At 46.6% G+C, this 72,089-nt stretch overlaps 2 protein-coding genes and 1 long non-coding RNA gene across 3 annotated transcripts in view; 1 reads left to right on the top strand and 2 right to left on the bottom strand.

Annotated features, from left to right (window-relative positions):
• The window catches only part of mrpl42 (mitochondrial ribosomal protein L42), a 15,644-nt gene extending 15,553 nt beyond the window's left edge, over positions 1 to 91 (bottom strand). Inside the window, exon 1 of the mRNA XM_033039417.1 lies at positions 1 to 91. This exon is cut by the window's left edge and continues 84 nt beyond it. Within this exon, the coding sequence (XP_032895308.1) occupies positions 1 to 67 (67 nt within the window). The 5' untranslated portion in view covers positions 68 to 91.
• A 17,963-nt stretch (positions 92 to 18,054) lies between these two features.
• Positions 18,055 to 52,883, top strand: socs2 (suppressor of cytokine signaling 2). The gene is made up of 2 exons (XM_033039416.1): positions 18,055 to 18,417; positions 51,042 to 52,883. The coding sequence occupies exons 1-2, from the start codon at positions 18,276 to 18,278 to the stop codon at positions 51,500 to 51,502; spliced, it is 603 nt and encodes a 200-aa protein (XP_032895307.1). The 5' UTR covers positions 18,055 to 18,275; the 3' UTR covers positions 51,503 to 52,883.
• On the bottom strand, positions 48,014 to 58,298 carry LOC116985050. The gene is made up of 3 exons (XR_004415199.1): positions 58,078 to 58,298; positions 54,436 to 54,437; positions 48,014 to 48,026 (listed from the first exon to the last, which is right to left on the bottom strand). It is a non-coding gene; the product is annotated as an uncharacterized LOC116985050 (long non-coding RNA).
• Positions 58,299 to 72,089: the final 13,791 nt, after the last annotated feature.

Here is a 72,089-nt window from a genome sequence, read left to right as displayed (position 1 = left end):
GTCCCGCCGCCGCTGCCAACAGCCGCCCGAGCACCGGCCGTCCCGCCGCCGCTGCCAGCGCCGCCATCTTGGCGCTCACCGGAAATGGAACGGAGCCTCTTTCTTCCCCCTGCCCGTCAAACAACGTGGTCCGACCGGCAGCCGCGGACCGGGCCCCGGCACAACACGTCCGGTTCACCCGCCGACTCACAGATAATCGCAGCGTGAAACCGGCGCCGGGAGGATCATGTATTGTATATATTTATTTCTCGAATAAAGTTTATTTAGACATTTAAAATATGTATTGTGCTTGTTGATTACACCAGACTTTAGCTTACAAAAGGGGGTTGGAGGGAACTCACTCTGGGAAGTAAAGAGTTGAGAGATAAAGTAGATTGGGAGGAGAAACATGTTTGGACATTTGAAGAGAAACATTGCAACTAACCCTGAACTCCTTCCCAGCACTGGGATTCCCATATTTGACTAAACTCTTCCATTTGTGCTGTGATAATGAAAGAGGGTAAAAAAAAGAGGTGGTAACAGACCATCAACTAGGCAAAGTCCAGTGGTAGCTGGGCTGCACTGATGTGCTGAAGTACGTGACTACATAACATGGGCAGTGGAAGTCTTAGAGCCCAACACACTGAGGAGGATTATAGTTTTACACTCTCCCCATAGTACAGTGTGATTTAGAAGCAGGGAAGTTAAGGGCAGTATCAGATAGTTGACGTGCCAAATGGAAAATGAGTATAGCCTGCAGATCAACATAGACAGATAGATTTCACAGGACTCTTGCTCTAGTCACAAAATAAAGGGTACTATTTAGTACTGATTGATCACTTTACCCACTGGGTGAAGGTGTTCCCTTGCCAAGATAGAACAGCTAGAATTGTGACATGGAGTCAAAGAGATAATATTTAGGTTGGAGTCCCTCTTCAGATGGACTCTGATCAGGGAACACATTTCACAGGGAAGGTGATGAAGGATCCTTCTGCATTGTAAGTAGTTAAAAAGTGATTTCACATCCCCCATCACCAGTAGAGTTCTGGATTTGTGAAGTGAATGAACAGGACACTAAAGAGTCTTAAGTAAAGCCTTGACCGAGACCGGGATGGGTTAAGGTATTCCCAGCCATTCTGATGGTTCAGAGCAACTCCAGCTAGAGAAAGGAGGTTGTCGCCACCCCCCTATCAGTCCGAAGAAGGGCTTCGGCCCGAAACGTTACCTATCTCCTTCGCTCCATTGATGCTGCTGCACCCGCTGAGTTTCTCCAGCATTTTTGTGTACCTTCCAGCTAGAGAAACAAGGTTGACACCGTTTGAACTGATAACAGGACAAGCTATGAACCTACCAACAGATGAGATAACCAGAGGAGCAGTGGTTTGTAATGGAAAGGAAAGAGTTTACAGACGCGTCAGGAAAACCATTGCATAAACTTAAAAATGACGTAATTGATCGGTAGAGGATCAATGATTGGGGGAAAAAGGGAAAGTAAGTATTGAAATTAAAATGCCAAAGAATGGAGATCAAGTAATGGTTACAATCCTACCAGATATGGCTGGTCATCAGCTCCATTGGGTGAAGTTAAATAGTGTTATAACAGCAGGAGAAACATGCATTAGTGGGCATGAGGGGTTACCTCACTTCTGCAGGAACCCCCATTTGTAACGGCCCTTCTCGTTGATACCTTCCTCCAAGCTCTGCAAAGCAGAGTAAATAGCTGCGATAAAGTGTGCCCCCCCCATACATAAGCTTTAGATATGGTCTCAAAAGTTAATGATATGGCTGATAAGGTAGCCAAAAGTGTTCTCATGAGGCCCTTTGTCACTTACTCTTCCCTTTACCATCCTATGATTTATTTTGTAATCCTGGCGGATTTATTAAGGGACATTCAGGAAATTGCTCCTAAACAGATGTTCCCCTATTTAGCAGCTGTTGCTCACTGACAATGTCATGTGAGCAGAGGGGGGATGATTAAATTACTATACAAACACTGTGGTATGCACCGGGATTTTCTTCCACAGCAGCATGACGGGGTGGGAGATTGCAACCTTCACGTGGTCCACCCTGTTTCAACGAATGCAATCAACCTGGCGTGCACAAACAGAAGATCAAACAGAACATGTTGTCTTACAACTTTAGGCTGTGCACGCCATATTGAAGATGAAGAAGAAGCAGCATGACACTGCGCAGGATGTGCAGTATGACACAAGTACAACGCAGGGAAAAAGAGTGCAAACACACCAGACTCGTGATAAAGGGAGAGGAACCTTTTGAATGATTACAGATAGATTTTATACAATTACCTAAAGAAGGGAAGGAATATGTGTAGTTATTGTACATACCTTCTCTGAATGGGTGGAAGCTTTCGCTACTAGAAAGGTTGACATCACCACTGTGGTAAAATTATTGTTAGATACAGAATTTGTAGGTATGGAATACCAGGATACTTAGATAGTGGCCACTAGGGGCGCCGCATTGTCTGTCGTGTTCTGTGCTAAAGTGTATCGTGTTCTGTGCTCTTTATTATTCGTATGGCTGTATGGTGACAACACATTTCACTGTACCAATTGGGACTTGTGACAAATAAATGTATCTTGTATCTTGTAGTGACAGAGGATCGCATTTTACAGGGAAATAATGCAAGAAGTTTGCATGGCACTGGGAGTTAAACGTGTTAATATGTTTGCCCGTATCGCCAAAAATCATCAGGCTTGATGGAAAGACAGAAGGGGGTGATCAAGAACAAATTGGCAAAATGTCGTCATGAAACTGGACTGAAATGGCACTACCCTTCATACTTATGAGTGTGAGAATGACTCCGGATCCACAGACAGGTCTAACCCCATATGAGATGATCATGGGAGGAGTAATGGGAACACCACTAGGATGTGTCGGTCAAGAGGAAGTTACTCTACGAGGAGTGAGACAAATGGAAGAATATAGCAGAGGAATTGTGACGTCCCAAAAGAAAATAGGGAACGCATCCAGGAGGCGCAAGGGCAAGTCGCCTCAGAGCCATGTAACTGTGGATATGCAGGGATTTGGGTACTTTGGGAAATGGCAGCTGTCTATGAAAGACTGGGCTTCACTGATAGTGACAATACAGTGCAAGGTGCTGGAGACCCATGTCACCTAGCTGTCGCCAGTAGGTCTGGACCTCTGCAGAAGCTCCAGGAAGCTTCTGCCCATGTGACCCACCTGTCGCCACCAAGTCTGGGTTCTTAAAGAGGTTTCTGTTATGTTTCAATTCACTGACGCTTGTTCTGTGTTGGTGATTGGTCCAGAGGGGTTACCTCACTTAATATGTTTTACTTTGTTTCTGTGTACTGAATAGGTGCTGTGATTGGTTTGTAGGGGTAGCTTCCCCCTGTACTTTCGCGCTGTTAGTTTTCCTGCCACTGTATAGGGGTATATAAGGGCGATCGTTTCGTTGGGGCTTGTCGGTTGACTTTTCTTCTGTTCTGTTTACGCGAGGCTGCTGAGGGCTCGAGTGAGTGGATCCGAGGCCGGCCCCGCGGTGTTGTATACAAATAAGAAGGGTTTGGACTCCAGTGTTCGACTCAGTGGTTTACTGAACCAGACTAGGGAGAGAGTATTAGATCCGGAATCAACATTGCAATACAAGTCCGGGGGATATTGGATAATGATCAAAGGCCATAAACAGAACCATGCCCTAGCTCCAATATGGGACACGTGCTTCTGGTAACAAACACTAGAAACATAGAAATATAGAAAATAGGTGCAGGAGGAGGCCATTCGGCCCTTCGAGCCAGCACCGCCATTCATTGTGATCATGGCTGATCGTCCCCTATCAATAACCCGTGCCTGCCTTCTCCCCATATCCCTTGACTCCACTAGCCCCAAGAGCTCTATCTAACTCTATCTAATTCTGCACGAAAAGCGAACTGGATTCATGCTTCGCATTCTAAACAGGTGAAAAACCAGGATGATGAAACATGAAGTACCAGTTGGTAGCGATAACTGCCACCTCTATGATCTTGGTCGACCAGAATGAAACTGTCCAGAAAATAGCTGAAGAATCAATGAACCAAATTGTGTATTTATGTTTTGGCCAAGTGGTAACATGTAACAATGCTTTACTAGTGTCTGATGTATGGAACTAGACGCTGATACGATTAACGAGACATAGTGCAGCTTTCCATAAAATTGAGATTACATACTCTGTGGTGACAAGGCACGCCAGATTAGTTTAAGGTATAGGAGGCGGGAAAGGAGGGGCAGTGAATGATATATCATATCATATACTTATTAAAAGTCTGATCTTGTACATGTGTATATGTGTGGGTATATGTGTGTGTATATGTGGTTGTCCTTACATCTTCGCAAAAACACTACGCGGTAACGATTACATTTTTACATACTCCGATTGACATTTTTCCCTTCGAGGCCGGGAACACCTTATCTGAACATTTTATGCTTTATTTCTCGACTCATTACTGATTAAAAGTCCAAAAAGTCAAAAGACTTCAAAATTAAAATGACCAGCTTCAACTGATGACGTCACAATGGCTAGGCCGGCAGTAATCAACCTCACTGAAGATTTCATCTTATATTTGACACGTTATTCGCGATTAAAGCATTAAAAATGCCAACTTTCACAAGGTTTTTACATATTCTGATTCACATTTTCCCCCTCTAGGCAGAGAACACCTTCACTGCACATTTTATGCTTTATTTCTCGACTTATTACTGATCAAAGTTTAAAAAAAATCAAAAGACTTTGAATTTAAAATGACCAGCTTCAACTGATGACGTCCCAATGACTCGGCTAGCAGTGATTAGCTTAACTCAAGTTCGGGAATGGCTAGACTTGGAGGACCATGCCTCCCGTGGGGGCTACGGGTAGGGAACGGGTGCATTGGGGGTGCAGACCGAATGGTTCTGCACTTGCTCTAGTAACACTTAAAAGGGAGATGATGTTAATATGTTTTTATATATGGCTTATAAGTATGCAGAAATAAGTAATCTTTCCATCTGTTGGGTATATACACACACGCACCTATCCATTTTAAACACTTTCTTGGGGTGGTACCAGCCCAAGTACAGTTATTGTTGACATTCCCTTTTCTTGGCCCTTACCAATACCTCTGGTGAAGTGTGGTTGGAGGGGGCAAGATGCCTTATGAGGCGACAGAGGTTGAGGCCACAACGTTTGTGCCAATAATATGTCAATGTCTCTGATGGTCCCTATGATGGTATACATACGGGACACATTATGGCCCTTCAACTGGAAACCTTTTACAGGACACCAGGTTTCCCCTCTCAGTAGAATCCTTGACCGCCGACAATGGTAACTACTTTGTTTGTGCCATAAAGTTTATGCCTGGCTGCCCGAGGATTGGTCAGGTTCCTGTTATTTGGCCTATGTGGTGCTTTTCATTGACCACCTCCTTATCAGAAATGTACTCTCAGTCAACACAGATAAACAGGGATATCACTGAGAATGAAAGGTTCTTTGCTATTGCATTCACATGGTGCATGGTAGCAAAGGTGGCAAGAGACAGCATCAATCTAGCCTCTAGAAAAGGTTGTTAATAATACCTCAATAACCTTTAAAGAAATAAATGCAGAGATAGTGGTCATCCGGACAGTTGCCCTGCAGAATCGAATGGTTTTGGATTTCGCCTTGGCAGAAAGAGGGGGACATGTGCTGTAATAGGATCAGAATGTTGCACATATATCCCTGACGTAAGTGAAAACATCACCAACCAAGTCAAGTCAAGTCAAGTCAATTTTATTTCTATAGCACATTTAAAAACAACTCACGTTGACCAAAGTGCTTTACATTGGTGGAGGTGCTAACGTTATACAACAGTGGTTCATAGATTTACATACATAAATACATACATATAGCCCTCCCTCAGAGGACGTCAAGAAAGGCTTGAGAGTAAAGATGAGTTTTAAGTCTCGATTTAAAAGAGTCGATGGAGGGGGCAGTTCTGATGGGAAGAGGGATGCTGTTCCATAACCAGGCTGATCATATCCACAAAGAAGCAGCCATGGTACAAGTTGGTAACAGGAGGCGTACATGGTCTCTGTGAGGATGGGCTTATGGGTAGGCTGGGATTGAAAGGAACCTCCTTGGTACAGGAGTTGATTGTTTTTGTCCTGGTATTGTACGTCACGTTTGCGCATCTTAAATGTTGTGTGAGGATGATGGAGCAAAGTGTTCCTTCTTCTGAAGGAATGGGGCCTCAACCACCGAGGGTTTTAGGATACAAATATTTAGACATGTCTGGGATACCCTGCAAATAGTGCCTTGTGATCACATGTGTATTGGATGGCATTAATTAATTGCAAAGAATTTACAAGGCTTCACAAACCTTTTTAATAAATTGTAAGTAACATTTGTACTTTGTGGTTAAAGTAGAAAAGGGGGAATTGACACAGATAAATTGCAAAGCTTCAAGAAGACAGAATGGGATAGGGATAAGCAGAGCTTAAAATGTTTAAAGCTCTCTTCATGCATTATAATAATTCTGTGCTTCAAGGAAGGTTGAAACTGAGCATGTGTAGCAGACACTGCAGTCTACTTTAGACAGATTCTGTTCTCTGTTGTCAAAGGACAAATGGCAATCATAAAACAATAAAATAAGGTCGAAAGGGTAACAGGACATCTGTTTATCTGTAATGGAGTAGAATTGGGTTGAGTTCACTCTGCTGCGTCTTTCCGAGGTCCGTGAAGTATATTTGTTATAAGACCATTTGGAAGAAGGAAAACCTCTAAAGTGCTTGCTATGGTAAACGGAACATCAAAAGGAAAGTCTGTATATAAGGAGCAGATGAATCTTTGTTCGTTGAGCAACCTCCTAAGATTGCTCCCAATGAGCACTGTGGCGCTTTTGAATAAAGTCTTGATTGTCTCACCAGATCTTTGTGTTGTGTTTTAACGTTTTCTTTAACAGGCTGATGTCAGAAGATCCTTCAATAGACAATAGGTGCAGGAGTAGGCCATTCGGCCCTTCGAGCCAGCACTGCCATTCAATGTGATCATGGCTGATCATCCCCAATCAGTACCCCGTTCCTGCCTTCTCCCCATATCCCCTGACTCCGCTATCTTTAAGAGCCCTATCTAGCTCTCACTTGAAAGCATCCAGAGAACCTGCCTCCACCACCCTTTGAGGCAGAGAATTCCACACACTCACAACTCTGTGAGAAAAAGTGTTTCCTCGTCTCCATTCAAAATGCCTTACCCCTTATTCTTAAACTGTGGCTTCTGGACTCCCCCAACATTGGGAACATGTTTCCTGCCTCCAGTGTGTCCAAACCCTTAACAATCCTATATGTTTCAATAAGATACCCTCTCATCCTTCTAAACTCCAGAGTGTACAAGCCCAGCTGCTTCATTCTCTCAGCATATGACAGTCCCGCCATCCCGGGAATTAACCTTGTAAACCTAAGCTGCACTCCCTCAATAGCAAGGATGTCCTTCCTCAAATTAGGGGACCAAAACTGCACACAATACTCCAGGTGTGGTCTCACTAGGACTCTGTACAACTGCAGAAGGACCTCTTTGCTCCTATAGGTAGACAAAAATGCTGGAGAAACTCAGTGGGTGTAGCAGCATCTATGGAGCAAAGGAAATAGGCAACGTTTCGGGCCAAAACCCTTCTTCAGACTTCTTGGCTCCTATACTCGACTCCTCTTGTTATAAAGGCCAACATGCCATTCGCTTTCTTCACTGCCTGCTGTACCTGCATGCTTACTTTCATAGACTGATGAACAAGGACCCCCAGATCCCGTTGTACTTCCCCTTTTCCCAACTTGCTACCAAAATCGATAACCTCACATTTCTCCACATTAAATGTCATCTGCCATGCATCTGCCCACTCCCCCAACCTGTCCAAGTCACCCTGCATTCTCATAGCATCCTCCTCACAGTTCACACTGCTACCCAGCATTGTGTCATCTGCAAATTTGCTGATGTTACCTTGAATCCCTTCATCCAAATCATTGATGTATATTGTAAATAGCTGCGGTCCCAGCACCGAGCCTTGCGGTACCCCACTAGTCACTGCCTGCCATTCTGAAAGGGACCCATTAATCCATACTCTTTGTTTCCTGTCTGCCAACCACTTCTCTATCCATGTCAGCACCCCACCCCCAATACCATGTGCCCTAATTTTGCCCACTAATCTCCTATGTGGGACCGTATCAAATGCTTTCTCAAAGTCCAGTTACACTACATCCACTGGCTCTCCCTTGTCCATTTTCCTAGTCACATCCTCAAAAAATTCCAGAAGATTATTCAAGCATGATTTCCCCTTCGTCAATCCATGCTGATCGGACCGATCCTATTACTGCTATCCAAATGTGCGGCTATTTCATCTTTTATAATTGACTCCGGCATCTTCCCCACCACAGATGTCAGGCTAACTGGTCTATTATTCCTTGTTTTCTCTCTCCCGCCTTTCTTCAAAAGTGGGATAACATTAGCTACCCTCCAATCCACAGGAATTCATGAGGGTGAACCCTCAGAAACCATCCAACTGTAATGGTATCTGGATGTATTCATCAGCTCACAGCAACCAGCTGTAGTTTTGTGGACATCTTCAACTTTTGTGGTGTAAGGGTCAAACAGACAATTTCAGCTAAAATGGGAAATGGAGTTATCTGCTAAATTAGCAGCCATACATTCCATTGCCCCTCGAAAGCGAGATTCAAACAAGCTGTTTTCCAGACAGTGGGAGATATTTTTTCCACTTGTCCATGCGTGGGGACTCACATTGCCTGGGAATGTAGCCTTTCTCAGGCCATTCTATGGGAAAGTGTAGCGTTGGTGGACAAAACGCAACAGCAACAGTTGGGTAGACCACCCGCTTCCCCTGCCGCTAGTAGCGCGGAAACATTGCAGACAAGGGGGGCTTATGATTGACTCGAGGAGGGAGGGGCAGTGGCACGGTCTGCTCCGATACGAAATGCCATAAGGGATGGTGTTGGGTGCCCTTACGATGAGAGAGCCCCAGCCATGGACCGTGTCGCAAACCGTGCCAGGTGGTTGAGAACAGGAACATGCTGTGGCGTGCTCTGCTGTGCACTCGGGGTTTGCGAGTGCATACAGAGATACTCGGAGATACCTGATTGTATGTGCCTTATTTGACAGCGTAATACATTACTGAGTGAATCAAACTGTTGTTTGAATCCGGTGATTTATCGAACATATGTCTGTTGTCTCCATCTGCTATAAAAGGACATTCATAATACTTGCTCGTGAATAGCAAGGTGACATGGCTCAATGACTACCACCAACTAGTGGCACACACATCTTTTATGATGAAGTGCTTTCAGAAGTTGGTTCTGACACATATCAATTCCTGCCTTGGTAATGTCCTGGACCCACTGCTGTTCACTTACAACCATAATAGATCGATAGCCAATGCTTTAGACTTTAGAGATACAGCGTGGAAACAGACCCTTCGGCCCACTGAGTCCGTGCCGACCACCGATCACCCCGTACACTATCACTATCCTACACACTAGGGGCAATTTACAATTTTTACCAAAGCCAATTAATCTGCAAACCTGTATGTCTTTGGAGCGTGGGAGGAAACTGGAGCACCCGGAGAAAACCCACGCAGTCACAGGGAGAACGTGCAAACTCCGTACAGATTGTATCAGTAGTCAGGATTGAACTGGGTGTCTTGCGCTCAAAGGCAGCAACTCTACCACTGTGCTGTCTTATTTTATATTAGTGTGGTCCCTAACATGCACAGTGTACACCTGCTGGAATTATGCACTTATTTAGAGAATCGTGGACAGTTCTGTGTGGAGTTGCAAAAGCAGATAAATGTAGTGCTTGTTAAAGATGGAGGCTCAAAGAAAATCTCAGTTTCAGTTTGGTTTATTATCACGTGCACCGTGGTACAGTGAAAAGCTTTAGTTGCATGCTAACCAGTCAGCGGAAAGACAATACATGATTACAAACAATTACAATTCACAGTGTACGGACTAGAGATTTAAAAGTGTGGAGCGATTGTAATGTGTGATTGCAGATCCACTTCTGTGACTAAAGGGCCTGTCCCACGAGCATGCGACCTGCATGAGGCAAGCGCGACCAAACTGGAAGCGGGGGCCGCGCGGAGGTCGAGTGATCCCCGTACAGGGCCGGATCCACCAGCATGCGCCTGCATGCGGCGAGCGCAACCAAACCGGAAGCGGGGTCCGTGCGGAGGTCGAGTGAGTGACGTGAAGTTCGAGCGAAGTCCGCGGGAAGTTTGTGCGTGACATACAGCGGCAAGACGCTGCGTACGGCGTCAAGACGCTGCGCATGCCCGTCGAGGCGGTGCGTGAGGCGGCTGCGGGCCGGCAGGCCGTTGCTGCGCGGAATTTTTGAACACGGTCAGTTTTTCGGAGCCCCGTGCGATCTCGGGACCAGCTCCGCACAACTCCATAAGGCTCCGGCGATCGAAGTGGGACCGGCCCCGCGAGGCCGTACGGCTCAAGCGACCACGTTAGGTCACGCTTGCCGCATGGGGTTGCATGCTCGTGGGACAGGCCCTTTACACACAAAGAGTCGCCTGTGTTGGGCGCCATCTTGGATCCATTAACTCATGGTTTAAATACATGAGTGCACTTGAACAACAGTATGTGCAGTTGGAGGGATACGGCACTGTATGTCCATGCGAGTACATGTGGGGGTGGGGATTGTCACCAAGTTCTCCTCTCACCACCCCCAGCAGTGTCTTCCCACTGCCTTCTAGCTTTCCTGCCTCTCGTAGGGACAACACAATCCTCCCTCTCGCTCCTCACCAGAGCCTCCAGCACCATCTCGGAGCATGCGCTCTCTCTTCCTTCTGGCCAGGCCATTCTCGCTGATTCTAGGATCAAAGTCACTTCCACTTGAAACCAGGTGGCATCACAAACACCAGAGATGAAATACCAGTGTTAGACACAAAGTGCTGGAGTAACTGAGCGGGTCAGATGGCACCTCTGGAGAACACGGATAGTTGATGTTCAGGGTCTGCGAGTGGTTGTGGTAGGTGGGGAGAAAAGTGGAAGAGAGGTGGGAGTGGGACAGAGCTTGGCCACTGAATCTCCTCAAGCTATGCCAACTTTGAAGAAGTTCTCCTCTCGCCGACGAGAATTCTGCAACACCCTCTCTCACTGCTTCCCCTCTGTGATTCATCCTGCTCTCCAGCTCTTCCACCACGTTTTACATTTGTTCAAGTCAGGTCAAGTCAAGAGAGTTTATTGTCATGTGTCCCAGATAGGACAATGAAATTCTTGCTTGCTGCAGCACAACAGAATATTGTAAGCAGTGTGTCTATGTAGCATAGACCATATATATACACATAAATAAAACAGATAAAGAGCAATAGGCTGTTATAGTTCAGAGTTTGTTTAAAGTGTTTAATAGCCTGATGGCTGTGGGGAAGAAGCTGTTCCTGAACCTGGATGTACCAGATTTCAGGCTCCTGTACCTTCTATCTGATGGCAGCGGAGAGATGAGTGTGTGGCCAGGATGGTGTGGGTCCTTGATGATTTTGGCTGCCTTTTTGAGGCAGAGACGGCGATAGATCCCTTCGATGGTGGGGAGGTCAGAGCCGTTGATGGACTGGGCAGTGGTCACAACTTTCTACATTCTTTTCCGTCCCTGGACGCTCAAGTTGCCGAACCAAGCCATGATGCATCCAGTCAACATGCTCTCTACTGTGCACCTGTAGAAGTTAGAGAGAGTCCTCTTTGACATACCGACTCTCCGTAATTTTCTCATGAAGTAGAGGCGCTGATGTGCTTTCTTTATAATTGCATCAGTGTGCTAGGACCAGGAAAGATCTTCAGAGATGTGCACGCCCAAGAATTTGAAGTTCTTGACCCTTTCCATCATATAAACGGGATTGTGGGTCCCTATCCTACCCCTTCCAAAGTCCACAATTAGTTCCTTGGTTTTGCTGGTATTGAGAGCAGGCTATGGGTGCTGGCACCATTTGGTCAATCGGTTGATCTCACTTCTATACTCTGACTCGTCACCATCAGTGATTCGTCCCACGACAGTGGTGTCATCAGCGAACTTGATGATGGAGTTTGCACTATGGCCGGCTATGCAGTCATGAGTATAGAGTGAGTACAGCAGGGGGCTGAGCACGCAGCCTTGAGGTGCTCCAGTGCTGATTGTTATCGAGGACGACACATTTTCACCAATACGGACAGACTGTGGTCTGTGGATGAGGAAGTCGAGGATCCAATTGCAGAGGGATGCGCAAAGACCCAGTTCTGAGAGTTTGGTAACCAGCTTGGTGGGGATGATGGTATTAATCCTCTGATGAAATCCTCTGGTGAGATTCTGGTGAACTTCTACCGCTGCACCATCGAGAGCATCCTTACCAACTGTATCACAGTATGGTATGGCAACTGCTCTGTCTCCGACCGGAAAGCACTGCAGAGAGTGGTGAAAATTGCCCAACGCATCACCGGTTCCTCACTCCCCTCCATTGAGTCTGTCCAAAGCAAGCGTTGTCTGCGAAGGGCGCTCAGCATCGCCAAGGACTGCTCTCACCCCAACCATGGACTGTTTACCCTCCTACCATCCGGGAGGCGCTACAGGTCTCTCCATTGCCGGACCAGCAGGTCCAGGAACAGCTTCTTCCCTGCGGCTGTCACACTACTCAACAATGTACCTCGGTGACTGCCAATCACCCCCCCCCCTCCCCCGGACACAACTCCCACAGGAAAAACACTATGACTGTATGCATGTAAATAGATTTATTGAAATCATAGTCGCTCTTCCAGGAAGATGCTAACTGCATTTCATTGTCTCTGTACTGTACACTGACAATGACAATTAAATTTAAAGTTGAATCTTAAATGCTGAGCTGTAGTCAATGAATAACAGCCTGACATATGAGTTTTTGTTATCCAAGTGGTCCAGAGCGGAGTGGAGAGCCAGTGAGATCGCATCCACCGTTGATCTGTTGTGGCGGTAAGCGAACTGCAGTGGGTGAAGGTTTTTGTCGAGGTAGGAGTTGATATGTGCCATAATCAACCTCTCAAAGCACTTCATCACCACAGACGTTAGTGCCACTGGTTGATAGTCGTTGAGGCACGTCACCTTGCTATTCTTGATCACCATCTATATCTCTTGTTTCACCTTTCCCCTGACACTCAGGCTGAAGAAGGGTCTCGACCCGAAACGTCACTCATTCCTTCTCTCCAGAGATGCTGCCTGTCCCGCTGAGTTACTCCAGCATTTTGTGTCTTATCTTCAGTTTAAACCAGCATCTGCAGATTCTTCCTATACAGATGAGAGGGGTGGAGGAGGGCTGATTGGACAAAAGCCAGAGATGAAAAAACAAAAAGGAGATATGGATAGAAGATAGACACAAAATGCTGGAGTAACTCAGTGGCTCAGGCAGTTACTCCATCATTTTGTGTCTATCTTTGGTGTAGAGTTATTCCAGGATTTTGTGTCAATCTTCAGTGTAAACCGGCATCTGCAGTTCCTTCCCACGCTCAGAAAAGGCATGAAATGGGAAGCCAGAGGAAGGAATAAGCCAGAGGAAATGTGGAAGCAAGAAGTGTGTGTGCCTCCAGGTTGGCCACGGGGAAGACGGAGGGAAATCATTTAGTTTCAGAGAATCAACGCGGAAACAGGCCCTTCGGCCCACCGAGCCCGCACCGACCAGCGATCCCCACATCTGAACACTAGGAACAATTTACATTTATACTAAAAACCAATTAACCTACAAACCTGTACGATTTTGGAGTGGGGAAAGGAAACCGAAGATCTCGCTTGTCACATGGCATCTGTACAAACAGCATCCATATTCAGCATCGAACGCGAGACCTCTCACGTCCATACAGGCGACCCCTGGCGACATGTCCATACAGCCTGTATGGTCGTGAGAGGTCTCCTGTGGTAGTGAGAGGTCTCCAAAGAGTCATAGCGTCTTTCTGTCGCCGCTGAATTTTCAACATGTTGAAAATTTCGGCGACCTATCACAGGTGCCGGCAGTCCCCTGTCAATATTGCATAAGTGGGACAGGCCCTGAAGGCAGCCACTATACCGCTGCGCCACCGCTGTGTGTCTGAGTTATCTTTCTGCTGCCTATCCACCGGAGATGACTGTGCCCGCTTTTGTCCCGGTTCTGTGGGAGCTAAAATAATGTGAGTGCCTTTTTGTGGCAGTAAAATCGCCAAACTAAAACAGTGGAAATGGTCAACCGATCAGCGAGGCAGAGAAACGGAGGTGGAGCCTGAAGACACGGGCAGCATCTCTGGAGAGAAGGAAGAGGCGAGGTTTCGGGTTGAGACCTTTCTTCAGACGAGAGTCAGGGGAGAGGAAAACTTCGGTGTAAGCCGGCATCTGCAGTTCCTTCCTGCACATTACAGTCTGAAGGGTCCCCGACCCGAAACGTGGTCTTGTCACGCTGTGTTCCTCCAGCACTGTGTGTGTTTTACTCGAGATTTTCCAGCATCTCTCTGTGTGGCCAAACAGGATAGTATCAGGGTCAGCGGCCTCTCATCACAGCTGTGGAAAGAGCAATGACCCGCTGAGTATTTCCCAAGGTTTGTTTTTATTTTGGATTTGCAGAGCGGCAGCGTGAACTGTTGACGAACATTTATTTCCACGGTGTCACCTCCCCATTGCCCGGCCGACAAGCAACGACCCGAGCACGTCACCGTCCGTGTGTGTGTGTGTGTGTGTACTGATACGGTCCAGGCATTGATGTACAATGGATTAGATTAGAGATACAGCGCGGACACAGGCCCTTCGGCCCACCGAGTCCACGCCGAACAGCGACCCCCGCACATTAACACCATCCTACACACTGGGGACAATTTAATAATCTTTACCAAGCCAATTACCCTACAAACCTGTACGTCTTTGGAGTGTTGGGAGGAAACCAGAGCACCCGGAGAAAACCCACGCGGTCACAGAGAGAAACGTACAAACTCCGTACAGACAGCACCCGTGGTCAGGATTGACCCCGGGTCTCTGGCGCTGTAAGGCAGCAACTGCGCCCCCGTGCCGCCCCCATTATATAGTACAAAATGACGCAGAAACCGGTCTGAAGGATCGAACCCGTCATGGCATGTTGGCCTTTATAACAAGAGGAATCGAATATAGGAGCAAAGAGGTCCTTCTGCAGTTGTACAGGGCCCTAGTGAGACCACACCTGGAGTATGTGTGCAGCTTTGGTCCCCTAATTTGAGGAAGGACATTCTTGCTATTGAGGGAGTGCAGCGTAGGTTTACAAGGTTAATTCCCGGGATGGCGGGACTGTCATATGCTGAGGGAATGGAGCGGCTGGGCTTGTACACTCTGGAGTTTAGAAGGATGAGAACGGATCTCATTGAAACATATAAGATTGTTAAGGGCTTGGGCACGCTAGAGGCAGGAAACATGTTCCCGATGTTGGGGGAGTCCAGAACCAGGGGCCACAGTTTAAGAATAAGGAGTAAGCCGTTTAGAACGGAGACGAGGAAACACTTTTTCTCACAGAGAGTTATGAGTCTGTGGAATTCTCTGCCTCAGTGGAGGCTGGTTCTCTGGATGCTTTCAAGAGAGAGCTTAAAAATAGCGGAGTCAGGGGATATGAGGAGAAGGCAGGTACGGGGTACTGATTGGGGATGATCAGCCATGATCACATTGAATGGCGGTGCTGGCTCGAAGGGCTGAATGGCCTACTCCTGCACCTATTGTCTATCAATACTCAGTAGGTCGGCTCCAGGACTTTCGACATGAGATTAAATGCTTCCCGGGACGAGGTTGTGTTCTGCGGAATCGGAAATGGCCATCCCGGACGTGGCGCTTTGGAGGAGAGGGATTTACTCGAGGCTGGGGTTTGGCTCCAGTTTCAAACAACAGCAGTTCCTTGAAGACAGACACAGAAAGCTGGAATAACTCAGCGGGACAGGCAGCACCTCTGGGGAGAAGGAATGGGTGACGTTTTGGGTCGAGACATATTCCTTTTATCCAGAGATGCTGCCTGTCCCGCTGAGTTACTCCAGCTTTTTGCGTCTGTCTCCGGTGCAAACCCAGTTCCTTTCCACACATGCAGTTCCGTGTAAGTTACTCGGCATCCCTCCCACCGCCTGGCTTTGCCATCGCGATTAACAAAAAGGCGGAGACTTCTCTCCAGCCCTGATCTGATCTTCACCTCGAAGAATTCATCGAAACACCTCTCCTTAAAGGGAGGCAGGAATTAGAAGCGGCTGGGCGCGTTGAAGCCAGCGAGGGAGAGAGAGAGAGAGCCCGCCACGGCGCCGCACCTGCTTTAAGACTGGATGCCGGCCAGCCTCGTCACGGGACCCAGTTCTTGGAAAGTTCCTGGAAAGCAGCCTGTGTGTTTTACAGTAGGAGAGAGGAGGGGGGGCGGGGGAGGAGAGGAAAGGAGGGGTGTGGAGAGGAGAGGGGGGAGGAGAGGAGAAGAGAGAGGGGAGGGAAGAGGAGAGGGGGAAGGAGAGAGGAGAGGAGAGGGGGGAGGAGAGGAGAGAGGGGGGGAGAGAAGAGGAGAGGGGGAAGGAGAGAGGAGAGGAGATTAGGGGGAGGGGAGAGGAGAGGGGATGAAAGGGGGGGGGAGAGCGAGGGGAGAGGAGAGGGGAAGAGGAGAGGGGAGGGGTAGGAGGGGGGGGTGGAGTGGAGAGGAGAGGGGTAGGGAAGAGGAGAGAGAGAGAGAGTCGGCGAGGAGAGAATCTCCCCCCCCCCCCTCCCCTCGCAACAGCTCACAGCAAGGCTGGAGTAGAGAAGGCAGATTCCCTGACCCCATTGCCGCTTGCTCTCTCTAACCCTCCCCTCCTCATCAACCACCTCTCCCCTCCTTCATACCCAACCCTCTCGCCCCATATCTGTCCTGGCCCCCCCTCTCTCCCCCCCCACTCATCCCCTCCCCCCACCCCACCACTGCCGTCACGCCGTTGTTATTGCCAATCCCCCAGTGAATGGCATTTCCTTTTCGAGTCGAACGCCACTGGTCCGAGATCAGATATCCCGGGATAGAGTGAAATATGTTACAGCAGCGAGCGTTCGCTTAAAGGGGAAACCTCAGATAGCTGTTCAAAAGGGAACTGCAGATGCTGGAATATCGAAGGTACACAAAATTGCTGGAGGAACTCAGCGGGTGCAGCAGCATCTATGGAGCGAAGGAAATAGGCGACGTTTCGGGCTTCGGCCCGAAACGTCGCCTATTTCCTTCGCTCCATAGATGCTGCTGCACCCGCTGAGTTCCTCCAGCAATTTTGTGAACCTCAGATAGCTAATGGGGCTGGAAATTCCTCCTCCGTTTGGTTCCCTGTGTGGGGGCTCGGTTAATAGTCTGAAGAAGGGGGTATCGACCCGAAATGTCACCCATTCCTTCTTCTCCAGAGATGCCCCCCCCCCCCGTTCGGTTAAGATGGGATAGGGAGAGAAAGACGGATCACATACAGCCCCTGTTGCTGGAAAACCGATTGGAAAACTATTTGTCACCATTCTCGCTGCTTGCTCCAAACGCGGGCACACTCGTGATGGCACACCGAGGATCCACACTTGGGTGTGCGGCCGCACACCCAAGTGTAGATCCTCGGTGTGCCATCACCAAGGCTATTCCTCACGCACGCAGAGAGGGTATATATAACTCAACCACCGACTGGAAACCCCGTCCGTAGAAGGGTCTCGACCCATTCCTTCTTCTCCGGAGACGCTGCCCGTCCCACTGAGTTACTCCAGCCTTTTTTTTTGTCCGTCTTCGGTTGGAAACAGAAGCTGGGGCCGCCGGGCTGAAGCGAGTAGGAATCTCATTATTCCGGTTCATATCCGGAGCACATGACACAGAAAAAAAGAAAAACACTCGTGAAATGTCCCCTCAAATCGTTTCCGAGTATCGCGGATCCCCGGCAGGTGATCACAGGCTTGGGGACTGTCTCCCAAACCATCTCCCTCTATCCCTACCCCTGCCCCTGCCTCTGTCTCTGTCTCTCCCTCTGCCTCTGTCCCTGTATCTCTCTCTGCCTCTGTCTCTCTCTCTGTCTCCCTCTTTGCCTCTGTCTCTCTCTCTGTCTCTGTCTCTCTCTCTGTCTCTGTCTCTCTCTCTCTGTCTCCCTCTTTGCCTCTGTCTCTCTCTCCGTCTCTCTCTCTACCTCTCTCTCTGCCGCTGTCTCTCCCTCTCCCTGTCCCTCTCCCCCTCCCTCCCCCTCTCCCTCTGCCTCTCCCTCTCTCTGCCTTCAGAGAGCGAGCGAGTCGTTAATACCTTGTGTTGCAAAACCAAAATCCCGCTTCCCGGTGGAAACCTCTTGGGACTACAAGCGTTTGAAACTTGGGAGAGCCATTTTCGCTGGAGTTTCCACCCACCCCAATGACTTGCTTGGAAGCGGCGGACGATGTGAATTCAATGCAGAATGAACGGGGTCCTCAGCGAGAGCCGGGGGCGTCGGAAAGCGACCGGGACCGAGACGGGGACCGCATCTCGGCGGCCATGGCTGATTTACAGAAGACAGGTAGGTGTCCAACATACACCTTCACCTCCCCAAGCAACGCACCTGTGATCCGTCGCCCCCCACCACCACCCCACCACACACACACACACACTAAAGCCACCTCCAGCCACTCTACCGCTAACCCCACTTACACCAAAAAGAAACATGAACATTTTGAATGTTTTCATTGTACAAGTCTTCTGGGAATGGACTCTCTCTCTGTGCAGTAACTCAACGCCCCGCTATCTCACGCTTCGATCTTTGGCGGAGTTTGCTGAACAATTGTTTACAGAATCTCTTCCTTTCCACCGCCCTTTGCTGCTGTTAAAACATATCTGTACAACCCGTAAAAATGACCGCTACACGGTGCAATATTCGCCGAATCTAACCGCGCAGGAATGATAGATATTGCCTTGTGGCCGCGCTTGCAGTTATCCCATTCGTCCATTTTACCCAACACAAATGTTTTGCATTCTGTTCATCTATTTAATTTGTTTGTAAAATTCGTTTCGTACATTGTTTGTTACATTGCAAATCTTACCGACACGGCTCAGTGGCCTGGCCGCCAGTTTGATGTTTTAAAGCGATTGAAACGACATTTTCTATTCAAACTTGTGGAGGGTTTATTTTATAGATGAAAACAACCTTTCATAAAAGTTCAAAACTGAAGCAGAATCTTTAAAGGGATGGGCTAAGACTTGTTATGTGTGGATTTGAAATAAAGTCATATTTAAAATGAAATTGGTGACATCAGATTTTCCATCATTCCTGAAAGAGATGAAGTGAGAATCTTAGAAAGAAAATATGAGCACACAGGGAAGGGAATGGAGAGAGGGGGCGAAGTGGAGAGGGGGCAATTTGAGAATGGCGTGCAGTTACAGATTGAGGAGATACAGCGCGGAAACAGACCCTTCGGCCCACCGAGTCCACACTAACTAGCGTTCACCTCGACCACTAGCACCATCCAATTCACTTTTTTGTTAACCGAAGCCAATTAACCTACAAACCTTGTACCCTGTAGCCATCACTACAGAAGAGTCCACCAGGGACTATACTGGAAGTTGAGGGGGTCGGGAGGGTCATGTGCAAAGTCGCAATTAAACACTATCTTACACCCACTAGGAACATTTGTTTTTTTTAACATTTACCAAGCCAATTGAACCTACAAACTTTCGAGTGTGGGAGGAAACATAGAAAACATAGAAACATAGAAAATAGGTGCAGGAGTAGGCGATTCGGCCCTTCGAGCCTGCACCGCCATTCAATATGATCATGGCTGATCATCCAACTCAGTATCCTGTACCTGCCTTCTCTCCATACCCCCTGATCCCTTTAACCACAAGGGCCACATCTAACTTAAATATAGCCAATGAACTGGCCTCAACTACATTCTGTGGCAGAGAATTCCAGAGATTCACCACTCTCTGTGTAAAAAATGTTTTTCTCATCTCATTCCTAAAAGATTTCCCCTTTATCCTTAAACTGTGACCCCTTGTTCTGGACTGTCCAACCACTTCAGAATTGTGTACTTTTCTATAAGATCCCCCCTCAATCTTCTAAATTCTAGCGAGTTCAAGCCAAGTCTATCCAGTCTTTCGTCATATGAAAGTCCTGACATCCCAGGAATCAGTCTGGTGAACCTTCTCTGTACTCCCTCTATGGCAAGAATATCCTTCCTCAGATTAGGAGACCAAAACTGTACTCAATATTCCAGGTGTGGTCTCACCAAGACCCTATACAACTGCAGTAGAACCTCCCTGCTCCTATACTCAAATCCTTTTGCTATGAATGCTAACATACCATTCGCTTTCTTCACTGCCTGCTGCACCTGCATGCCTACTTTCAATGACTGGTGTACCATGACACCCAGGTCTCGTTGCATCTCACCTTTTCCCAATCGGCCACCATTCAGGTTATAGTCTACTTTCCTGTTTTTGCCACCAAAGTGGATAACCTCACATTTATCCACATTATACTGCATCTGCCATGCATTTGCCCACTCACCCAGCCTATCCAAGTCATCTTGCAGCCTCCTAGCATCTTCCTCACAGCTAACACTGCCCCCCAGCTTCGTGTCATCCGCAAACTTGGAGATGTTGCATTCAATTCCCTCGTCCAAATCATTAATATATATTGTAAATAGCTGGGGTCCCAGCACTGAGCCTTGCGGTACCCCACTAGTCACTGCCTGCCATTGTGAAAAGGACCCGTTTACTCCTACTCTTTGCTTCCTGTCTGCCAGCCAGTTCTCTATCCACATCAATACTGAACCCCCAATACCGTGTGCTTTAAGTTTGTATACTAATCTCTCATGTGGGAACTTGTCGAAAGCCTTCTGGAAGTCCAGATATAACACATCCACGGGTTGTCCCTTATCCACTCTACTAATTACCTCCATGAAAAATTCTATACATGCATGAGACAGGTTTCGAGGGATATGGGCCAAACGCAGGCAGGTGGGACTTGTGTAGATGGGACATGTTGGCCGGTGAGGGCAAGTTGGGCTGAAGAGCCTGTTTCCACGCTCTATGACAAGGAAACCGGAGCATCCGGTGAAAACCCACGCAGGTCACGGAGGAGAACGTACAAACCCCATACAGACAGCACCCGTGGTCAGGATCGAACCCGGGGCTCTGTCGCTGAAAGGCAGCAACTCTATCCATAGATACATAAATACATAGACAATATGCGCTGGTGTAGGACATTCGGTCCTTCGAGCCAGCACCGCCAATCACTGTGATCATGTCTGATCATCCACAAACAGTACCCCGTTCCTGCCTTCTCCCCATATCCCTTGATTCCGCTAGCCCTAAGAGCTCCATCTAACGTAGACTAAAAAAAATGCTGGAGAAACTCAGCGAGTGAAGCAGCATCGACGGAGAGAAGGAATTCGCGACGTTTCGGGTCGAGATCCTTCTTCAGACTGAAACGTCGCCAATTCCTTCTCTCCATAGATGCTGCCTCGCCCGCTGAGTTACTCCAGCATTTTTTTAATCTACGTTAGATCTGCAGTTCTTTCTTAAACAGCTATATCTAACTCTCTTTTGAAAGCATCAAGTGAATCGGCCTCCACTGCCTTCTGAGGCTGGGAATTCCACAAATTCACAGCTCTCTGGGTGTAAAAGTTTTTCCTCATCTCAGTTCTAAATGGCCTCAACTGTGGCCTCTGGTTCTGGACTCCCCCAACATCGGGAACATGTTTTCTGCATCTAGCTTGTCCAATGTTTCTATAATATATCCTCTCATCCTTCTAAATTCCAGTGTATACAAGCCCAGTCACTACATTCTTTCATCATATGACAGTGCCGCCATCCAGGGAATTAACCTCGTGAACCTACGCTGTACTCCTTCAATAGCAAGAATGTCCTTCCTCAAATAGTCAGCTGTATGTTGTGAAATTCATGTTCCAGTCAAATAATTATTTTTCTTTTATCTGTCCGGAGTCAATGCTGGCGATTAGAAATGATAATTTCCCCCAAATTCCAAACAATTTCAAACTGTTAAAAATATCAATAATCTTAAATTTTATTTTAAAATCCTTAACTACAGAGACCTTTAAAGACTTCTAAAGACGCTCCAGTCGCATTTCTGTTTGTTTGAATGAACCTATTTTAATTATTGGAGCCACAAGATATGCTGGATTCTTGAGTTTAAAAAAAATGAAAGTTCAGACCTCAGACTGAAGAAGGGATTTGACCCGAAACTAGACACAAAAATGCTGGAGTAACTCAGCCGGTCAGACAGCATCTCTGGAGAGAAAGAACAGGTGGCGTTTCGGTTCGAGACCCTTCATCAGACTTTGTGTCTAGCTTCGGTGTAAACTATCATCTGCAGTTCCTTCTTACACGTGTTGTCGTGCCGAAACGTCTGTCGTCCCCCCCCCCACCCCCCCCCCCCCCCCCCCCCCCCCCCCCCCCCCCCCCCCCCCCCCCCCACTGACCCACGGAGCCCCACGGAGCACTTTGCTTTTTAGTATAGTTTAGTTTAGAGATACAGTGTGGAAACAGGCCATTCGGCCCACCGAGCCCGGGCCGACCAGCGATCCCCACGCATTATAACATTATACTACACACATGGGACAATTTTACAAGGCAATTCACCTCCCACTCTGCACACTGTACCGGAGCACCCGGAGAAAACCCACACAGGTCACGGGGAGAACGTGCAAACTCCGTACAGACAGTTAGGATCGAACCCGGTTATCCTGGCGCTGTAAGGCAGCGACTCTACCGCTGCGCCGCCCTATTTTTTGACTGATTTCCTAGATCCCGATACTCCCACCGCATTGAGGGAAGTGGATTCCTACTCTAGGAATATCCATCCCGGTTTCTGTGCTGACTAGCTGGGTTCCAGAGGAGATCGCTTCCCTAGCCTTTGACATGTCGTGTGGAGACTGGTGCAGGATACTGCTAGCCAAGGGAACCAGCCAGCGACTGAAAACGCCAGTAGACCGTACTCACCTTTTCAGACCTGCCCGCGGTCTCCCAGCCATAAGATAGACAACGAAGAGAAAAAGAGACCCCCTTACATCCAGCCTCAAGAAGAATTCCGACCAGAAAATTCATATATTCTTGTTCTCCAGAGTTGCTGCCTGACCCGCTGAGCTACTCCAGCATTTTGTGTCTGTCTCCGATATAAACCAGTATCTGCAGTTTAGTTTAGATACAGCGCGCAAACAGGCCCACCGGGTCCCCGCCGACCAGCGACCCCCGCACAATAACATAAGGGAAGATTTTACAATGTTACCCAAGCCAATTTACCTACAAACCTACTGTATACCTCTTTAGGATATGGGATATTTATTCATGTGTGTATATATTTATGCAATGGTATATGGACACACTGATCTGTTCTATATTCATGCCTACTATGTTCTGTTGTGCTGAAGCAAAGCAAGAATTTCATTGTCCTATCAGAGATACACGACAATAAAACTCTTTTGAATCTTGAGGAAATCGGAGCTCCCGGAGAAAACTCACGCGGGTCACGGGCAGAATGTACAAATTCTGTAAAGACACAGCACCCGTAGTCAGGATCGAACCCGGGTCTCTGGCGCTGTAAAGCAGCAACTCCACCGCTGAGCCCAGTCCCTTCCTGCACATTTAGTCTCCCAGCGTTGTTTGGCTGGGTGGGTTTGTCCCGCGGGCCACTGTCCCTCGCCATCCATAGGCGTTACTGCATGCACTTGGCCAAACACTAACTCGGGGCCGCTCCAATCCTTGTCTAACTGTCTCACCTTTGGTGGTGTTATTCGAGTGGACAAGGCCAATCACCCCAAGTATGGTCTGAGGAAGGGACTCGACCCGAAACCTCACCCATTCCTTCTCTCCAGAGATGCTGCCTGTCCCGCTGAGTTACTCCAGCTTTCTTCATTGTACACCAGCATCTGCAGTTCCTTTCTCTATATATGCCCAACCCAACGTACGGTTCCAGGTCTTGCCACAAGCTCCCCGCAGTCTCAGTGTCCTTGCACCGCTCTCATTTATTCGCTGGCCCCCAGTCTCTTCAGATCAATGTGCAGGAAGGAACTGCAGATACCGGTTTCTCACGAAGAGAGACAAAAAAAAAAGCTGGAGTGACTCAGCGGGTCGGGCAGCATCTCTGGAGAAAAAGAAATACGTAACTTTTCAGGTCTGAAGAAGGGTTCCGATCCGAAATGTCACCTATTCCTTTATCTCCAGAGTTGCTGCCTGACTCGCTGCGTTACTCCAGCATTTTGTGTGTCTCTCTTCAGATTTAATGCAACAGGGAGGCACCGTTGTAACCGGGCAGGCAGCGTAAGTGGGACAGGCCCGTAATTACCAAGGGCGGCACGGTGGCGCTGCGGTAGAGTTGCTGCCTACAGCGCTCGCAGTCTCGGAGACCCTGTCCAAACGAAGTTTGTACGTTTTCCCCGTGTCTGCGTGGGTTTTCTCCGGGTGCTCCAGTTTCCTCTCAAACTCCAATGACGTACAGGTTTGTACGTTAATTGACTTGGTACAGTCGTGTGTGTCTCTCGCGTGTGTGTGTGTGTGTGCGTGTGCGTGTGTGTGTGTGTGTGTGTGTGTGTGTAGGATCGTGCTAATCTACAGGGATCGCTGGTCGGTGGACACCTGCTGCATGCATAGAATTATGATGACTTAAACCACCTTATCTATTAAAAAAAGATAAAACAATTACCTGTACAATTAAAGTTGAAATTCTTAAAGATGTCAACTTAAAACACTTCACTAAACTTAAAAGACTAACAAGTTAACACTGTCCCACTTAGGAAACCTTGAGGTTTCCGTGAGGTTCCCGGAGGTTTTGGTGACTCCCCCTAATAGTCGAAAGTGGTTTCTGCATAGTGGAGGCTTCTTCTATGTTCCTGCGATTATTTCAACAAAACCGGCCCCGACTAAAAATAGGTTGCCGTTTGGTGGAAGCCAGTGGAGTGGGGTCGCTATTTACTTACAGGCAGTCGAAGGCCATCGCCTTCCTGCAGTTTTCAGCAAAGATCCTATAGGATCGCTCTCTCTAGCGCTCCTCCGCTGTCCCTGGCCCCCACCTTCGCGCGCGGGGGGTCTCTCTCTCTCTCTCTCTCTCTCTCTCTCGCTCTCGCTCTCTCTCTCTCTCTCTCTTCCGTAAATGCAGCTCACGCTTCGGTCGAGGCTTTCCAGGCGAGTGACCAAAAGCGCTGGCGACTCACGGAAACCTTGGCTGGGGCGCCAAGGTTTCCGTGAGTCGTTTCCGTTCAGGTTTCCTAAGTGGGACAGGGGCATACTTACCAGTCAACCGCACAAGCTCTGCTCCACCAATGGTTTGGGCTGGACACCCTCAACAGGCCTACACTCCAGCATAGCGCTGATTCCTGCCGCCACATCGCCGCCAACGTCCTCTCCCCCACTACGGTCAGTCTGAACAAGGGACCCCACCCCTATTCATGCCCTTCTGACATGCTGCCCGACTCGCTGAGTTACTTTGTGCCTTTTTCAGTAAAGCCGCATCTTCAGCCTACACACTTAATGGGGACTAACATTGGTGATTCCCAGCAAGTTCCTGTTCCTTATTCTCGTGTAATTGTTGGCTGTTCACATTGCCATATACGCCAGGGTGCAGTGACATTCCCAGTTTACTTGAGTTTATTGTCATGTCACCTTGATACAGGGAAAAGCTATAGTTGCATGCTAACCAAAGATCTTATAGCGGAGCAAGATAGGCTACTCCTGCGAAATGCAATGGGCTGACGTGTAGTACGCTATGGAGGGGATCCTGGGCATTTCCCCCCGCCCATTTTAGTAACCTGAGCCTACCTGACCCGACCCGACTCGCAGTGTAATCAATGTTGCGGGGCAACAGTTTGTGTGGGTTAGATTCATAAATCTGTCAGTTCATACTTCTTGTCAACAATAAAAATTGACTCTGGTAATTGTCTTTTTTAATGTTTTTTAAATCATTTGTTTTTAAATGGCTCACAAGCAGTGTTTGAGTTGATTTTGTAGTAACCGGAACCGACCCGACTCGCAGGGTGATTGACATTGCGGGGGAAGTTTTTGTGCGTGATATAGGGTTAGATTCATAATTCTGTTAGTTCATAAATCTGTTAATTCTTGTTAAAGAATAAAATGTTTATAAACACACATACATGAAAATTATATAAATGTATATAATCATATAACACACACAATTATATTTCTTCTGATCCAATAATGAACTTTATTTCAGACTAGACAAGTGACATTAAATAAGAAACATTGTAAACCTCCCCGCAACTTCACACACATTAGACCTTATCCCCCCCCCCGGCACTCTCTCGCCTGCCCCCACACTACAATGTCTCCCCCCCCCTCCTATGCTCCTCTCCCCTGGCCCCCACACTCCCTCTCCCGCTGCCCCGGGCCCCACACTCCCTCTCCCGCTGCCCCGGGCCCCACACTCCCTCTCCCCGCTTGCCCCACACCTCCCTCTCCCGCTGCCCGGGCCCCACACTCCCTCTCCCGGGCCCCACACTCCCTCTCCCGCTGCCCCGGGCCCCACACTCCCTCTCCCCGCTGCGGATCCAATCTTTGGCCGGAAGCAAGATGGCGGAACAAGATGGCGGGGGCAGGTTGCTAAAATGGGTCCTATAATCACCCATGAATCCGCCCATGAGCGGACTACACGTTTGCGTGAGAGTAACCCATCTTGCTTTGCTATAAGATCTTTGGTGCTAACCAGTCAGCAGGAAGACAACTACATGATTTTAATTGAGCTATTCACAGAGTACAATAGACAATAGACAATAGGTGCAGGAGTAGGCCATTCGGCCCTTCGAGCCAGCACCGCCATTCAATGTGATCATGGCTGATCATCCCCAATCAGTACCCCGTTCCTACCTTCTCCCCATATCCCCTGACTCCGCTATTTTTAAGAGCCCTATCTAGCTCTCTTGAAAGCATCCAGAGAACCTGCCTCCACCGCCCTCTGAGGCAGAAAATTCCACAGACTCACCACTCTCTGTGAGAAAAAGTGTTTCCTCGTCTCCGTTCTAAATGGCTTACTTAAACTGTGGCCCCTGGTTCTTGACACCCCCAACATCGGGAACATGTTTCCTGCCTCTAGCGTGTCCAAGCCCTTAACAATCTTATATGTTTCAATGAGATCCCCTCTCACCCTTCTAAACTCCAGAGTGTACAAGTCCAGCTGCTCCATTCTCTCAGCATATGACAGTCCCGCCAACCCGGGAATTAACCTACACTGCACTCCCTCAATAGCAAGAATGCACAGATACATGATAATGGGGAATAACTTTGATAGCGAGTAAAGTGTGATCAATGATAGTGTGAGGGTCTCCAATGAGGTAGATGGTAGCTTAGCACTGCACTCTAGTTGTGGTAGGATGATTCAGTTGCCTGATAACAGCTGGGAAGAAACTGTCCCTGAATCTGGAGCTGTGCGTTGTCACACTCCTATACCTTTTGTCCGATGGAAGAGGGGAGAAGAGGAAGTGGCTGGGGTGCGACTCGTCCTTGATTATGCTGCTGGCCTTGCAGAGGCAGAGTGTGGTGTAGATGGAGTCAATGGAAGGGAGGTTGGTTGGTGTGATGGTCTGGGCTGCGTCCACAATTCAATGTAATTTCTTGCGATCTTGGACGGAGCTGTTCCCAAAACCAAGCTGTGATGCATCCCGATAAAATGCTTTCTATGGTGCATCTGTAGAAGTTGGTGAGAGTTGGTGGGAGCCGAACTTCCGGAGCCTTCTAAGGAAGTAGAGGCGTTGGTGTGCCTGTTTTGCTTGAAGCTCATGAATACAATAAGTACACCAATAAATACAAAGACAAATGCAAAACAGCGGAATGGTGCAAAGATTGTGGTTCAATCTGAAGTAGTACAAAAAAAAACTAAAGAGCAAATAACAGAATAAGCAAATGAGAAAGAGTTAAGAGCAAGAATATGCACCAGCATTTCCTGGCAGAGAATGTGAGAGAGCTGGATAATTCAGGAATCCGATATCAGTGGTGACTGAGTTATTTTAAAATCTGGGCTAGACACAAAAGCTGGAGTAACTCAGTGGGACAGGCAGCCTCTCTGGAGAGAAGGAATAGGTGACGTTTCAGTTTAAGACCCTTCTGATGTCAGCGGAGAGGGAGACATAGATAAGGAAGTATAAGGTGTGAAAACAGGACAAACAGGATGAAGTTCAAGGAAAATGTAGTTGGGAGAAGGTAAGGACAAAGCAAACACAGATTAAATGTAGTCGGAGACAATGGGACTGGTCAGAGAACTGGGAAAGGGCAGGGATGGAGAGAGGGGGAAAGCAAGGATTACTCGAAGTTAGAAAATCTGGATTTCCAAGTTTTCAAGATCCTACATCTTCCACCAGTACATAGAGCATATAACAGTACAGCACAGGAACGGGCCCTTCGGCCCACTAGATCTGTGCTGAACATAATGCCACGATAAACTAAGCTCATTTGTCTGCATGTGATCCATGTCCTTTGACTCACTGCATAGTGCATGTACCTATATAAAAGCCTCTTAAACACCATAGTCGTATCTGCCTCCACCACCCCACCTGGCAGACAGTCCCAGGTACCCACCACTCTGCAGAGAAAAGGGAAAGCAGGCATCCTTGTCGATATTTCCAGCCTTCCTGATGCAACGCACTGACGATGGACTGGTTGGAAGGAGGCCAAGTTTGTTGTCATATGCACAGTACAGTGAAGTAGAGGTACAATGAAAATCTTGCTTGTAGCAGCATCACAGGCGCATATACCCAGACAACACACGAACCATGTTGCACATAAATTATACAACGCAGTAAGAAGAAAAGACTTGCAAAACCAAGATATTAGTGCAAAACAATATTGTGTTCAGTTCTGGGCGCCATGTTACAGGAAAGATGTTGTCAAGTTTGAAAGGTTGCAAAGAAGATTTGCAAAGATGTTGCCAGGAATCGAAGGTCTGAGCCATTGGAAAATGTTGAGCAGATTGGGACTCTACTCCCTGGAGCGCAGGAGAATGAGGGGAAAACTAGTCACTGCCTGCCATTCTGAAAAGGACCCGTTTACTCCTACTCTTTCATTCCTGTCTGCCAGCCAGTTCTCTATCCACATCAATACTGAACCCCCAATACCGTGTGCTTTAAGTTTGTATACTAGTCTCTTATGTGGGACTTTGTCGAAAGTCTTCTGAAAGTCCAGATATAACACATCCACTGGTTCTCCCTTATCCACTCTACTAGTTACATCCTCGAAAAATTCTATAAGATTCGTCAAACATGATTTACCTTTCATAAATCCATGCTGACTTTGTCCAATGATTTCACCACTTTCCAAATGTGCTGCTATCCCATCTTTAATAACCGACTCTAGCAGTTTCCCCACTACCGATGTTAGACTAACTGGTCTGTAATTCCCCGTTTTCTCGCTCCCTCCCTTATTAAAAAGTGGGGTCACATTAGCTACCCTCCAATCCTCAGGAACTACTCCAGAATCTAAAGAGGTTTGAAAAATTATCACTAATGAATCCACTATTTCTGGGGCTACTTCCTTAAGTACTCTGGGATGCAGCCTATCTGGCCCTGGGGATTTATCGGCCTTTAATCCATTCCAATTAGACAGGTATACGGAGAGGGTGGCATGGTAGCCTAGCAGTAGAGTTGCTGCCTTACAGTGCTCGCAGCGCTGGAGATCCGGGTTCAACCTCGACTACAGGTGCTGTCTGTACGGAGTTTGTACGTTCTCCCCGTGACCGCGTGAGATTTCTCTGAGATCTTCAGTTTCCTCCCACACTCCAAAAACGTACAGTTTTGTAGGTAAAAAGGCTTGGTATTAGTGTAAATTGTCCCTAGTGTGTTAATGTGTGGGGATCGCTGGTCGGTGCGGACATAGTGGGCCTGTTTCCGTACTGTATCTCTAAACCAAACTTAAATAAAGACAGGTTTAGAGTGATATGGGCCAAGCACTGGCAAGTGGGACTAATGTACATGGGACAGGTTGGCTGGTGTGGGCAAGTTGGGTCGAAAGGCCTGATTCCACACTGTATCACTCCATGTCCCGTTGACTGAGTCCATGAAAGCGCAAAAAGTGTTCTGTCAAGAACCTGATGGTTGCAGGAAAGTAGCTGTTCTTGAAGCTGGTTATGTGGGACTTCAGGCTTCTGAAAAAAGGGCATGGCCAGATAGTGGCATCCTTGAAAATAGATGCTATCTTCTTGAGGCAGCGCCTCATGTATGTGCTTTCAATGTTGCCAATGATGGCCTGGGCCGTGTGCACAAATCTCTGCAACTTCTTGCATTTGAATTGCTGTCCCAATTCATGTTTAGTTTAGCGACACAGCATGGAAACAGATTCTTCGTTGCACCAAGTTCACGCTGACCATCACACCAGTTCTATATTATTCCACTTTCGCATTCACTCCCTAACAACCAGGGGCAATTTTATGGTCACCAATGAACCTACAAAATCCGCACGCCTTTGGGATGTGGGAGGAAATCGGAGCACCCGGCGGACACCCACGTTCACAGTGAGAACATGCAAACACTACACAGACAGGATCCGAGGTCAGGATCGAACCTCTACCCGCTGCGCCACTGTGCATGTTGCAACTAAACTGTGCAGCAGTAATAGTCTGTAAGTGTATTTGGTAACATGCCAGATCTCTTTAAACGCCCAGGTAAGTAATGGCATAGAAGCATAGAAACATAGAAAATAGGTGCAGGAGGAGGCCATTCGGCCCTTCGAGCCAGCACCGCCATTCATTGTGATCATGGCTGACTGGCACTTCTCCTTCGTGGTTATATTGTGATTCAGCAATCAGCCTGTGATGGACAGGGCTGTGTTCATCATTCTATGCAAGTTCAGGCAGACATGAGCAGAGCAGTTGCCCACACCAGGCTGAGATGCTTTCTGCCTGAATACTTTACAGAGTGCATCTGTAGAAGTTCAAGAGAATCCTCGTGGACATGCTGAATCTGCTCAGATGTCTAAGAGTAAATATTCTGATGTGCTTTCTTGATCACCGCATCAGTGTGAAGGGACCAGGTTAGGTTGCTGGCCGTACAGATCCTAGGAACTTGAAGTTGTTGACTATCTTTGCAGCACCTCTTATGATGAGAACGTGTTCACTGCAACCTCTTTGCTACCTTAGTTGAACATCATACACTTTCATAGTGGTGCTAGTATGGCTGATCTATCTCTCCCTCTCAACACTATTCTCCTGCCTTTATCCCCATAGCCCCTGACACCGTTAATAATCAAGACTGCCCCTAACACTGCCACTGAGATGTAAGGGACAGGCTCGGGCAAAGCTTGAGGGAAGGGGCGGGGAGTGTTACAAGGTGAATCTTTATTTGCTTGTTCAAAGAAGGAACAAAATGTAAAAAGTAAAAGCTGCATCTTTTATAGACAGTTAACAAATATATTATTTCTTTGACTACTGACACACAGATGTTTGCTAAAAATCCATGTTGATTTGTAAAAAAAACAGTGCATGCACTTTATTTTTACTTTCATTGTTTACAACATGTTTGTTTGCTAACATTGTTAGATGTGGCTACAATAGTGTTTCCCCTGTGGTTAGTTAATGATTTCTACGGAACTATTGTGGACTGAACTGAAATCGGTTGAAGTAAAAGCCAGAAATAATAAATCTTATAATTAATGGGCAATTTATTGGAAGCTTTGCTGGTGAGGCTCGGTCTGATAGGGGAGATGCCATGCCTGCTGCTTGCTGCCCATCTATCTTTTTCTTTATACAAAAGGCCCTTTTGATTTATCTGTTCAATTACACACGGCATGTCACAAGTTGTCACGTTTTATTACGGAGGCAAAGCAAATCCTAACAGACGGAAACAAGCTAATCATTAATCTGGTTTCCAAAATGCCCGTCACAAGGTTGGGCCTCGTGTCAAACGATTGCTGTTATTTGGATTCTTACTGAGTACGTGAACATTTAAAGGGCCTGATCGACACGGTGGCAACAACTATGCTCCAAACTACCCATTGGCCAAGATATTCCTGTCACCAACTTGTCCATTACTTGTGACACATGCACCGTTGGGCTTTCTGTACAGCAGGCAGTGAAGAAAGCTAATAGCATGTTGGCCTTCATTGTTAGAGGATTTGAGTTTAGGAGCAAGGAGGTCCTACTGCAATTGTACAGGTTGTCCTGGTGAGACCACACCTGGAGTATTGTGTGCAGTTTTGGTCTCCTAATTTGACTAAAGGACATTATTGCTATTGAGGGAGTGCAGTGTAGGTTCACCGGGTTAATTCTCGGGATGGCGGGACTGACATATGATGAAAGAGTGGGTCGACCGGGCTTATATTCACTGGAATTTAGAATGATGAGAGGGGATCTTATAGAAACATATAAAATTCTTAATGGATTGGACAGGCTAAATGTAGGAAAAATGTTCCCGATGTTGGGGGAGTCCAGAACCAGGGGGTCACAGTTTAAGAATAAGGACTGAGATGAGGTTAAACTTTTTCACCCAGAGAGTTGTGAATCTGTGGAATTCTCTGCCACAAAAGGCAGTGGAGGCCAATTCTCTGGATGTTTTCAAGAGAGAATTAGATTTAGCTCTTAGGGTTAACGGAATCAAGGGATATGGGGAAGAAAGCAGGAACGGGGTACTGATTTTGGATGATCAGCCATGATCATATTGCTGGCTCGAGGGAACAACTCCTACGCCTATTTTTTATGTTTCATAAGGTGCTTTCATTACTAACTCAGCACAAACTTTCTTGGTTGCATCAAGCTTTTGAAGTCATATTTATTTAAAAATTTAGAAATGTCTTTTGTTTATTTTGTTACTTAAGTGTACTGTGTTTACAGAGCTGTCGTGCTGCTACAAGTAAGAATTTTATTGTTCCGTTTTTTGTACATATGACAATGAAGCATTCTTGACTCTCGACAATACAATGAGTTTTGCACACTTGTGGCTTTATAGCAGATTCTTTCAAAAGCAACAAAGAAATGAAGTGGCTTTATGGAAAGCAATTGGCCCAAGTGATGTCCAGGACTTGTTTGCATTACCTGAGAGGGTGAAGAGAGGGATTTTGTTAAATTTCTATTCCTTGGCTTCTCCAATTGATTAGGATGGCCATTTGCTTTGCATGGAACTAGGCGACAGTCTGATTTATTTAGCAGATGTTAAATGTTTCAACGGTGCTTTATTTGTCAAATATGCAGCTGCACAATTAAATTCTTTTTGCATGTTTACACATGTGGGTTCCGCCATGTTTTAGCGCCATTCCTACAAAGTCCAAAGTCCAGTCGGCCCGCATGCTCGGTCTACTGGAGCAGTTCCTGATCCAGGAAAGCCCCAGGCTCCTGCAGGGCCTTCTCCGTCACCTTCAACCGGATCGGCCATCTTTGTGTCCCAGGGGCTCCTCCTTCAGCTGACGGTGAAGGCGCTGTAGGCATCACCCTCCTCGCGTCCAATGTCTTCAGTGGCGCCTTCCCAGTCACGCCGTCTGCCGAGCCTTCCTGGTCATCAGGTGTAGGCTGCGGTGGAGCATGTGGGACCTTAACTAACACGCATGTAGGCAGTATCCACTGCCCTACCCTCATCCATCACCTCCTCAAAAACTAAATCCAGTTAGACACTACCTGCCATGTAAACAGCCGTGCTGGCTGTCGCTAACTAACCCATTCTCTTCCAAATCGGAGTAAATCCTATTCCGAAGAATCCTCTCCAATAGCCTTCCTACCACTGATATGAGGCTCACCGGCCTATAATTTCCTGTATTCTCACTACTCCCCTTCTTAAATAAAGGAACAACATTAGCTACTCTCCAGTCCTCCGGGACCTCACCTGTGGCTAGAGAAGATGCTAAGATCTTCATCAGGCTCCCATAGTCTCCTCTCTTGCCTCTCTCAATAACCTGGTATAGATCCCATCAGGTCCTGGGGATTTATCCACCTTAATGCTTTTCCAGACCCCTAACATCTAACTCCTCCGTAATCTCAAGCTATCCTTACACATTAGTATTTTTTAACTTTAGAAATACAGCGTGGAAACAGGCCCCTCAGCCCACCGAGTCTGCACTGTCCAGTAATCCCCACACATTAACCCTACCCTACATATACACTGGACAATTTACATATATACCAAACCAATCAACCTACATATCTGTACGTCTTTGGAGTGCGGGAGGAAACCAAAGATCTCGGAGAAAACCCACGTAGGTCACGGGGAGAACGTACAAACTCCATACAGGCAGCACTCGTAGTCAGGATCGAACTTGGGTCTCTGGCGCTGTGAGGCAGCAACTCTACCGCTGCGCCACCATGCCGTCCCTAAGAACTAATTGTTTTATTCTCCACTCTGACCTCACTGCTTTCCTTGTCCAGCTCCTTGGTGAAAGCAGGCGCAAGGTACAAACTCATTTAGCACAAGCACAAATTCCCCCCTTTAGTCCTGATTATTTAATTATTCTGAAGAGGGTCTCGACCTGAAACATGGCCCATTCCTTCTCTCCAGAGATGCTGCCTCACCCACTGAGTTACTCCAGCATTTTGTGTCCACCTTCGATTTACACCAGCATCTGCAGCTCTTTCTTACACATTCCCTCCTTTATTCTTGAGTGGTCCTGAGAAGCATCTCAACCCCGAAACGTCACCCATTCCTTCTCTCCAGAGATGCTGCCTGTCCCGCCGAGTTACTCCAGCATTGTGTGTCTGTCTACAGTACCTTCTCCCTAGTTCCCCTATTGTTTTCAACATAGAAATAAAAAGTATTGGGATTTGCTTTAATCCAACTCGCCAAAGCCATTTGGCCTTTCTACTCAAACACTTTTTTCCCTCTCCTTTCTTTATATTCCTCAAAGGCCCCATTCTATTCCACCCCCTTCAACTCGCATGTGCTTCATTTTACTATTGGACCAAATCTACGGCTTAGTTGGCCATTCCAAGGTCCTATTCAACGGTGTTGCACCTGTCTTTAAAAAGATACATTTGGCACTCAACGTGGCCCCCATGGAGTGATATCCAGTCCCTTGTTTGAGGGGGGTCCCCAATGAAAACAGCCTTGCAATGTCCAGCAGGGGAAGGATTCTGTTCTGCGGTCCTTGAATGCACAGGTTCCTTGCATAGAAACTCGAGCACTGGCAACTGAGCGTGTAACAAGAGGCCACTGCATCGAATGGAGAAAGGACAGAGATCAGAGAATACTCCTGCCATTTGCAATTCCAATCGAACACTGTGGCGAATCACCGTTGTCTGTCATGAAAGATATCAGAATCTTGAAAGATGATGTTTTGAAAAGAATCTGCATTTCTAAGCAAATCTACGATGAAAATTGTGGCCTCAACATCAAAGATAAAATACTTGTTTGGCAACGCAGAAGAGGGTGAATAGATTTTCCCTTTACAAATTAGCTTGTATATAAAATAAAGCTAATCAAGTTAATTAATTAATTAATTAATTAATTAATTAAAGGGTGGAAACTAATGAAAGCCACTTGTAGTGAGGAAAAGAATTGACAAAAGCTTTTTTTGTCACAACGTTTGTCGATATGGAGATGATTTTAAATGGGCTCGTACTTCACCTGTACGGAAACAAACAAACAAACAAATTGAAGGGATGCTCCTTGTCTTTCACCCAGTGTCACCTGTTTAGTTTAATTTTTCCTTCTCTCCAGAGATGCTGCCTGACCCGCTGAGTTACTCCAGCATTTTGTTTTAGTTTTTAGTTTAGTTTGGACATACAGCACAAAAAAGCCCCTTCGGCCCACCAAGTCCGCACCAACCAGCGATCCCCATACACTATCACTATCCTACACACACTAGGGACAATTTACATTTATACCAAGCCAATTAACCTACAAACCTGTATGTATTTGGAGTGTGGGAGTGTAACAATTTCTCCCTAGCTGGAGGCCCGGGTTCGGTCCTGACTACGGGTGCTGTCTGTACGGAGTTTGTACGTTCTCCCCGTGACCTGCGCGGGTTTTCTCCAAGATCTTCGGTTTCCTCCCACATACGAAAGACGTTCAGGTTTGTAGGTTAATTGGCTTGGTCTAAATGTAAATTGTCCCTTGTGTGTGAAGGTTGTCTTAAGGTGTGGGGATCGCTGGGCAGCACGGACTCGGTGGGCCGAAGGGTCTGTTTCCGTACTGTATATCTAAACTAAACTAATCTAAACTAAACTAAACCAGAGTGGAGCAACAACATGCTACGTTCCTCTTATGAAAATGAATTGAGCGGAACATGTTCTCGCAACTTAACAGAAAATATATCCAATGGAACCATGCTGATATATCTGTAACTATAATTATTGATGGTCAGGGTGTAAATGGCTGATGTCCCTCTCTGCCCATCTTCCTTTGAATGTGCTGGGATTCTGGCTTTGGGGACTACTTGTAACATTGGATGCTTTAATGAAACTATTGAATTGTCAGGCACATTCCCCCTTCACCACAGTAGTTAATAGTGTTGATCTCTGTAACAATAGTTATCGGCGAGACCAAACAGAGGCTGGACGATCGTTTCTCTGAACACCTTCACTCAGTCCGCCTTGACCTACATGATCTGCTGGTTACTCCCGCTCCCACACTGACCTTTCTGTCCTGGGCCTCCTCCACTGCCAGAGTGAGGCCAAACTCAAATTGGAGGAACAACACCTCGTATTTTGCTTGGGCAGCTTACAACCCAGCAGTATGAACGTTGATTTTATCTAACTTCAAGTAACCCTTGCAACTCTTCTCTCTTCATCCCTCTCCCACCCTAGTCGTTGTGCTAGTTTCACTGTTGATTAGTATGGGTGTCAGGGGTTTTGGGGGCCAAGGCAGGAGAATGGGGTTGAGAGGGAAAGATCAGCGATAATTGAATGGCGGAGTAGACTTGGCTTAGAAAAATAGAAAACATAGAAAATAGGTGCAGGAGGAGGCCATTCGGCCCTTTGAGCCAGCACTGCTTCTATCACTTATGAATTTATGAAGTTTCACTGACTGTATAACTCGTTATCACCTTGCCCACAGCCAACAATGGACCATTGTGGGCTCTACCCCTACTTGATCATCACTACTTTTTTGTATAACTTCCATTCTATATTATATCTCACTTCCCTTTCCCCTGAGTCTCAGTCTGAAGAAGGATCTCGACCCAAAATGTCTGTAGCTCCTTCCTACACAAGGTTCCTGATGGTTACAGCGATCGACCAGCTGCCTGCTATAATCCCCAAATCATACCGAATCTATTTAAGATGCACACAAAGATCTGGAGTAACTCAGCAGGACAGGCAGCATCTCTGGAGAGAAGGAATGGGTGACGTTTCGGGTTCTGAAGGAGGGTCCCGACCCGAAATGTCACATATCCCTTCTCCTCCAGAGATGCTGCCTGTCCCGCTGAGTTACTCCAGCTTTTTGTGTCTATCTTCGGTTTAAACCAGCAGTTCCTTCTTACCCACAACGAATCTACTTAAGACTGATTGAAAGTGCATTCATCTAATTATATGCAAACAACAGATACATTGCCAAAAACCTGAAGAGCGCTCATTACCCCAAAACATTATCAAATGGAACTAGAGGATTGGACCAGTCCAATTAAAATTAATATCGGACAAACGTTTTCAAAAGTGTATCAGTGAATAGAGCAAAGGATCAAATAAAATATTTCATTTCATCCCCAAAATGAAAGACAAGAATAGTGCTGAATTTCACCACTTGAATATAACCCACTTATTTCTTTCCGTTTCTAGTATTTGAAAAACTGATTTGGTATTGGGATCATTTCTGTTGATTGAGATTTCTGAAGATCTATGTCGATCAGATGAAGCACTAGTTTGAATTCTTTGATTTAAATGCATTCGATAGCTTCCTACTTTACACCTGTCACACAGTTTGTGATACAACTTCTGTGCTGCACCCTAGGTTAATACATTCATCTAAATATTTTCACAATGACGTTTTCACAAAAACATTACTGCAAGATAATATGACAAGAATATGATGGCTAGCTTGTAAGATTATCTTTAGTATTATCTGTGCATCTCCCTCCAGCAGTTCATTATCTAGATTTTCCACTAGTGGGGAGTCTCGGACCAGTCATAGCCTCCAAATTAAAGGCCGCTCTTTTAGAAAGGTGAGGAGGAACTTTTCTAGTCAAAGAGGGGTAGTTGATCTGTGGAACTCATTGCCACAGAGGGCTGTGGAGGCCAAGTCAATGGATATTTTTAAGGCAGCCAAGTTCTTGATTAGAACAGGTGTGAAGGGATATGGGGAGAAGGCAGGAAAATAGGACTAGGTGGCAGAGATCAGCCATGACTGAATCGTGGAGTAGACTTGATGGGCAGATTGGCCTAATTATACTCTTATAACTTGTGAATTTGTCTGCTGAAACATTGTCCCTACCAGAGGCATACACAACTGGACTTTAGTTTAGTTTAGAGATACAGCACGGAAACAGGCCTGAAGGCCCACCAAGTCTACACCAAATAACGATCCCAACACATTAACACTATCCTACACACACTAGGGCCAATTGACATTTATACCAAGTCGATTAACCTACAAACCTGTACGTCTTTGGAGTGTGAGAGGAAAACCCACGCGATAACGGGGAGAACGTACAAACTCCATACAGACAAGCACCATTAGTCAGGATGGAACCCGGGCCTCTGGTGCTATAAGGCAGCAACTCTACTGCTGCTCCATCATGCTGCCCAGTGGTAGATTGATTTAAATCAAGTTAAATGAAGGAAAATCATTACATCTTACAGCACAGGAAATCGTTCACTCAAAGATAGGCGCAAAAAGCTGGAGTAACTCAGCGGGACAGGCAGCATCTCTGGAGAGAAGGAATGGGTGACGTTTCGGGTCGAGACACTTCTTCAGACTGAAAGCCACGGGAAAGGGAAACGAGAGATATAGACGATAATGTAGAGCGATAAAGAACAATGAATGAAAGATATGCAATAAAGTAACGAAGATAGAGGAAATCGGCCATTGTTATCTGTTTGTTGTGTGGAAATGAGAAGCTGGTGCGACTTGGGTGGGGGAGGAGGTGTAAGCAAGGGGGATATATATTTTTTATCCATTGTGCGTCACTGCTGGTTGCCCCTTCAAAGCATATGTTTCACAGGCAGCAATGTAGGCAGCTAATGAAGCAATAACCACTAGTTTAATTTAGTTTAGAAATACAGCTATATATCTTTCATTTTCCTTTCCCGTGACTTTCAGTCTGAAGAAGGGTCTCGACCCGAAACGTCACCCATTCCTTCTCTCCAGAGATGCTGCCTGATCCACTGAGTTACTCCAGCATTTTGTGTCTATCTCCGGTTTAAACCAGCATCTACAGTTCCTCCCTACACAAATCATTCGGTCATTTGCCCAATGCCGTCTCATATTTAATCAGCTCCACTCCCCTGGCCTTCACCTGGAACCTTATAATTTTCTCCCTTTCAAGTATTTCTCCAGTTGATCTTGAGATGATCATGGTGTGGTAAGTGTGCGAGAGAGTTTATTATATTTTCCCATTGTGCATCGCTGCTGGTTGCCTCTTCAAAGCATGCATTTCCCAGGCAGCAGGGTGGGCAGCTAATTAAGCAATGGCCACTAGTTTAGTTTAGTTTAGAGATACAATGTGGAAACAGGCCCTTCAGCCCACCATACCGAGTCCATGCCGACCAGCGATCCCCATACATCCTATATACACTAAGGACAATTTACAATTTTTACCAAAGTCAATTTACCTACAACCCTGCACGTCTTTGGAGTGTGGGAGGAAACCGGAGCACTCGGAGAAAACCCACGCAGGTCGCGGGAGGAACATGCAAACTCCGTACAGACAGCACCCGTGGTCAGGATCGAACCCGGGTCTCTGGCGCTGTAAGGCAACAACTCTACTGCTGCGCCACCGTGCCACCCACGTCGGTTGTCACCTTTATCGTCCTCCTCCACCTAAGCAATGTTCACAATCTGATGGCCTTTTGATTCTGGCTGCTGGTGCTGACGAGGGGAGGAGGGGGAGGGGTGACATTAGTTGGCAATTTGAGAAACCTCCCATCTATGATCTTTGGTTCTGTCAGTAACACACAATGGACCTGTCCGTGCATTGTGTTGGATGGATGCAGAAACAGAGACATGGAAGGATGTGGTGATACTGTTGAGAAGAGTTTATTGTCATGTGTACTGAGGTACAGTGAAAAGCTTTTGTTGCGTGCTAACCAGTCAGCAGAAAGACAATACATGATTACAATCAAGCCATCCACAGTGTACAGATACATGATAAGGGAATAACGTTTAGTGCCAGCAAAGTTCAATCAAAGATAGTCCGAGGGTTTCCAACGAGGTAGATAGTAGTTCAGCACTGTTCTCTGGTTGTGGTAGGATGGTTCAGCTGCCTGATAACAGCTGGGAAGAAACTGTTCCTGAATATGGAGGTGTGCGTTTTCACACTTCTATACCTTCTGCCAGATGGGAGAGGGGAGAAGAGGGAGTGACTGGGGTGTGACTGGTCCTTGATTATGCTGCTGGCCTTGCCGAGGCAGCGTGAGGTGTAAATGGAGTCAATGGAAAGGAGGTTGGTTTATGGGTGATCCGGGCTGCGCCCACAATTCACTGTGATTTCTTGGAGATATTCCCAAACCATGCTGTGATGCATCCCAATAAAAGGCTAGTGGTTAATATATGAGCACAGCAGCAGTGTGGTAAATGGTCAGAAATATGTCCAGGGGCCTGGTCCATTGATCCAGAGACAAGAGGTCAAAACCTCCATGTTCGCTGAAACTCTAAATGAAATGATCGAGGAGTAAGAAGCTGGGATGAAACTACCTAAGGCTGTAAAAGCCTTTGTCTTTAGGAAGGAGATAAGGAGGAATTTCTTTAGTCAGAGGGTGGTGAATCTGTGGAATTATTTGCCACTGAAGGCTGTGGAGGCCAAGTCAGTGGATATTTTTAAGGCAGAGATAGACAGATTCTTGATTAGTACGGGTGTCAGTGGTTATGGGGAGCAAGCAAGAGAATGGGATTGAGAGGGATAGATCAGCCATGATTGAATGGTGGAGTGGACTTGATGGGCCGAATGGCCTAATTCTGCTCCTGTAATTATGAACATAAAAATGGGTGTACATCAGGGAAGGCGATCTACCATTATTACCACGTCTGGCCTCTGACTCCAGAGCCAAACATGTTGTTGATTTTTAACTGCATCTTCTGTTCAGAAATAATTTGGAACAGATGTCCACAACTTGTTAGAAAATTGAAACAAATAATGACTACCAGTTCTCACATGGAGGAGGTCTCGTTGAAGAAGACTGCAGATGGGAATAACCATGTGCCACATTATCCAGAGACTGTAGGTTTGGTCTGAACATGTCTGAAGAAGGATCTCGACCCGAAACATCACCGCTTCGGTCTGAAGAAGGACCTCAACCTGAAATGTCACCTATTCCTTCTCTCTGGAGACCCGCTGAGTTACTCCAGCTTTTTGCGAAAAATTTTGTTGTGGACCAGCGTCTGCAGTTCCTTCCTGCACACTTCTGATCAGTACAGATGTCCGTAGACCCTTTTGTGTTTCCAGTGTTACTATCAACCAAGACCCCCCTCTCACTCATCCGTTCTCCGCTGTTGCCTTGACTCCAGAGTCGTGTTGTTCACCTCCTCTATTGTACAACTCCAGTTTGAACACGTCCAGAAGACCTCTAGAAAATGTTTCCCAGTGGGAACAGTGGGAGTCTTGAGTCGATGACTGTATCGGGTCTGCGTCCTGCATCCATGCAGAACTCATTGAATTCATCATCTTTACCACAAACTTCCATCTGACCTCAAATTCACCTGGACTATCTCTGACAACTATCTCTCCTTTCTTGACCTCACTGTTTCCATCACAGGGATAGATTCTTGATCTACAACACACCGACTTCCACAGCGAACGACCACACCTCCTCCCACACTTCCTCTTGCAAGGATGCGATCACTTACTCTCAATTTCTATGTCTCCATCGCATCTGCTCCCAAGATGAGACTTCCACTCTTGGGCAGCATGGCGGCACAGCGGTAGAGTTGCTGCCGCACCGCGCCACAGACCCTGACTACAGATGCTGTCAGTACGGAGTTTGTACGTTCTCCCCATGACCTGCGTGGGTTTTCGCTGGGTGCTCTGGTTTCCTCCCACACTCCAAAGATGTACAGGTTTGCAGGCTGATTGGCTTGGCAAAATTGTAAACTATCCCCAGTGTGTGTGGGATAGCGTTAGTGTGCGGGGACCGCTGGTGGGAGAGGACTCAGTGCGTTGAAGGGCCTGTTTCTGCGCTGTGTCTCTAAACTAAAAATATGTAACACCTGGCACTTCACCTTCTCTCTCACTTCCAGTCACGGAACCAAACGGTATCTCCAGGTGAGACAGAGGTTCACGTGCTGGTCTTTGAATGTCATCTATTGCGTTTGGTGCTCCCAATGTGGGCTCCCCTACATTGGTGAGACCAAGCGTAGACTAGGCGACAGTCTCACCTTACACCCACGGTCGGTTCTCAGACATCATTCCCACTTTCCCTCACGGACCAGCTCCTTTGACTCCCTTGGTAGATGAAGTGTCGATAAGCCAACAGTGAACGTTTATTAAAGTGTTGAAAATTACCATGAAGGCCCCAATTAACTTTTAAAACAAACCGTTATCTACAAAATCCCTTCCATCGGTGAGACGTTTCACCAAACACATGCGCTCGGTCCACCAAGACCTGCTGGATTTCCTGCTTGCTCGTCAGTTTAATTCTGCTTCCCATTCCCACACCAACCTTTCTGTCCATTGCTTGAATGAGGCCACACGCAAGCTGGAGGAACACCTCGTATTCTGCTGACAACACAATGGTATAAATATTAACTTCTCCAATTTCTCCCCCTAATACTTCCCCCTAACCCCATCTCATTCCCCTGCCACCCACTCCGATGTGGACATCTCTCCCATTATCTCCCCCCACCCCAGTCACTCTGCTCCGTTCCTCTCCTCTGCAAGCTCATCTCTCATTCCCGAGTCCATTATTTTCCTTTTCTGCCCCCTCCTTTCCCTCGCTCCTTTACCCTTCTACCCACATCTCTCCTTGCGGCTTTACATTTCACTCTTCCTCTTCTTTCCTGATCTCAAACCCTTTTCTCCTCCAGCCTTTGTTACTTTCTTCACCCATCGGCTAATCTCCCCCCCACTCCCCCACTCCCCCTCATCACTCAACTGTATCCACCTATCACTTGCCAGGTTTTGCCCCACCCCCGCTTCTTTTCTCCCTTAGCTTTCTCCGCCCTTAGGGGCCTGTCCCACTTGGCAATTTTTTCAGCGACTGCTGGCATCATTGACTGACGTATCAGGTTACTGAAAAATACGCGGCGTGACGCAGCGTTATGATGTATGATGCGCCGGTGACGTATGACCCGTGGTGTTTTTCAAGTGCCGCAACATTTTTTTGTCGCCGCTGGATTTTGAAATGTTCAAAATCTTTTGACGACACTGATGTCATCCCCAGAGCTATCGCTGCTCTGAACCGGCCCTGCTGAGTCCCCCCCCCCCCCACCCCCATGAACTGTATTCACGCACATCGATCCGACACAGACATATTTGCACGTTAGACTGTTTTACTGTTCTTTTTTTTTATAAATCATGTTTCTCGGGGTATCTAAATTTTATTAATTGTTTAAGTTATGACTATCGGATGGAAGCTGCATACCAAATCTTGTTGCACCTATGTGCAATGACAATAAAATATATTATTATTATTATTAATATTATTATTATTATTATTATTATTATTATTATTATTATTATTATTATTATTATTATTAATATTATTATTATTATTATTATTATTATTATTATTATTATTATTATTATTATTATTATTATTATTATTATTATAATATGACGCCGGCAGCCGCCGAAAAAATCGCCAGGTGGGACAGGCCCTTTACTCTGACGGTCTGAAGAAGGGTCCCGATCCGAGAAGTCATCTGTCCATTCCCTCCACAGATATGGCCTGACCGATGAGTTCCTCCAGCATCTTTGTTTTTGTTTCAGTCTGAGCTTTTAGACGTGTCATCCATTCTGAACTCTAAATGACCCTCTGAATAATTGTCTAATCTTGCCTCTAGATCATTGGCAAATTTCCCGATCCCTGACAAACTCACTCTGGAGATGTTAAGTTCAGATCCCTGCTGAAATCTAGTTCAACAGTAAAAGATAATGGTAATTTAACTGTAGCAAGCAGGCTGCAGGCTGCTTGCATTCAGTGCAGAAGTTGGTACGATAGAGTCTGTTATGTTCAACTCCCCCATACATCTTGTCATTGTCGGTTAAAATCCAAACCACTTATCCATGAAATCTTGTTGTAAAACAATGTCTTTTGCGTATCTGAAAGATTAATGTGAAATACTTCATCTTATCTGTCTACAAGTAACAAAGTAATGGAGACCATGTTTCACCAGTCCATAACCACAAGACATTGCACAGTGGCACAGAGTTGCAGCCTTATAGTGCCAGAGGCCCAGGTTCCATCCTGACCACAGGTACTGTCTGTATGGAGTTTGTACATTCTCCCCGTAACCACGTGGGTTTTCTCAGAGATCCTCTGTTTCCTCCCACACTCCAAAGATGTACAGGTTTGCAGGTTAATTGGCTTGGTATAAATGCAAATTGTCCCTGGTGTGTGCAGGGTAGTGTTAATGTAGGAGAATCACTGGTCGGTGCGGACTCAGTGGGTTCTTTCCATGCTTTATCTCTAAACTAAGTTAAACTAAACCCATTCCTAAATTAGTGAAAGTGTTGAATTTCTAGGGATAAAAACATTCTGTTTAAGTAAAATTTCATAAATTGATTAGGGGGTGTGAGTGTACTGTGGGCATTCTGGTACAGTGTATTCCCATGGGCAGTGCTTGATATTATATACCAGGATATTTCCTATTTGTCATATATATATGTATGTCAATATGCCCTATTTGTTTCTATGGCAAAACCCCAAAATGTCTGGTGGCCCAGGATCTGATCTCCACCTTTGTAGGCCAAATCAATGGATATTTTTAAGGCAGAGATAAATTTGATTAGTTCGGGTGTCAGGGGTTTGGCCCATATCCCTCTAATGCTGTCCTATCCATGTACCAGTCTAAATGTTTCCTAAACGTTGCGATAGTACCTGCCTCAACTACCTCCTCTGGCAGCCTGTTCCATACACCCACCACCCTTTATGTGAAAAAGTTACCCTTCAGGTTCCTATTAAATCTTCCCCCCCTCACCTTGAACCTACTATATGTCCTCTGGTTCTCAATTCCCCTACTCTGGGAAGAGACTCTATGCATCCACCCGATCTATAGCTCTCATGATTTTGTACACCTCTACAAGATCACCCCTCATCCTCCTGTGCTCCAAGGAATAGAGTCCTAGCTAGCTCAAACTCTCCCCATAGCTCAAACCCTCGAGTCTTGGCAACATCCTCGTAAATCATCTCTGCACCCCTTCCAGCTTGACAACATCTTTCCTATTACTTGGTGCCCAAAACTGACCACAATACTCTAAATGCGGCCTCATCAACATCTTATGCAACTGCAACATGACCTCCCAACTTTTATACTCAACATGCTGATGCATATCTCATGCTTTGTGTCTTTTCAATTCCGGCCTTTGCCCAACCATCTGCCAATAAACCTAACTTCAGCTGTATCCACCTATCACTCACCAGACCTCATCCCCTCCCCATCTAACTGCGAGCTCTCTCCCTCTTCCCCAACCCCAGTCCACCATCACCACAATTAGACGAAGGGGAGAAAACAAGAGGAGGCAAGAGAGAAAGAGAGAAAACAAGAAAGTTAGGAGGGAGAGATAGATCAGCCATGATTGAATGGCAGAGTAGACTCAATGAGCCAAATGGTCTAATTCTGCTCCTATCAGTTATGAACCACCACCCACCTCACCCCCACAATCCCACCCCCAATCGTGGGACTCTTCTCAGTGTCTCTGCTGGTTTAGTTCAGTTTACTTTAGTTTTGTTTAGAGATACAGCACAGAAACAGGCCTTTCGGCCCACCGAGTCCGCACCAACCAGCGATCCCCGCACATCAACTCTATCCTGCACACGCTAGGGACAGTTTACAATTATACCGAAGCCAATTAACCCACAAACCTTCACGTCATTGAGTGTGGGAGGAAACCGGAGCTCCCGGAGAAAACTCACGCAGGTCGTGGGGAGAACGTACAAACTCCGTACAGACAGCACCCGTAGTCAGGATCGAACCTGGGTCCCTGGAGCTGGAATGCAGTAACTCTACCACTGCTGCCATGGTGATGTAGCTAGTCTTAAATTGGAGTGTTATGAATTGGCAAGTTCTGCACATGATTGAAATGAGACTTGTGGCTTGCTCTCAGCCAAAGAATATTATGTTCTTTACTGTACTGAGTTTTAACCTTGGACCTTTTGATTATAGAATGTTCTTTGCTAATGGTTATAATTTAATTTTCCAATAGCAATGTCTGGATATTGCTAGAAACTCTACGAACATTGCTGAGTGTGAAGTTGGCTGAATTCTGCATTGTGTTGGACAGATTAGAAATACTGCAGGATTATATGGTGTTGTTTCTAAGCTCTAGGGAAAAGAAACATTTTGGTAACATTATGATTCAATAATAATTGTTTAACTGTTTCCTCTAGTTTAGTTGAGATATACAGCGTGGAAACAGGCCCTTCATACCATCGAGTCCGCTCCTACCAGCGATCCCCGCACATTGACACTATCTTACACACTCTAGCAGATTTCCAATTTTACCAATGTCAATCAGCCTACAAACCTGTGCGTCGTTAGAGTGTGGGAGGGAATCGGAGCTCCCGGAGAAAGCCCACGCAGGACACGGGGTGAACGTACAAACTCCACACAAAGACAGCACCCGTGGTCGAGATTGTAGCCGGGTCTCCGGCGCTGTAAGGTAGCAACTCTACCGTTGCCCCACTGTGCTGCCCAGAGGTCTATTGGTCTCATTATTGACCAACGACTCAATGTGTGATGGAGTCGACCAGTAGCATGCTGAAACTATGCTTCCACTCCTTTGAGTGTTTAGGACTATTTGACATGGGGATGCGTGAAGAGTCAGGGTGGTGGGTGGCACTGAATTACCATCTTGCCTGCAAAATACGCCTTTCATAGGCCCAGCTGGCAGGCTGAAGCCGCCCGACTCTGGGAGATGAGTGAATGTCCCCATGTGATTTCCAGTCCACATCACACGGGACAATGAGGGTGGCACGTTGTCCTCGGCATTGTCAGATAGTCTATGTGAATACGATGGTTGAAAGGGTCAAGAGCTTCAAATTCCTGGGCGTGCACATCTCTGAAGATCTTTCCTGGTCCAAGAACACTGATGCATTTATTAAGAAAGCACATCAGCGCCTCTACTTCCTGTGAAGATTACGGAGAGTCGGGTTGTCAAGGAGGACTCTCTCTAACTTCTCCAGGTGCACAGTAGAGAGCATGCTGACCGGTTGCAGCGTGGCTTGGTTCAGAAACTTGAGCGCCCTGGAACGGAAAAGACTATAAAATGTAGTAAACACTGCCCAGTTCATCATCGGCTCTGACCTTCCTTCCATCGAGGGGATCTATCGCAGTCGCTGCCTCAAAAAGGCTGGCAGTATCATCAAGGACCCACACCATCCTGGCCACACACTCACCTCCCTGCTACCTTCAGGTAGAAGATACAGGAGCCTGAAGACTGCAACAACCAGGTTCAGGAATAGCTACTTCCCCACAGCCATCAGGCTATTAAACTTGGCTCGGACAAAACTCTGAACATTAATAGCCCATTATCTGTTATTTGCACTTTATCAGCTTATTTATTCATGTGTGTATATATTTATATAATGGTATATGGACACACTGATCTGTTCTGTGTAAATGCCTACTATGTTCTGTTGTGCTGAAGCAAAGCAAGAATTTCATTGTCCTATCTGGGACACATGACAATAAACTCTCTTGAATCTTGAATCTTTAATACCAAGGACAATGAGTTTTCATAAACACGCCTGCTGTTCTACACTGGCTAAGTTCTGATTATCTGAAATAAAAAGGGATAAAGATAAGCATTTTCTGGTCAGGCAAAGTAAGAAATGGAGCCTTCAGCCCAACACATCTACGCAAACTTTTTTATCCATCTACACAAATTCCATTTGCCCGCAGAGAGCACCATTGAATGTGAAGACTGGTGAATATCGGGCAGTGACCTTGTGTACTGAGTACAGTTCACTTTCAGTTGAGTTTAGTTTATTGTCACGTGTACCGAGGTACAGTGAAAAGCTTTTTGTTGCATGTTAACCAGTCTGCGGAAGGACAATACATGATTACAATCGAGCCATCCACAGTGTAGATACATTATAAGGGAATAACGTTTAATAGGAGGAGGGGAGTGAGAGCAGAAACGGGACAAACGCTACAGGGGTTATTCTGTCGCATCAACTATGGTGGATGGGATGCCAAGATTACAGAGGAACAAACACATTTCAGAAGTACTTGTGTGCGAGCCATCATCTGAAGAGATGCATTCAAGGAACCAGGGAGAATGGGGCGGATTTCCATAGGAGGCAGAGTGGGAAGAGTTAGCTTGGCGAGTTCGTGAGCTTGCAATGAACCATCACTGCTTGGCTTTCCCATGAGATATAAGCAGTTGAGAACAGGACGGGAAGAAGGAGAGAGGGGCAGCACATTGTTGCAGCCAATATACTGTATTGCTGCCTCACAGCACTGGGGACATGGGTTTGATCCTGGCCTCATGTGATCTCTGTGTGGAGATTTCAATCCTTGCCGTGACTCCACGGATTTCTCCCGGTTGCTCTGTTTGTTTCCCGGACCCCTAAGATGATGCATGGTAAATTAATCTTTTGTGTACTCAAGTGGCAAAAGAATTTAAGGGAGGCGGCGGGGGGGGGGGGGGGGGGGGGGGGGGGGGGGGGGGGGTGGATGGGGCATGTCAGAAAGAATGTTGTAAGCCAACAAAGGGAAGGGTCTTGACCCAAACAATCACCTAATTATTTTCTCCTGAGATGTTGCCTGACCCGCTGAGTTATTCCAGCATATTGTGTCTATCAAGGGGATTAGGACTGACGGATTGCTCTGTTGGGAGCTAGATTCTACACAATGGGTCGAATGGCTCCCTTTTCATAATACATAAGAAATCAACCTTGTGAAAGTTACAGTGGAAGTTGGCAGTGAAGGCAAAGATTATAGATTATTATTATAGATTATTATCTGCTCTATAATCTTTGGTGAAGGCTTCACGTTGTGTGTAAGAGCAATAAGCAGCCCTGATGTAGCCATCAATATGCTGGAGTTAGAGGTGAAAGAGGGAGGGATCTGCTACCTTTCACATTATAGCTTAATGACTTAGACGAGGGAATTGAAGGCTTTATGGCCACGTTCGCAGATGATACAAAGATAGGCAGAGGGGAGGGTAGCGTTGCGGAAGCAGTGAGGCTGCAGAAGGACTTGGACAGGTTGGGATAGTGGGCAAAGAGGTGGCAAATGGAATACAGTAGCAAAGTGTGCGGTCATGCACTTTGATACAAGGAATAAAGACACAGACTACTTTCTAAAAGGGGAGAGGATTCAGAAATTGGAAGTGCAAAGGGACTTCAAAGTGCTGGTACAGGATTCCCAAAAGATTAATTTGCAGGTTGAGTCAGCGGTAAGGAAGGCAAATGCAATGCTCGCATTCATTTCGAGAGTAGAATATAAAAGCAAGGATATAATGCTGAGGCTTTATAAGGCACTGGTCAATGTGAGCAGTTTTGGGCCCCATATCTAAGGAACGATGTGTTGGTTTTGGAGAGGAATGATTGGTTTAATGTATGAGAGTTTTAATGACTCTGGGCCTGTACTTCTTGGAGTTTAGAAGAAGGAGGGGGGTTCCCATTAAAACCTACCAGATAATGAAAGGCCTAGATAGAGCGGACGTGGAAAGGATGTTTCCAGCAATATGATAGTCTAGAACCATTGGGCACAACCACAGAATAACAGGACGTACCTTTAGAATGGAGATAAGGAGGAATTTCTTTAGACAGAGGGTGGTGAATCGGTGGAATTCATTTCCCAGACATTGGGTATTTTTAAAGCGTAAATTGATAGGTCCTTGAAATAGGAAGGGTGTCAAAGGTTACGAGGAGAAGGCAAAAGAACGGGGTTGAGAGGGAAAAATAGAACAGCCATGATTGAATGGCACAGTAGACTCGATGGGTTGAATGGCCTAAATCTGCTCCTATGTCTAACGGTCTTCAATGGACCGTTGACACTGTGGTCAGGTCTCCATCAAGAAATATCATGAGAATGGACAAGGACATTGAAGCTGGCTTGTATCCTTGCTGATATCACTAAAAGTAGCTGAAACCATTTGTAAATAATATATATTTTTTCCTCTAAGGACCATGACTTAAATTGGCATTGGAATCATTTTCTGAGCTGCTATATTGTGCCGGTATCACACTGGAGTTTTCAAAAGCCAAGTTACCCCTCAGGTTCCTTTTAAATCTTTCCTCCCTCACCTTGAACCTATGTCCTCTGGTTCTCGATTCCCCTACTCTGGGCAAGAGACTCTGTGCATCCACCCGATCTATTCCTCTCCCCAGGGACTAACTGTACTGTACCACTCTACTGATTTTTTTTTAAAATTGCTTTTTTCCCCCTTTTTCCTTCCGCCCACAATATTTAATATGTAAAAGAATATGTGATTCTGTTCCATTCTGTTTGTAGTTTGTTTTGGTTGTTTATTTGTTTGTCTTTTTGCACAAAGTCCGCGAGCATTGCCACTTTTCATTTCACTGCACATCTCGTATGCGTATGTGACGAATAAACTTGACTTGACTTGACTTGACGATTTTGTACATGATTTCCCTCTGGTTTTTATTGTGCAATCCATTTTGATTGAAATAATCAAAAATAATTAATTTATCTTTTGAAAACTTTAAAAATAAAGACAAACAAGTGGCACGATGGTGCCGCGGTACAGTTGCTGCCTTACTGCGCTTTCAGTTTGTAAGTTCTCCCCGTGACCGTGTGGGTTTTCTCCGGGTGCTCCGGTTTCCTCCCACACTCCAAAGTCGTACAGGTTTGCAGGCGTATGTGTAAATTGTCCCCAGTGTGTGTAGGATAGTGTTAGTGTGCGGGGATCGCTGGTCAGTGCGGACTCGGTGGGCCGAAGGGCCTGTATCTCCAAACTGAAACTAAACTAATTGTTTATGTGTGTTGTTTATCGTAGGATGGTACTGGGGAGCTCTTAATGCGAATGAAGCGAACGAGAAGCTAAAGGAGGCGGCTGAAGGCACCTTCCTGGTGAGGGACAGCTCACACCGCGATTACATTCTCACCATCTCTGTAAAGACGGTTTGGGGACCGACCAGCCTGAGGATCGAATACCAAGACGGCAAGTTCAGACTGGACTCGGTGATTCTTGCACGACCAAAGCTGCAGCGGTTTGACAGCGTGGTGGACATGGTGGAGTACTATGTGATCCTGTGTCGGATGATACAGAACGCTCAGCGTCCTGCTCTGCAAAGCGGCGGTGTCCAGCTGCAACTGACCAGACCGCTGTACAGTCACACGCCAACACTGCAACACTTCTGCCGCATTAATATCCATAGAGCAACCAGAAGGACTCACGAACTTCCTCTCCCCACCAGACTCAAGAAGTACTTGTTGGAATACAAGTATCAGGTTTAAAACTCTTTTCAATGGGGAAGGGAGCGCAGGTGAGAAATTCTGTTCAGTACCTTCCCCAGCCAGGAACTTTGCCCAACATGTTTCCCTTTGAATGTTTTTTTAAATAGAATATTATCTAATCTTTTCACCTCAGTGTCTCCATACCCTGCTGTTCTGCTCCTTCTTTAATTGGAATGGGATATTCAGGTATTGCAGCAGCAAAATGGATTCATTTATCTGAAGACGTGTCTCGGCCCAAAACGTCACCTATTCCTTTTCTCCAGAGATGCTGCCTGACCCATTGAGTTACTCCAGCTTTTTGTGTCTGTCTTTGGTTTAAACCAGCATCTACAGTTCCTACCTGCACATATTCATCATTTGGTTCCTGAATTGGTCTGACCTGAAGCAATCTAACCTTGGAAAGGCCTCCAGAAATCAATATTTAACAGTGTTACCCTTGGAGTTGACTTTCATAGTGTTCATACAGTGTGGAAACAGGCCCTTCAGCCTAACTTGCCCACATCCATCAACATGTCCCATCTACACTAGTCCCACTTGCCTGTGTTTGCCGCATATCCGTCTAAACCTGTCCTATCCATGTACCTGTCTAACCTTTCTTAAACATTGCAATAGTACTTGCCTCAACTACCTCCTCTGGGAGCTCATTCCATACACCCACCCCCTTTGTGTAAAAAAAATTATCCCTCAGGTTCCTATTAAATCTTTCCCCCTCACCTTAAACCTATGTCCTCCAGTTCTGGGCAAGAGACTCTCTGCGTCCACCTGATCTATTCCTCTCATGATTTTGCACATGATTTCTCTTCAATTTTTATTGTGCAAAATATTTTGATTGGTTAGAATAATGAACTAATCTGCAAATACACCTTACAATCACAATTAATCACATTAAATCAATACACTTCATTTGTATTGCTATTTATTTATGGAACTACTATTCTTCTTCAGTCCACCGTCCATTATGTTGAATAAAGATACAAAGGGCTGGAGTAATTCAGCGGGTCAGGCAGTGCCTCAAGAGAACATGGATAGGTGACATTTTGGGTTGGGACCCTTCTTCAGACTCGCCTATCCATGATCTCCAGAGGTGCTGTCTGACCCGCTGCATTTTGTGTCTTTGTTTGGTATAAAGTGGCATCTGCAGTAAGTTCCTTGTTATTATATTCCGTTATATTGATGGCTGTTTGCCTATATTGCCATTTGCTCCTTGCTGTTGTTGATGGGTCTTTGCTGCTGGGTTCCAGCTACCTTTAACTCCTTCACCTGTGTGGAGTGTGAAACACTGTCAAATAATGCTTCTGATTACAACTTGTTGCAAGAGATTGGGGAGAAATATTGCAATAAAAATATATATATTTCTGTAGTCTTAATTAAATGTTTTGCATCCATTTGGTAATTTGAACATTTTTATTTGACCAATTATTGTCCAACCTCTCCCTAGCTAATACCCTCTGATCCGTGCAGCATTCTGGTAAACCTCGTCAAAGCCTCCACTTTCTTCCTGCAAGGGGGTGACTACCTACTTACGATACTGGAAATTAGGCCTAACCATCAATATCTGTTGTGGTCCATTACTTGTTGCATTGCCTAATAACATGAGTGGGAAGCCCTGGCCATCAGCTACATGGTAAAGAATAGAATAGAATAGAATAGTTTCTTTATTGTCATTGTAACATGAACCATGTACAAAGAAATTTAAAAATGTCAGCCAGTCAGTTCACTATTCAAACATTTCTAAAAGCTAACGATACATACAAGGTAAAATATTTAAAAAAAAGGTAAACAACTAAAATAAATATCATGAAAATAGCACGCATAAACACCCAGCCCTACATCCTTCTGTGGATTTCACAGTGTACCACAGTCCCTTAGTATGTATCGTCCCTGCGTTCCTTGGCGGCTACATTTAGTGCCTTTATAGCAGTGGGGTAAAAACTGTTTTTAAGTCTGTTTGTCCTTGTCCTTGTAGATCTGTACCGTCTGCCTGACGGCAACAGTTCAAACAGGGAGTGTCCGGGGTGGGAAATGTCCTTTATAATACTCTGGGGTTTTTTGATGCAGCGGGAACTGTGTAAGACCTCCAAGGTAAGGAGAGGGCAGCCGACAATCCTCTGGGCATTGTCAATGGCCCTCTGGAGCGCTTTCCTCTGAGCCGCTGTGCAGCTGGTGTACCACACGCATACACAGTATGTTAGGATGCTCTCAATGGAGCACCGATAAAAGGACAACAGCAATCTCTGAGTGATGTTATTCTTCCTGAGCACCCTCAGGAAATGCAGTCTCTGCTGGACCTTTTTCAGCAGCGCAGAGGTGTTCACGCTCCACGTCAGGTCCTCCTCAATATGGATTCCCAGGAAGCGGAAATCCGCCACCCTCTCCACACAGTCCCCTCTGATAATTAATGGTACCATGTCCGTTTTATTCTTCCTGAAGTCTATTATTATTTCCTTTGTCTTTAAGGTGTTGAGGAGCAGGTTATTTTCTCCACACCACACTGTCAGCTGCTCCGCCTCATCCCGGTAAACGTACTCGTCCCCCCCGGAGATGAGTCTCACCACCGTAGTGTCATCCGCAAATTTGACAATGGTGTTGCTGTGGTGGGCGGGGGTGCAGTCATGTGTGTAGATGGTGTAGAGCAGGGGGCTCAGCACGCAGCCCTGTGGAGAGCCGGTACTGAGGCTGAGGGCCGTGGATGTGTGATGGCCCACTCTGACTCTCTGGCTGCGACCCGACAGGAAGCTATTTATCCACATGCAGGTGGAGTGTGGAAATCCCAAGTCCCCCAGTTTGTCCACCAGTTTGTGGGGAAGGATGGTATTAAAAGCAGAGCTGTAGTCCACAAAGAGCATCCGCACGTAGCACGTAAAGCGCTAATAAACAAGAGTTGGAGAAGAGGAACGAAGAGCAGGGAGGTGGCAACCTCGATAATCACTCACTGCTGGTCCTTGATGTCAAGAACTACTTCAAGCAAAATATCAGTAATTGCAACCCCAAATCCCCATGCAACACCAGTCCCCTGTCATTGTCTATCTCACCTTCAGCTGTGTCACAATGTAAAAATAAATGCCACTAAAAATAATTTCAAACCATACTTACTGTATAAAACGATTCATGACCTCTCACTCAATTCATCAAAAACAAAATAACTCATCATCGACCTCAGACGCCAGCCACCCCCCAAAACTCCTGTGCTCAACAACGGTGAATCCATCATCATCACTGACACGTTCAAACTCCTTGGCACCCACATCAGCAACAATCTCAAATGGAGGGCAAACGCAGACCACATCTATGGAAAAGCCCAGCAAAGACTTTTCCATCTTCGACAGCTTAGGAAGTTCAGAGTAAGGCCTCATCTGATGCTCTGCTTCTATACAGCCATTATTGAAAGCATCCTCACTTCATCTATCACAGTTTGGTTCGGCAGCCTCGACTCACTCTCCCGGAAGAAACTACAACGCATTATAAACAGAGCGTCCAAAATTATTGGCTTACCCCTTCCATCACTTGAATCACTCTACCATAAACGGACACTTCACAAAGCCCGCAAGATCATCACTGACCCCACTCACCCTGCACACTATGCCTTTCAGCTACTGCCCTCTGGGAGGCGTTACAGGTCAATTGCCTCCAAAACAACCCGTTTCAAAAACAGTTTCATTCCTACCGCAATTAACTTTTTAAACTCCGTACGGTGAGGAAATACGAATAAGCGTGGCCCTTATGTATTATGAAATGTGTCTGTTTGTATGTATATCTACGTTACGAGTTGAATGTTTGATGAAATGTTGGAACCTGTATCGAGCTGTACTGAGAACAAATTCCACCAGCCTGGCTGTGTGGTCATTAAAAAATACAATACAATACAATGCCATGTTCACATGTTACAGGAGAATTAGCCCATCAGCCCATCGAGTCTACTCCGCCATTCAATCATGGCTGAACTCTGTCTCCTAATCCCATTTTCTTGCCTACTCCTCATAACCCTCGGCACCCGTTCCAATCAAGAACTTGTCTATCACTGCCTTAGAAATATCCACTGACTTGGCCTCCACACTCAATGGCAACGAGTTCCACAGATTAACTACCCTCTGACTAAAGAAGTTCCTCCACACCTCTTTCTAAAAGTGTGCTCTTTAATTCTGAGGCTGCGACCTCTAGTCCTGGACTCTCCCACCAGTGGAAACATCCTCTCCACATCCACTCTATCTGTGCCTTTCATTATTCTGTAAGTTTCAATGAGGTCCCCCCCCGCAACCTTTTAAACTCCAGCGAGTACAGGCCCAGTGCCGTTAAATGCTCATCATATGCTAACCCACTCATTCCTGGGATCATTCTTGTAAACCTCCTCTGGACCCTCTCCAGAGCCAGCACATCCTCAGATATGGGGCCCAGATTTGCTCACAATATTCCAAATTCGGCCTTATGGATTCTCAGCATGTTACATGCAAAAGGTAAAATAGCATTCTACGCGTGTCACTGCCTATCTTCAATATCCCTTTGCTTCCTGATGCATCCACACAAACCTGACCCACTCACTAATGTTTCGCATACAATAGAGAAAGTATGTATAGGGCACTGACAAAGTTACAAAGTGTTCAATGTCGTCCCGACGGTTCCACTTTGTTCTCGGTGGGGTGACCTTGGCTGGCCGCCGGCATTCACGGGAGCCTGCCTTGTGCTGACTGGTGGTCAAAACAGCTTTTGGCACATTTGGCTTCGTCTGTCAGAATATTGTATAGAAGTTGGGAGGTCATGATACAGTTATACAAGATGATAATGAGGCCGCATTTAGAGTGTTGTGTTCAGTTCTGGGCACCGTGCTATTGGAAAGACGTTGTTAAATTGGAAAGGGTACAGAGAAGATTTATCCGGATGTTGCCAGGACTCGAGGGCCTGAGCTATAGGGAGAGGTTGAGCAGGCTAGGACTCTATTCCCTGGAGCGCAGGAGGATGTGGGGTGATCTTACAGAAGTGTATAAAATCATGAGAGGAATAGATCGGGTAGATGCGCAGAGTCTCTTGCCCAGAGTAGGGGAAGTGAGAACCAGAGGGCATAGGTTTAAGGTGAAGGGAGAAAGATTTTAAAGGAACCTGAGGGGCAACTTTTTCACACAAAGGGTGGTGGGTACTGGAGAATGAACTGCCGGTGGAGGTAGTTGAGGCAGGTAGTATCGCAACATTTAAGAAGCAATTAGACAGGTACATGGACAGAACAGGCTTAAAGGGATATGGGCTAAACGCAGGCAAATGGGGCTAGTATAGATGTGACATGTTGGCTGGTGCGGCAAGTAGGGCTGAGGCACATGTTATCACACTGTATGTCTCTGCGGCTCCAAGGCAATGTGGCTTTTTCGGAGGGCAATATTACTATGTCCAGGATCACGTACCAAGAATTACATGGACGTTCACAGTCTTTGCTCTTTCAGCATTAAAATTGGAAATATTTGCAACTTGGATACTATTTGTATCTGTGTGGTTCATTTATCTGTTTAATGTTCTGCCTGATATGATATACATTCTTCCATGCATTAAGTGAGAACTCAAGGGGACATTTAACTCCCCAGGCTGTGTGCTATCTGGGCTGAAGTTCATCTCATGTCTGCTCGTGGAAAGTTACAGATATTAATTACAATGAAAACACAAAGCACGTGTGCTATAACACCAGGACAAAGGCTCAGCCAGGAAAACCAAGCCGAAAGCCAAAGTACTAGTCCTATTAGGTTAGGCAGAGGTTCACTTGCACCTCCTCCAACTACATCTACTGTATCCGTTGTTCAAGATGTGGACTCTTATACATCGGCGAGACCAAACGTAGACTGGGCGATCGTTTCGCGGAACACCTTCGCTCAGCCCGCCTGAACCTACCTGATTTCCCAGTTGCTAAACACTTTAATTCTCCTTCCCATTCACACACAGATCTTTCTGTCCTAGGTCTCCTCCATTGTCAGAGTGAGGCTAAACGCAAATTGGAGGAACAGCATCTTATATTTCGCTTGGGCAGCTTACAGCCCAGTGGTATGAATATTGATTTCTCTAACTTCAAGTAAGCCCGGCATTCCCTCTCTCTCTATCCCTCCCCCACCCAAGTCGCACTAGCTTCTCGTTTTCACCCAACAGCTAACAATGGCCTGTTTCCTTTATCATCATTACTTTTTTGCATATCTTTCATTCATTGTTCTACATCATCGTCTATATCTATTGTTTCCCTTATTTCTAATCAGTCTGAAGAAGGGCCTCGACCCGAAACGTCACCCATTCCTTCTCTCCGGAGATGCTGCCTGTCCCGCTGAGTTACTCCAGCTTTTTGTGTCTATCTTCGGTTTAAACCAGCATCTGCAGTTCCTTCCTACACATTCTGCCTATCTACTATCTAAACTAATTATGCAAACTTATGCTAAGGACAATAACTAACTCCATATGCAATAATAAGCTACCTACATGTAATGGCAATTTTCCAATGCTTGGTGAATTCTGCTTCACAATGATAGAAAGAGCCGACATCGAAGGATCAAAAACGACATCGCTATGAACACTTGGCTGCCACAAGCCAGTTATCCCTGGTTAACTTTTCTGACACCTCCTGCTTAAAACCCAAAAGGTCAAAAGGATCGTGAGGCCCCGCTTTCATGGTCCGTATTCATACTGAAAATACAGATCATGCGAGCTTTTGCCCTTCTGCTTCACGGGAGGTTTCTGTCCTCCCTGAGCTCGCCTTAGGACACCTGCGTTACGGTGTGACAGGTGTACCGCCCCAGTCAAACTCCCCACCTGCCACTGTCTGCGGCCTCTTCTCTTTGTTCTTCTGTTCAGTGTGAAGTAATTCAGGATGATCTTGTTTGCACACGTCACAAGTCATACGACTGCAAGTCTTTGGCCATGTGTCCTTCCTTCAAACATCCAAAGCAGACTCCCTTCTCCTTTAAGAAGTCTATCTTTTCTTTATGCCCCTTCTGCTTGATCAGTCGACACCGCCCTAATGTGTGACCACTTTTATTACAGAACAAACAAGAACCTTGAGTGTTAATGGTAGACGCATCTCTTCTCATTCCACCTGTTCCTTTAGCTTGCCAGGATCTTTTTCAAAGATGCCTATAGCGATCTCTTCTTTTTTGAGTCAACAGCAAGAGCATTGCCCTTAGTTTAAGAAACCAAGCTACCACAGGCTTCAGCTTACTCCATGATGAGAAATAGGTAATTAGAAAGTTTGTTGAGTCCAATGGATCCTTGACAATGGCGTTCACTGTGATGTTTTTACTTTCGGGTAATGGCAATTTTAAACTTTTCCAATGTCCAACTTATAATTGCCGTTACTACACAGGCAGAGAGGAGAGGGATTTACGCAGTCGATAAAAACAAATCCTCCAGTCTTTCTTTCCAGTTTCATTGATATTTATTGAAGCAGTTGTACAGACAAAGAAGTAAACATATCAGATCCTCTTTATCCTTATACAAATCGTAGCTTTCCGTTCTTACTGTCTGAGCTGGCTAAAACTGTATTCCTTCTCCCGTGCAGGCTCAAATCGATCTGACCACTCCCTGTGAATTTGCTTGGCTGATCGGATGTATGTCACGCCCATCTATATATCAAAAGCCCACCCAAGTGTACAAAATAATTCTGCAAGAAATATCTGGACCAAATAATTAAATATGCTAACAGCAACTAGCCTAAGCAAGAATGGCTCCTACACTACATGTTAACAAGTACATAAAAACTGTTTGTGCAGATGCAAGTATATCATTGGGGTTATCAAGTGGGCACCTCACTTCACTGGTGTTTCGTTGAGTTTGGCCTACAACACCTGTCATACAATCTGGGTCGTTCATCTCAAGTCTGTTTGTGGAAAGGTACAGAACAGAATCACAGGGGTGGAACAGTGTGGGAGGGTGATGCAGAACGCCCTGATGGAGAGGAGAAGAGCTTCTTCAAAGGACCTTGAGGAGATTTCGCAGTGGAGCAGAAAAAATGTGTAGGAGGGAACTGCAGGTGCTGGTTTACACTGAAGATAAGATACAAAATGCTGGAGTAACTTAGCAGGTCAGGCAGCATCTCTAGAGAAAAGGGATGTGATGCAAAATGCTGGAGTAACTCAATGGGTCAGGCAGTGTGAGTTCCTTCAAGAATGTTCTTTTAATCTATAAAGAGACCAGAATGTACACAATACTCAATTTGCATCAAGGACCTATATTGCAATAATATACTTTTACTCACACTCAAAGCCTCTTGCAGTGAGAAGATAGCTCTCCTATCTGCTAGATTTGTGCACGTTAATCTTGGCTGAAGATGTTTTATTGAATTTTGTTAACTTGTCAGCGGTTACATGGGTCGACAGTTTTGTTTCACACAGTGTAGTTTAATAACTTGACTCACTTCCAGCAGACAGGGTTTGACTTTGTACGCACACTGAGATTTTGTTTAGCAGGTTTCAAGCAAGAATATAACATTTGCCAGAGGAAAACATGTGCAATTTTGCCTCAGCTTTCCATTTTGATCAAGCTTAATGATGATTGTAATGCATTTTGCTTTCATCAGTTGTAAGCATACGCACTATATTCTCATCAATGGGTCTGGTTTTCGTCCACTAGCTCCTGCTTTCTCCCCATTTCAAGGAGTGCTCTTGAATAGAAGTGGTGGAGCTATTAGAGTATTTACATCATAGCTTTGATTTACTTTCATGTAGTGATCAAAGGCGTGTGGAGGAGGCATTACGTATTAATGCATTTTATACATTGAATAGAGCGTTCACTCAATGGTCTGCTGAATCTTCTTTGACTGGAAGGTTGCGCCGGGTGGCGCCAGCAATGGCTGCCTCACCAACAGTCTATCTGTCCTTTCCTCCTTTGTGTTTAAATAGTACTAGACTAAGTGGGACTCGTTGGGTCCCATGTTCACATGAGAGGGCTGGTCCCCCAACGCAATATTCCACCTCTCCACCAATTCCAATATTGGTGGCCAGTGGGGGGGGGGGCTTTCTGGAGCGCTAGTATGGGTGTTGTGGGTCGAAGGGACTGGTTTCCAGAGGGCTAGTATGGATATTGTGGACCAAATGGATTCTTGGGCTGGCAGCTCAATCACTCAGGCCTGGTGCACTGGCAGCTCAGTCACTCAGGCCTGGTGGGCTGGCAGCTCAGTTACTCAGGCCTGATGGGCTGGCAGCTCAGTCACTCAGGCCTGATGGGCTGGCAGCTCAGTCACTCAGGCCTGGTGGGCCGGCAGCTCAGTCACCTAGGCCTGGTGGGCCGGCAGCTCAGTCACTTAGGCCTGGTGGGCTGGCAGCTCAGAAACTGCCAGAAATTCTGCACAAAACAGGTGAGAGACTCTGTGAGAGAGAAGGGGGGGGGGGGGGGGGGGGGAGGGCGGAGAATCAATTTTAGATGTTTTTCATCTTTTTCTGCAGATCACAGCAATGAAGGAGGAAATTCTATCCTGGCCTGGACCTCACAGGGAGCCAATGAAGGGAGGGAGAAAAATATTGGGGTTAGGTGTAATACTTGCAGGGGGAATACTTACTGATGAGTTAAAGGGACTCCTCCTGGGCTAGTACAGGCCTGATGGGCCGAAGGGGGTCTTTAAAAAAAACCTGAGTGAATTCTCAGTGAAAGGCACTTTTTCTGGACTTTTCCTGGCCTGGCATGGGCCTTATGGGCCAAAATGCTCTGCCTGGGCTAATTCTGGCATTTTGGGCAAAAGGGACTCGTTTCTCGGCTAATAGGGGCTTTGTGGGACAAAATTAGTGGTTTCAGGCAGACCAAACAACTTATTTCATTTCATTTCCATTTCAATTTCAAACACAGGGCAGGCCAAACAACTCATTCCATTTCCATTTCCATTTCAATTTCAAGCACAGGGCAGGCCAAACAACTCATTTAATTTCCATTTCCATTTCTATTGCAAGCACAGGGCAGGCCAAACAACTAATTTCATTATCATTCCATTTCCATTACCGTTTCAAGCACAGGGCAGGGCAAACAACTAATTTCATTTTCATTTAATTCCCATTTCCATTGCAGTTTCAAGCACAAGGCAGGCCAAACAACTCATTGCATTTTCATTTCAGTTCCATTTCCATTGCAGTTTCAAGCACAGGGCAGGCCAAACAACTAATTGCATTTTCATTTCATTTCCATTTCCATTGCAGTTTCAAGCACAGGGCAGGCCAAACAACTCATTGCATTTTCATTTCATTTCCATTTCCATTGCAGTTTCAAGCAGAGGGCAGGCCAAACAACTCATTGCATTTTCAATTCATTTCCATTTCCATTGCAGTTTCAAGCACAGGGCAGGTGGCAGAGGTATGTGTTGGGGAACAGTTCGGGTCCAGTGATCACAATACCATTAGTTTCAATATAAATATGGAGAGGGTCAGAACTGGGCCTAGGTTTGAGATTTTTGATTGGAGAAAGGCTAACTTTGAGGAGATGCGAAAGGACTTAAAAGGAGTGAATTGGGACATTTTGTTTTATGGGAAAGATGTGGAAGAGAAATGGAGGACATTTAAAGGTGAAATTTTAAGAGTACAGAATCTTTATGTCCCTGTTCGATTAAAAGGAAATAGTAAAAATTGGAAAGAGCCATGGTTTTCAAGGGAAATTGGACACTTGGTTCGGAAAAAGAGAGAGATCTACAATAATTATAGGCAGCATGGAGTAAATGAGGTGCTTGAGGAGTATAAAGAATGTAAAAAGAATCTTAAGAAAGAAATTAGAAAAGCTAAAAGAAGATATGAGGTTGCTATGGCAAGTAAGGTGAAAGTAAATCCAAAGGGTTTCTACAGCTATATTAATAGCAAAAGGATAACGAGGGATAAAATTGGTCCATTAGAGAGTCAGAGTGGACAGCTATCTGCAGAGCCAAAAGAGATGGGGGAGATATTGAACAATTTCTTTTCTTCGGTATTCACCAAGGAGAAGGATATTGAATTATGTGAGGTAAGGGAAACAAGTAGAGTAGCTATGGAAACTATGAGATTCAAAGAAGAGGAAGTACTGACACTTCTGAAAAATATAAAAGTGGATAAGTCTCCAGGTCCGGACAGGATATTCCCTAGGACATTGAGGGAAGTTAGTGTAGAAATAGCAGGGGCTATGACAGAAATATTTCAAATGTCATTAGAAACGGGAATAGTGCCGGAGGATTGGCGTACCGCGCATGTTGTTCCATTGTTTAAAAAGAGTTCTAAGAGTAAACCTAGCAATTATTGATCTGTTAGTTTGACGTCAGTGGTGGGAAAATGAATGGAAAGGATATTTAGAGATAATATATATAAGCATCTGGATAAACAGGGTCTGATTAGGAACAGTCAACATGGATTTGTGCCTGGAAGGTCATGTTTGACTAATCTTCTTGAATTTTTGAAAAGGTTACGAGAAATTGATGAGGGTAAAGCAGTGGATGTTGTATATATGGACTTCAGTAAGGCCTTTGACAAGGTTCCGCATGGAAGGTTGGTTAAGAAGGTTCAATTGTTGGGTATTAATGGTGGAGTAGCAAGATGGATTCAACAGTGGCTGAATGGGAGATGCCAGAGGGTAATGGTGGATGGCTGTTTGTCAGGTTGGAGGCCAGTGACTAGTGGGGTGCCACAGGGATCTGTGTTGGGTCCACTGTTGTTTGTCATGTACATCAATGATCTGGATGATGGTGTGGTAAATTGGATTAGTAAGTATGCAGATGATACTAAGATAGGTGGTGTTGTAGATAATGAAGAAGATTTTCAAAGTCTACAGAGAGATTTAGGCCGTTTGGAAGAGTGGGCTGAAAGATGGCAGATGGAGTTTAATGCTGATAAGTGTGAGGTGCTACATCTTGGCAGGACAAATCAAAATAGGACGTACATGGTAAATGGTAGGGAATTGAGGAATGCAGTTGAACAGAGGGATCTAGGAATAACTGTGCACAGTTCCCTGAAGGTGGAATCTCATGTAGATAGGGTAGTAAAGAAAGCTTTTGGTGTGCTGGCCTTTATATATCAGAGCATTGAGTATAGAAGTTGGGATGTAATGTTAAAATTGTACAAGGCATTGGTGAGGACAATTCTGGAGTATGGTGTACAATTTTGGTCGCCTAATTATAGGAAGGATGTCAACAAAATAGAGAGTACAGAGGAGATTTACTAGAATGTTGCCTGGGTTTCAGCAACTAAGTTACAGAGAAAGGTTGAACAAGTTAGGTCTTTATTCTTTGGAGCGCAGAAGGTTAAGGGGGGACTTGATAGAGGTCTTTAAAATGATGAGAGGGATAGACAGAGTTGATGTGGATAAGCTTTTCCCACTGAGAGTAGGGAAGATTCAAACAAGAGGACATGACATGAAAATTAAGGGACAGAAGTTTAGGGGTAACATGAGGGGGAACTTCTTTACTCAGAGAGTGGTAGCTGTGTGGAATGAGCTTCCAGTGGAGGTGGTGGAGGCAGGTTCGATTTTATCATTTAAAAATAAATTGGATAGTTATATGGACGGGAAAGGAATGGAGGGTTATGGTCTGAGTGCAGGTAGATGGGACTAGGGGAGAATAAGTGTTCGGCACGGACTAGAAGGGCCGAGATGGCCTGTTTCCGTGCTGTAATTGTTATATGGTTATTATATGGTTATTTTCATTTCATTTCCATTTCCATTGCAGTTTCAAGCACAGGGCAGGCCAAACAACTCATTGCATTTCATTTCATTTCCATTGCAGTTTCAAGCACAGGGCAGGCCAAACAACTCATTGCATTTTCATTTCATTTCCATTTCCATTGCAGTTTCAAGCACAGGGCAGGCCAAACAACTCATTGCATTTTCATTTCCATTTCCATTTCCATTGCAGTTTCAAGCACAGGGCAGGCCAAACAACTCATTGCATTTTCATTTCATTTCCATTGCAGTTTCAAGCACACGGCAGGCCAAACAACTCATTGCATTTTCATTTCATTTCCATTGCAGTTTCAAGCACAGGGCAGGCCAACAACTCATTTCATTTTCATTAAGGGCTAACAAATCATTTATTGCAAGTACATTGCAGACTCACAGTTCAGTTGATTCACAGCTTAGAATCACAGTTGTGGCCTCTCCCTCGCCATCTTCCAGAGTGACTCTCATGTCCAGGCATCCGGGATTTTATTGTCTTGCTTCCCCCTCAGAAGGGGCGTTACCTTCATCAAGATGATTCACAGGCGAGAGGGCCAATCAGCTGATCTCAAACTTTTTTAAACACTCGTAACTTTTTTTATTTTTCATCGATCGGAAAAATCCTCGGGGCTGCCTCATTGGAGGAGGACTTTGAGTAAGATGGCCAAAAATCATAGCGATATATGGTAGCGCTTTTTCTAAAATCAATATACAGGGCAGACAGGAAGTGGTCAAGACGAGACTTTTAGTCATATAGATGTGTTAAATGTTTTTTTTGTGTGTGTTCTTTAGCTTGTTTTACGTGGGGGTGGGGTTGGGGGAAACTTTATCTAATCTCTTACCTCGACGGAGATGCGATTTTTTCCCGTATTGTATCTCCGTCCGCACTGCGGCCTAACATCGATGAGTCGATGGCCTTTGCTGGAGACCGACTTTTGAGAGCTCCACCCTGGGTGCCAATGGGACTTTAACATCACGGACCCCGAGATCCCTTTGCCAGGGATCGACCTCGGAGCTCCAACCATGGTTTTTGCGGACTTAACATCATGGAGCCCGTGGTCTCTGGTCAGAGCCGACATTGGGAACTCCAAGCCGCGAGAATTTCGACCGCCCCGACGCGGGAGTTTCGATTGCCACGACGCGGGAGCTTTAACCGCCGGCTGCGGGAGCTTTGATCGCCCCAACGGATGGTTCGACTGCCCCAACCGCGGGAGAAATAAAGAGGACGAAGATTGGGCTTTTTGGCTTTCCATCGCAGTAAGTAATGTGGGGAATCCGCTGTGGTGGATGTTTATGTTAACTTATGTTAGGAAACCGAAGATCTCGGAAAAAGCCCACGCAGGTCACGGGGAGGACGTACTAACTCCGTACAGACAAGTACCTGTAGTCAGGATCGAACCCAGGTCTCTGGCGCGGTAAGGCAGCAACTCTACCGCTGTGCCTCTGTGCCACCAAGGTTGCTCTTTCCAGAATTGGTAGGTTCTTTCTATACATAGATACGGCTTTGGTTCATGAGATGCCCTTCCAACTGAATTAAAGGGCGGTGGATTCACATCCCACTGGAGATTTGGATGCATAAACCCAGGCATGTCCTCCCATGGATGTAAGCAATCCTGCAACACTATTTAAAGAGCAGAGGAATATCTTTGGGACTCTGGCAGGCATTCGTCCTTCCATTAGCAGCACCAACAGGCTGCATCTGCTCATTATCACTGTGCAGCTGAGGGACCTATTGTCTCTGCACAAATCCACTGCCACGCTTCCAACATTTCAACGCCTGCCCAGCGAGATGTGGGAGAGATAAAGTGTCTGTTCAGCTCCTGACATTTGAGCGATTGGATGGGGCAGAGAAAGGAGGGGGTGGGCGTGGAAAATATTAACCCACACAAACCCTCGAACTGGCTGGAATTAAAATGCTGCACTTCCAATCCTGATTGTCGCTGTCGCATTCACCACCGTTCCGAAACCTCAACCGTGCACCCCAACATTGAATGGAGCCCCATCCCCAGATCACCCCCAAACTATGATCACCCCCTGGGGCAGCAAGGTGGTGTAGCTATAGAACTACTGCTTTACAGCACCAGAGACACAGGAAGCTAAGAAGTCTCTCTCCCCATCCCCCTCTCTCACCCCCTACCCCGCTCTCCTTTCCCTCCCAAATCTGTCCCGTTTCCTCCTCCTCCTCTCCCCTCCCTCCCCTCTTCTCACCCCCCCTCCCCCCACCTGTGTGTTTGGGGGGTGGTTAATGTGAGTGTGATGCCTCAGCACCCCCCCCCCCCCCCCGCAAACGCCGTTGGGGAAACAGACCCAACGGGTCTGCACTTGGTCTAGTAACTATTAAAACTCTGATCTTGGATGTGTGTGTGTGTATTTATCCATGTGCTTTCACATCTTCACGAAAAATCGATGCACGAACGGGAACATTTTTACACATTCCGGTAGAGGTTTATCTCCTGGAGTCCGAAATCGGCTTACCTGAAAATGTTGTGCTTTATTTCTTGAGATTAATAAAAATGTTCACAAATCCAATCAAACTTTGAATTCAAAACGGCTGTATATTTTCACTGATGGCGTGACATTGGATCTGTCTGCCAGCCGTCTGCTCGCGCAGCGGGTGACGTCATCTCCCACCCCTCCCTCTGTCCCCCGTATTTCAAACGTCTGGCTGTTGACTGAAGACCAAAGATCATAGCTGAAGACTGCGGCACGCTCTGTGAGTGAAGAATGAGCAAGTCGGGCCCTGTACTACAGCTCTCTCTCTCTCTCCCTCCGGGCCTCTCTCTCTCTCCCCCGAGCCTCTCTCTCTCTCTCCTGAGCCTCTCGCTTTTTTTTGTTGCTTTTCCAAGGACTTTATTCAGCAAAAATGCATAGTACAACACATCAAAAACACATTCAGAGGTTACAATACATCAAGCAATCATTATAGTACAATGATGCAGTAATTATTTACAATGCTCTTGACCCCACACGGTGACCAACGCACACGGAAGGCCTCCAGAGTCCCCGTGGACACCGCGTGTTCCCTCGCCAGGGACACGCGAGCACGGACGTAGGCCCAGAAGAGGGGCAGGCAGCCGACTGGCATGACCATCGACCGCCCGCTGCCTGGACCCGCGAATGACCATCTTGGCCAGGCCCCAGGAGCAAACCGACAGAGCGGTCCCACCCCCCCAATCGGCTCTCCCCACTCCCTGCCTTATGCCCAAACACCAGGATCGTGGGACTAAACATAGAAACATAGAAATTAGGTGCAGGAGTAGGCCATTCGGCCCTTCGAGCCTGCACCGCCATTCAATATGATCATGGCTGATCATCCAACTCAGTATCCCGTACCTGCCTTCTCTCCATACCCTCTGATCCCCTTAGCCACAAGGGCCACATCTAACTCCCTCTTAAATATAGCCAATGAACTGGCCTCGACTACCTGGCAGGGAGTTCCAGAGATTCACCACTCTCTGTGTGAAAAAAGTTCTTCTCATCTCGGTTTTAAAGGATTTCCCCCTTATCCTTGATGCAACCAGAACTTGAGGACCAGCCCCTTCAGATATTGGTACAGGGGCAGCAATCTCTCACACTCCATATACGCGTGGAACACGGTCTCTTCCTCGCCGCAGAAAATACAGGCGGCCGGCGAGCCCATGAACCGACTCAAAAAAGTTTATTACACGCCACCGCTCTGTGCAACACTCTCCACCCCTGGTCCCCAATGTAAAGGGGGACGACTCCCTTGTAGAGAAACCTCCACCGGGGACCGCCCCCGCCTTCAGGTGGTAACGCAGACCTCCAAGTTGTGTCGGGACGGAAGACAAAGGCAAGGAGGTTCAGAATGTGCAGGAGCATTCTGTATAGTATGCGTCTCTTCGCATCACGAAACGGTACGCTGATGATCTCAGAAAGGCGGCTCAAGTTGTGTGGAGCCGGCGCCTGAGATATATCCCAGAGCAAATCCAACGGAGCGGGGGTAAGCTCAGTCAGATCCACTCTAAGCACACGCCTCTCCTCGACACCCGCCATGACAGGGTGAGGACCGGCCACCCCCGCAGCCACCACACCCCGCTCCCCCTGTGGAGCAACACGCTGGCTGAAGACAGCCAAATTCCTCACTCTTAGCACATCACGATAGAAACTTGGCAAACCCCGTAAGGCGGGTCGACTGATGCCCGCCACCGGGAGCCGCGAAACCCTCCTTAGGCAACGACCCCGACGGAAAAAATACGTGGCCAGAGCGTGCCACCGGGGGGGGGGGGGGGGGGGGGGGGTTCTCCGCAAACATATACCTCCGCCTTGTCCTGAGACGGAGAGCCGCCACCTGGGTACGCAGGCATACCAAGGACTGGCCGCCCTCCTCTAACAGGAGACTCAGGACCGCTGCGGAAGCCCAGTGCTTCCTATCTCCCCAAAAGAAATCCACCAGCTTCTTCTGTAAAGCAGTTGCAAAGATAGTGGGCGGGACAAGAGTTGCCAGCCGGTACCATAACATGGAGGCCACCAGCTGGTTTATGACCAGCACCCTACCCTGGAAAGAAAGAACTCTAAGCAGGCCTGACCAGCGCCCAGTTCGCCGGCCAAGCATCCTCAATAGGACTCGGGTAAACCCCCAGATAGAGGAGGTGCGCGGTGCTCCACGCATACGATGTCACCTCCTCCGGTTAATCCTGGCAGATGATGCAGTCGAGAAAACCTTCTGGCAATCACGTATCCTCCGCAGGTCACCAGGGTCAGTGAACGAAAGGAGTACATCATCGGCTTAAGCCGAAAGAACCACCTACACCCCGTCCTGTTAACCGCCTACGAAGAAGACACAGGAATGGCTCCACACAGACCGAATACAACTGACCAGACATGGGACACCCCTGATGAACCTCCCTCCCAAAATTAATGGGAGCCAACAACACACCATTAACCTTCACGAGACACTCCACTGCAGCGTAGAAAAGCCGAACCCGGGCTAAAAAATGCGGTCCATATCCGAACGCTTGCAGCGTCCCGAAGAGGTCGTCATGATCTACCCTGTCACCGAGCCTCTCTCTCTCCGCCCAGGATTCTTTCTCTCCCCCCCTCTCCTCTATCTCGCCCCCTCTCCTCTCTCCCCCCTCTCTCTCCCCCCGGGATTCTTTCTCCCCCCCTCTCCTCTCTCCCCCCCCGGGATTCTTTCTCCCCCCCCCCTCTCCTCTCTCTCTCTCCCCCTCTCCTCTCAACCCCCCCTCCTCTCTCTCCCCCCTCCCGGCCTCTCTTCCACCATCTCTCCCCCCCCCCCTCTCTCCCCCCACTTCCTCCCCCCTCCTCTCTGCCCCTCTCCCGTAAAAGGAGCGAATTAATATTAATATAATATCAAGGGGGTGGTTAGTGTGTGTGTGGGGGGGGTTGTTAGTTTGTGTGTGACGCCGCAGGCCGCCATCCCCCCGCAACCTTGCGTTGAGGGAACGGGACCCAATGGGTCCCACTTGGTCTAGTAACCAAGGATCTTTGCTTTGGATCAAAGACTATAGAGGAGCTCTATAATCTTTGCTTTGGATCACAGCGGGTGGCATACCGGAAGTCGCGTGTCGCATAAAGAAATGGCGGCCGTGACGTTCCGTCACGTACTACACGTCAGTCCATTGAATTTCGGAGGAGTGGTCTATCTTGCTCCGCTATAGGATCTGTGCTAGTAACTATTAAAACTCTGATCTTGGATGTGTGTGTATTTATTTATGTGTTTTCACATCTTCTCGAAAAAACGACGTGCGAACGGGAACATTTTTTACATATTCTGGTAGAGATTTACCCCCTGGAGGCCGATATCGGCTTCTCGAAAATGTTGTGCTTTATTTCTTGAGTTTTTTATTTGTTATTTTAGCCTCTATTTATTTATTTATTTATTTGTTTGTTTGTTTATTTATTAGAAGTAAGTACAATACAGTGGTACCTTTTTTCAGGTGCCAAATATATGTTAACATGATACATTCTCGCGCCTCGGCTTGCACCGACTGCCCGCCCGCCCGCCCGCAGCCTCTCTCGAGTCCACGTCCGCCCGCATCCCTGTCCCTGTCTCTGCCCTCTTCCGGTCTCAAAAAGACGCCGCAAATTGGAAACCTCAGCTCCAAAAGGCAGCAAGCTTATCTCTCCCTGTCTCTGCCCACTCCCTGTCCCTGGAGCCTGCAGCAACGGAGTATTGCGTTCGGAAACTAGCCCTCCTCTGTAATGACCCCTCCCCCCACTCCGGGCTCTGGATTGAAGCCGCTGAACACACAGTCCTTTGGTTGACGCCTGGCCCGCTGTCCGCTCTCCCACCTCCTCCACCCGCCCCCCTCGTCCTCCCCCCCACTCCTCGTCCTCCTCTGCCCCCCTCCTCTCCCCCCCCACCCCCTTCTCTCCAATATCAAGGGGGGTGGTTAGTGTGTGTGTGACGGCGCAGGTCCCCCCCACCCCCCACCGCACGTTGAGGTGACAGGACCCAAAGGGGTCCCCCCCCCTTGGTTTAGTAATAACTAAAAATAGCTTCAAGTGGTGGCGCAGTGGTAGAGTTGCCAGAGACCCGGGTTCGATCCTGACTACAGGTGCTGTTTGTATGGAGTTTGTACGTTCTCCCCGTGACCTGAGTGGGTTTTCTCCAGGATCTCCAGTTTCCTCCCACACTCCAAAGACGTACAGGTTTGTAGGTTAACTCAGCTCCTTATTCATTCTACAGACAATTACTTTGTGGCCTTTGCTTTCTAGTCCCTCTGCCAAGGTAAACAGGTCCCTCCTATTTACTCTGCACACGCCACATTGAATTTCATACACAATTAAATCTCTTCTCAGCCTCTATTCGAAAGAAAACAACTATAGCTTATTCATTTTGTCTTTGGAGCTAAATGCTTTCAGATCAGTGCACATCCCGGTCACTCCCTCTTTCCCTTCTCCCGTCAGGCAGAAGATACGAAAGCTTGAAAGCACAACCCACGTACCAAGTGCCAGTTCCCTTTCCAGAACCGGTTGCAAGAATCCAAAGATAGACACAGAAAGCTGGAGTAACTCAGCAGGTCAGACAGCATCTCTGAAGAAAAGGAGTAGATGACGTTGCGGGTCGAGACTCATCTTCAGACTGAGAGTCGGGGGAAAGGGAAACAAGAGATATAGACGGTGACATGGAGAGATATAGAACAAATTAATTCAATATATGAAAAATGTAATGATGATAAAGAAAATAGGCCATTGTTAGCTGTGGGCTAGGTGGAAACAAGTTACAGACAATGAGGCTCAACACGTCGACTTTGAAACTAGTACAACCAAAGATCTTATAGCGGAGCTATAAGATCTTTGAGTACAACGACTTGGGTGGGGGAGGGACAGAGAGAAAGGGGATGCAAGGGTTACTTGAAGTTAGAGTAATAAATATTCATACCGCTGGGTTGTAAGCTGCCCAATTGAAATACGAGGCGGTGATTTGCATTTGGCTTCACTCTGACAGTGGAGTAGGTCCAGGACAGAAAGGTCAGTGGGAATAGACAGAGACAAAGTAAGAATGGGAAGGGGAGTTAAAGTGTTCTGAAGACTTGCTCCGTATGTGACACCACAATATCAGTGCTGCTACTCTCAAACACTCTCCGTCTGATTGCCAGCACTGTAGATTACAAAGATTTTTTTTAAATAGGTTGTGTATTGCATGTTCTAAAATTAAAATCCCACGCCTGTGAGCAAAATAAAAGACGGCAGATGGTAGAGAGCTGCTGCTTCACAGCGCCAGAGACCTGGATTCAATCCTGACCTCGTGTGCTGTCCAGCAGGTCAGAGTTAAGTTTAGAGATACAGCGCGGAAACATGCCCTTCAACACCACCTAGTCTGCGCCTAACAGCACTATCTTACGCAAACTAGGGACAACTTACAATCTTTATCTAAGCCAATTTAGCCTACAAACCTGTATGTCTTTGGAGTGTGGGAGGAAACCAAAGCACCCGGGGAAAACCCACGCGGTCACAGGGAGAACATACAAACTCCGTACAGACAGCGCCCGTAGGCAGG

Source organism: Amblyraja radiata, chromosome 21 (genome assembly GCF_010909765.2).
Source record: "Amblyraja radiata isolate CabotCenter1 chromosome 21, sAmbRad1.1.pri, whole genome shotgun sequence".
NCBI lineage: Eukaryota > Metazoa > Chordata > Chondrichthyes > Rajiformes > Rajidae > Amblyraja > Amblyraja radiata.
The sequence above is the reverse complement of the archived record's forward strand: the minus strand, read 5'-3'. Positions and strand labels throughout refer to the sequence as shown.

Coding starts and splice junctions, on each gene's coding strand:
- socs2 (XM_033039416.1), top strand. CDS start 18,276: ATGACTTGCTTGGAAGCGGCGGACGATGTGAATTCAATGCAGAATGAA. Junction 18,418..51,041: donor GGCTGATTTACAGAAGACAG/GTAGGTGTCCAA, acceptor TGTTTATCGTAG/GATGGTACTGGGGAGCTCTT.